General features: G+C 40.4%; 2 long non-coding RNA genes, 1 other non-coding gene and 1 pseudogene across 5 annotated transcripts; 3 read left to right on the plus strand and 1 right to left on the minus strand.

The window, feature by feature from the left end:
• Window positions 1–16,816: 16,816 nt before the first annotated feature.
• LOC111095835 lies at window positions 16,817–46,280 on the minus strand. 2 transcript variants are annotated; one of them, XR_005359282.1, is made up of 3 exons: window positions 46,223–46,280; window positions 43,263–43,457; window positions 16,817–17,324 (listed from the first exon to the last, which is right to left on the minus strand). It is a non-coding gene; the product is annotated as an uncharacterized LOC111095835 (long non-coding RNA). The 2 variants fall into 2 exon arrangements; XR_005359281.1 differs by lacking the exon at window positions 16,817–17,324 and adding an exon at window positions 29,550–30,283.
• Window positions 19,252–20,130, plus strand: LOC119871814 (annotated as a pseudogene).
• Window positions 26,856–27,003, plus strand: LOC119872086. Its single transcript, XR_005360275.1, has one exon. It is a non-coding gene; the product is annotated as a U4 spliceosomal RNA (small nuclear RNA).
• Window positions 43,350–55,738, plus strand: LOC111095834. Of its 2 annotated transcripts, none has more exons than XR_005359279.1 (5): window positions 43,350–43,496; window positions 50,707–50,815; window positions 51,531–51,656; window positions 53,702–53,749; window positions 55,581–55,738. It is a non-coding gene; the product is annotated as an uncharacterized LOC111095834 (long non-coding RNA). The 2 variants fall into 2 exon arrangements; XR_005359280.1 differs by having other exon boundaries at window positions 50,712–50,815.
• The last annotated feature ends 16,351 nt before the right edge of the window (window positions 55,739–72,089 follow it).

Here is a 72,089-nt window from a genome sequence, read left to right on the forward strand (position 1 = left end):
TTAAGAAACAAATGAGGGGCACTTGGTTGGCTCAGTGGATTAAGCTTTTGCCTTTGGCTCAGGTCATGATCCCAGAGTTCTGGGATCGAGCTCTGCATGGGGCTCTCTGTTTAGCAGGGAGCCTGCTCTCCCCCTTCCTCTGCCCTCCCCTCCCCACCCCCATAACTCCTGCTCACTCTCTCACATGCTCTGTCTCAAATAACTATTTAAAAAAAAATAAATGAACAAAGGAGGAAAAGAGAGAGAGAAACCAAAACACAGACTCTTAACTATAGAGAACAAAAAGATGGTCACCAGAAGGGAGTTGGGTGGGGAGATGGGTGAAATAGGTGAACAGTTTTAAGGGTACACTTACCTTGAGGGGCACTGGTAGTCATGTATAGAATTTTGAAATCACTATATTGTACCCCTGAAACTAATATAACACTATAGGTTAACTATACTGGAATTAAATTGAAAAATAAGATTCATACTTAACAGATAAATGCTATGTATGTTCTGACTACTCCACCAATCAGCTGTTTTCTCATCTCTCTCCCTCTTCTCATGCTTCCCTATTCCCTGATAGACAATATTGAAATTAGGACAATTAATAACCCCTACGATGGCCTCTAAGTCTTCAAGTTAAAGTAACTTGTCACAAGTCTCTCACTCTAAATCAGAAGCTAGAAATCATTAAGCTTAGTGAGGAGGGCATGTGGAAAGCTGAGATAGGCTGAAAACTAGGTCTCTTGCTGCCTTGTTTTGTGGCCTAACATGTGGCCTGTTCTGGAGAATGTTCCATTGTGTACTTGAAAAGCATGTGTATTTTTCTGTTTTTGGATGAAATGTTTTGAATATATCTGTTAGATCCTTCTTGTTTGATGTGTCATTCAAAGCCAATGACTCCTTGTTGAGTTTCCTCTGATGATGGATCCACTGATATAAGTGGGGTGTTAAGTCCCCTACTAGCCAAGTTTTGAATGCAAAAGAAAACTTCTCGAAGGAATTGTAAATTGCTATTCCGGTGAGCACAAAAATTATAAGAAAACAAAATAGTCTTATTGCTGATGTGAAGAAAGTTTCAGTGGTCCAGATAGAAAATTGAACCAACCACAACATCTCCTTAAACCAGAGCTTAATGCAGAATGGCCCTAACATTCCTCAATTCTATTAAAGCTGAGGGAGGTGAAGAAGCTGCAGAAGAAATGTCTGAAGCTGGTAGATGTGGGTTCATGAGATTTAATGAAATAAGTCATCTCTATAACATAAAAGTACAAGGCAAAGCAGCAAGTCTGATGTACAGGCTACAGCAAGTTATCCAGAAAATCTAGCTAAGATAATTTAATGCAAGCACCTAAGCTAAAAAATGATTTTTGAGGTAAATGAAATAGCCTCATATTGGAAGATGCTATCTAGGACTTTCATAGCTACAGATGATAAGTCAGTGCCTGACCTCAAAACTTCAAAGGATAGGCTGACTCTCTCGTCAAGGGCTAATTCAGCTGGTGACTTTAAGTGGAAGTCAATGTTCATTTACCATTCCAAAAGTCCTAGGGCCTTTAAGAATCAGAATTATGCTAAACCTACTCTGCCTGTGCTCTATAAATGGAACAGCAAAGCCTGGATGACAGCACATCTGGTTTACTGAATGTTTTAAAGGCCACCATCTAGATTTACTGCTCAGAAAAAAAATCCTTTCAAAATACTACTTCTCATTAAAAATGCACCTGGCCACCCAAGAGCTCTGATAGAGATAAGTAATGAGATTAATATCATTTTTCATGCCTGCTGACCGAACAACATTCATTCTGCAGCCTATGAATCAATGAGTAATTTCGACTTTCAAGTCTCATTATTTAAGAAATATATTTTGTGATTCCTCTGATGGATCTAGGAAAAGTAAATTGAAAATCTCCTGGAAAGGATCTACCATTCTAGATGCCATTAACAGCACTGTGATTCATAAGAAAAGGTCAAAATATCAGCTTTGATAAGAGTTTGGAAGAAGTTGATTGCAACCCTCAGGGATGACTTTGAAGGCTTCAGGACTTCAATAGAGGAAATATCTGCAGATGTGGTGGAGACAGGAGGAGAACTAGAATCAGAAATGGAGCCTGAAGATGGGACTGAATTGCTGCAATCTTGTGATAAAACTTGAATGGATGAGGAGTTGCTTCCTACAGATGAGCAAAGAAAGTGGTTTACTGAGATGGAATCTTCTCCTGGTGAAGACGCTGTGAAGATAGTTGAAATGACAACAAAGAATTCAGAATATTACTTAAACTCAGTTGATAAAGCAGTGGCAGGGTGTGAGAGGACTGACTTTAATTTTTAATGAAGTTCTACGGAAGGTAAAATACTATTAAACAGCAGCACATACTAAAGAGAAATCATTTGTGAAAGGAAAACTCAATTAATGCAGCAAACTTCATTACTGTCTTAAGAAACTGCCACAGCCACCCCAGCCTTCAGCAACCACCACCCTGATCTGCAGCCATTAGCACCGAGGCAGGACTTTCCACTAGCAAAAAGATTATGACTCACTGAAAGCCCAGGTGATGGTTAGCATTTTTTAGTCAGAGTACTTTCTAGTTAAAGTATATATATTGTTTTTTTTAAATATAATGCTATTTCAGACTAGAGTGTAAACATAACTTTTTATGCAATAGGAAACCAAAAAATTCATTTGACTTGCTTTGTTGCAGTATCTACTTTATTGCAGTGGTCTGGAGTCAAAGCTGCAAATCTATCTCTAAGGTGCATCTGTAGTTGGTTCAATAAGCAGATCTGGCCTTTCAGGTGATACTGGATGTTTCCTATCTAGCAGGCCCATGTCCCTGAGTCAGGTCTGGCCTCCCTTCTCCACCTGAAACTGAGAAGATAGACTGTGGGGTTGGAGAAAAGGCAAGGAGATGGAAACCTCACTGAACTCTCCCACCTGAAGCCACATTTTCCAAGGCAGTTTTTACCATTGTGTGTAGACAAAGTGATGCTTAATAAAAATAGTGCTTTGTTTTCCATTGGGCTTTTTTTCCTTCTAGTTGATCCTCTCAACAGGGAGTAGGAGGTGGAGAAGTAATCAATGTGTTGGATTCAGGCACCAAAACCCCATCTGCAAACCCAAACAGATTTCTGACTTAAAACACACACAATTTAGCAAGAAGTAAGGTTGAAAGAAGGTTCCATTCTGTGTGTTGTCTTAAATGACCCAAGGGTGTCCTCTGAGGTAGGTTGTAGAGAAGGGAGAAGTAGACATAGCCCAGGCAGAAAATAGAAAGCAGGATCCACGGGTTTTGAAGTTATGAGTGAAGAGCAGCCCAAGGAGGGGGAAAAGCTGAGACAGGGGAAGGACATCATAAGCTTTGAAGGAATAAGCTGCTGAAAAGAATGCAGAAGCCAAACCATAGGAAAAAGGGTGACTGAGTGGCTGCTGTTTCTGGACAGCATCCCCAGTCTGCAGGAGGACTGCCTATAGCATTTTCTGTACTTCGTCACTTGTAATATGTCACCATTAGCTGAGGCACCTGAATGTGCCCCTATTATTTACCACCCAGAATGGTTTACTCCTCCTTTTCCCCACAAACTTGTATATGACTCCTATATTCCTTGACCTCATTCTATTCCCAAACATCTCAGCTATTCAGGAAAATAGCCTTCCAGAGCCCCACTCTCTCCTTGTCTTCAAAAATATATGGACAGGCCGGAATGCTAGAGATGGACACACTTTCAGGCTGAGAACCTGTTTCAAATACTGGTAAGTATAGGGATAGAAATGAACAGCAAAAAACCCAACTCTGGCCTGTTGAGATTGCTCCACACTGCTTCCTTATTGCCCAACAGGATCCTGGACCAGGTCTCTCAGACTCCACTGCCAGGTAGTGCCCTTCATAGTCAATTAATTAGGAGCACTTGGCTCCTCAGACAGATCTCACTCTGCAAAACTCATTATGGAACACTCATTAAGCATTTGTTTCTTAAAGTTTTGTACTAGGTGCTGTAACAGGGAGTTATGTGGATGTGGTTCTTTGCCCTCTGGAAGCTTGAAATTTTACTGTAAAGAGAAAATAAGAACATTCTATGTGGGAAGGAGGAGATAACATCATTCCCCATGGTTTAGACTTTGGTCTTGGAGGGCCTTTGTTGCATTTTCTTCCTAACACCATAATTGCTGCCACTGGAGTACACTCTATATTGCCAACACTTTCCTTGTGGATAATCTGTTCTAAGCCATCCTTTAAAGTTCTCTCTGCCATTATCACCTTCTCTACTTAATTAATTCCTTTAACACCCATGCAGTATTATCAACATGCTTAGTTCTATTCCCAAATGCAGAAAGGGTTGGAGAAAAAGAAAACAAAACACCTAATTGTCTTTAAAGAGTTTTTCAGTTTCTTCTTCAGCACTTCAAGCCCCTTCTACCTCTTTATCACCTTCACCCCAGCACTCACCTCTGATAAAGAGAAGAAAAAGAAAGATCTCCACAGGAAGGCAGCTCTTTTCTGTTCACAATATGGCCTATGCGAGACCTATGTCATCCATTCCCATGCCAGAGGCAAAGGGCAATAGTAAGAGGTGAGCCGTAATAGTGCAAGTATGCCAAGAAGGGGGATCTAGATATTTGGCTACCACAAGTTGAGGACTCACCAGGTCTTATTTTGTTTTTCAGTATTTTTCAAATGTTGATACAAAATAAAGGTAATGAAAAGCAAAAAGTACTTTTAAGATTCTAGTTTCTATTTTCATGCTTCAGTTTCTACCTCCACTCCATATCACTATCATTAATGAATGGATGTAATATGCTCTAATGTGACCCTGCTCTTTGCTATAGCCAGAGCAAGGAGAGAATAATATGTTAGGGAATCTCCTAGTTTCTCCAAGTGTACTGTGAAAGTCTTTTTAAAAATCTATGCCAATCAGAGAAGGACAAACATTATATGGTCTCATTCATTTGGGGAATATAAAAAAAAAAGTGAAAGGGAATAAAGGGGAAAGGAGAAAAAATGAGTGGGAAATATCAGAAAGGGAGACAGAACATGAAAGACTCCTGACTCTGGGAAACGAACTAGGGGTGGTGGAAGGGGAGGTGAGCGGGGGTGGGGGTGACTGGATGACAGGCACTGAGGTGGGCATGGAATGAGCACTGGGTGTTATTCTATATGTTGGCAAATTGAACACCAATAAAAAATAAATTTATTAAAAAAATCTATGCCCAATCCATTTTAGTGATTTTGTTACAAAATTATCCACCTCTCAGTTCTTTTTGGAGAACAGAGAGTGATGGGAATTTTGAAATCAGCAAACAATAGCCATGCTGCTAGACTCAGTCTGGTGGCAAACACAATAATCATGAAGATAATAATAATATGTGCTAGAATGTGTTCAGCTGCTCAAAACAGAGATAAGACCATGGTGGCTTGACATCTAAGAGTTTATTCATGCCAAAGAAATATGGAAGCTGGTATGGTGCCTCCTTCCTTATCAAAGACCCAGAATCGTTTTATCTTTCTCCTCAATCATCTTTGCTTCATGGCTTCCATTCTCAAAGTCCCAAGATGCTTACTGGAGTACCAACCATATGTATATATTCTAAAGAGGAAGAAGGAAGGGGAAAGGGGCAAAAAATGCACTTGTCAGCCATACATACCATCTCCAAGGAGCTGTTCCAAATGTATTGCTTTATTTGTCTCCCTGCATCCACCCACCAGGTCATTTCTCATCCCATCTACCTTATACAGGCGCTGAAATTTCTAGTATATTCATCTTAACCAGAAAAGTCCCCATAGAGACCAAGGTTGTCTTTGTTGTTGGCTGTCCAACATCCAGTCTCCTTTTGGATACCTTCCTTTTTATGTCTCATCCTATGGGGAATAGGCCCCTGCTTCCCAATACAAAACTCAAAAGGATAATATCCTTTCTTCCCTGCCTTCTGGAAGTTGTGAAAACAGGGCACCCACCCAATCAGTCGTGATAATCAGAAACTACTCTAGCTTCAGTCCTTCAGAGATGACACATGAAAAAGGAATCAAGATAATTACAATGACAAAGCAGCAGCATCTAGCAGTGGAGTCCAGTGGTGGTGGTGGTGGTAAAGTATCCAGCAACAAGACTAGAAGTGTTGTAGTCAGAGTCCCTCTAAAAAGTAGTTGTGGAGCTTAGTATGTCCTGGTTCTCCAATGCTAATCAGTTCCTGTCTGTTTTATGTTCCTGATTCTCTAGTCACTTGGCAGTTCTGGGCTCTGTTTGTCTTTTCATTATGTCTCTTTTTGCTTAAGATAGCCAGAGGTAGTTTCATCTACCTTAACCACACAGTTAAGGAGATATATATTATTATCCTAGTCCATGCTCTTTAGTTACCAGAAATAGAAGCCCACACTACTCACCTCAGGTATAGATGCAAGACTTAAACTTGCAGATACAAGGACTGACTGAAACCCTGTAGGAGATGATGTTGGGGAAACTGCTGGAAAGAAGGAGCCTCAGTGTCCATCAACAGATGAATGGATAAAGAAGGTGTGGCCTATGTATACAATGAAATATTACTCAGCCATTAGAAACAACAAATACCCACCATTTGCTTCAACGTGAATAGAACTGGAGGGTATTATGCTGAGTGAAGTAAGTCAATCGGAGGACAAACATGATATAGTCTCATTCATTTGGGGAATGTAAAAAATAGTGAAAGGGAATAAAGGGGAAAGGAGAGAAAATGAGTGGGAAATATCAGTGAGGGTGACAGAACATGAGAGACTCCTAACTCTGGGAAACAAACGGGATAGTGGAAGGGGAGGTGGAAGGGGGGTTGGGGTGACTGGATGATGGGCACTGAGGGGGGCACTTGACAGGAAGAGCACTGGGTGTTATGCTATATGTTGGCAAATCGAACTCCACTAAAAAAAAATACAAAAAAAAGAAGAAAGAAAGAAAGAAAGAAAGAAAGAAAGAAAGAAAGAAAGAAAGAAAGAAAGAAAGAAAGAAGAAGAAGAAGAAGGAAGAAAGAAGAAGAAGAAGAAGAAGAAGAAGAAAGAAGAAAGAAAGAAAGAAAGAAAGAAAGAAAGAAAGAAAGAAAGAAAAGCTGACCCTTTGAGGCCACAAGGATTCTCTGTCTGCATAAATTACTTTCTTATCTCTGCTTTACTAATCAACTTCCTTTGATTACTTAGTTTCTTCACCTCCATAACTTTTACTTCCTCTTCATGGACACTTACATAGAATCTACATGACCTTTCTATAGATATGATATTATCAAAACATTTCAAGCTCCATATATCTTAATTAAAAATCTTGATAAATGAAATGATTAGTGACTATATGAGGGATACACCCCAATTAAATCAGCTATAATAACAGATGGGGCTCATGGCCAGGCATATGCCTTCAGCAGGAGTGCCCAGATTAGGGATCTGTGGAAAAGACAAGCAGAACCTTTCTAATTCAGGGATGCAATGTAATGTAACATAAAACTGTGATATGAAGTGATATGGAGGCCAGGTATGGCACAATTTTTGAACAGCACACCTGAGATAGTCAATCTCATATATTTTGAATACCTGCCATGTGCAAGGTAAGGGGATAGGAGCTGAGATTATAATGATGATAATGTGTATCTTCCTGCAGGACTTTACAATACACATACACAAATGTTAAGTTAACATATACCTGGTTAATGATTAAACCTGTATTTTCCACAAAGTGATAGAAGAATTCAAAAGAAGGAAAGACCATGTTGAACTACAGTGATCAAAGAAACCTGTACAAGAAGAGGGATTTTGTCATCTTGAGGAAAAAATAAGAGGTAGAGTGATATTAAGGTTGGACAAGAGGTAGAATGATATTAAAAGTCAGAATCCCAAGTTGATACCAGAGGTGGTACAGAGGTGGGGCATCTGAATCAAAGGATGAACACTGAGGTGCTGAGAGACGAAATTTGAAGAAGTCAGACCCATAAAATAAAGATCCATTTAAAAATGTTTACTTGTTACAATCATAATGCTACAGCAACCTGTAGTTTTATTACTGTAAACAAGGGAGAAAGGGAATAATATGTACATTTGAACTTGGGTAATGGAGATGGAAGATTTAAGATTCTGATAATGGCAAACTACATCATTAGACCAAACATGGTACTGAAAATCTGGGCAATATATAAGGACCTCTGCTTGAAACATGAGAATGATACCAAAATAGGGGGAAATTACCACTCCATGACTGGGAAATAACGGAACCCTTGGAAAGTTCCTGGCATTTAGGGCTGCTTTTCCCATGGGGATGTTTACTAATTCCTGTGGAGGTGAACTAAAAGCTGATAAATTCCTCTGACAATCTTATGGGACAAAGATGAGAGACAGAGAATTAATTGTAGTCCAGAAACTGACAGGAAAAAGCCTAATGAATTGTTGTAGGTTGTTCCTCAGAAGTATACAGGCCACCTTAGGGCCTATGACTCAACGTCAAGCAATTTCATACCCTAAAATTCAATTAAAATGATCTCAAATCGTTAGTATTTCCAAGCATCTAGCAATAACAAATATAAATCTTCTCTGGAAGGAGATAGTATTTTGAACCTTAAAGAAGTCCTACAAGCAGCACTGCAAATGCAGTATCTAGCATACATTCAAAAATAAGGCACAAGAGGAAATAAAACTACATGGCAACATCAGCAAGAAAATCAAGCAATAAGATCAGGCCCACAAGGGCTCCAGATACTAGTTGTATCACACTTAACCTTAAAACAACTTTGTTTCCCATGTTCAAGAATATAAAAAAGAAGGGATGCCTGGGTGGCTCAGCGGTTAAGCATCTGCCTTTGGTTCAGGGCATGATCCTGGAATCATAGGATTGAGTCCCATATTGGGCTCCCTGCGAGGAGCCTGCTTCTCCCTCTGCCTATGTCTCTGCCTCTCTCTCTCTCTGTATCTCTCATGAATAAATAAATAAAATCTTTTTAAAAAAGAATATAAAAAAGAAGCCGAAAATACTGCAAAGAACTAAATATTTAACATGGAATTTATGAAAGTAAATACTATAATAATTGAATGTTAAAATTGAATAGGTGGGTTAAACAATGCTAGCAAAGATAATGAATAATAAAGAAAATTTACAGAAAGGAATAGAGACAAAGGGTTAAAAAGTACAAAAGAGGGGATAAGAGATATACAGAATGAGAAGGTCTCATATGAACTTAAAGTCTCAAAAGAAGACAGAAAATAGGATAAAAGCAATAAGGGAGACAGAACATGGAAGACTCCTAACTCTGGGAAACGAACTAGGGGTGGTGGAAGGGGAGGAGGGCGGGGGTGGGGGTGACTGGTTGGCGGGCACTGAGGGGGGCACTTGACGGATGAGCACTGGGTGTTATTCTGTATGTTGGTAAATTGAACACCAATAAAAAATAAATTTATTATTAAAAAAAAGCAATAGTTGAAAAGAAAATGACTAAGAATGAAGATATCAAACTAATGAAGATATCAAATCATGGATTTAAAATTCACATTAGGGGATCCCTGGGTGGCTCAGCAGTTTAACACCTGCCTTTGGCCCAGGGCGTGATCCTGGAGTGCTAGGATCAAGTCCACATCGGGATCCCTGCATGGAGCCTGCTTCTCCTTCTGCCTGTCTCTCTCTCTCTCTCTCTCTCTCTCTCTTGAATAAATAAATAAAATCTTAAAAAAATAAATAAAATAAATAAAATTCACATTAAGGATTAATGAAAAGATACAACTAGGAATGCCATTATCAAACTGTTGAAAACTAAACACACAAAAAAAATCTTAATACCAGCCAGAGAAAATATCAAGTTACTCCCAAAGAGTCTCTTACTCTTAATATCTGAAGAATATCTACACATCAGAAAATGCCTGGCTGGCCCAGTCAGAAGAGGATATGACTCTTGATCAGCGATGTGAGTTTGAGCCCCACAATGGGTGTAGAGATTACTTGAATAAAAATCTAATAAGTAAAAGCTCACTGCACTGTACATAAGAATATCTACAAATCAACTGAAATTTAAAAGTAAAAAAACTCAATACAAGACAAAAAGTTCTTACAGGCAATTTATAAAACAGCATCTTCAAATGACCATAAACTTACAAAACATGCTCAACTTCACTAATAATCGAGAAAATATGAATTGGTAGAGACAAAAAAGGCTATTACATAATGATAAAGGGAACAATTCAACAAGAAGATGTAATAATTCTAAATACCTATGCACCAAGTATAGGAGTACTTAAATATAACAAGCAAATATTAAAATACACAATGGTAGAGACTGACAATAATGTAAAAATAGTAGGGGACTTTAAAACTTCACTTACATCAATGGGTATCATATAGACAAAAAAGTCAATTAGGAAACAGTGGCCTTAAACAACACCTTAGACCAGATGGACTGAATACTATATATAGAACATCCATCCAACAGCAAAATACATATTCCTTAAGCATACATGGAACATTCTCCAGGATAGATCACATGTTTGAACACAGTACAAGCCTCAATAAATTTAAGAAGATTGAACCCATGTAAAAGCATGTTTTCTAACCACAATGTCTTAAACTAGAACTTAATTACAAGGGGAAAAAATGTAAAAAAAAAAAAAAAAACAACAACACAAAAACATGGAAGCCAAACAACATACTACTAAACAACTAGTGGGTCAATGAAGGGATTAAAGAAGAATTTTTTTTAAAAACCTCAAGATAAATGAAACTGAAAATGAAATGTTCCAAAATCTATGGGATATCTCAAAAGCAAATCTAAGAGGCAAATTCACAGTGATACAAGCCTACATCAAGAAACAAGAAAAATCTTCAATAAACAATCTAGCCTTATTCCTAAAGGAACTAGAAGAAGAGCAATGCCCCAAATTAGAATAAAGATCAGAGCACAAATAAATGTGAGACTTAAAAAAAACACCTAAAAGTTGGTTCTTTGAAAGGATAAACAAAATTGATAAATCTTTAGCCAGACTTATTAAGAGAGAAGACCCAAATAAAGAAAATCAGAAATAAGCAAGAAGTTATAACCAATGCCACAGAAATGCAAAGGCTTATGAGACACTATTACAAGAATTACATGCCAGCAAATGTGATAATCTCAAAGAAATGGATAAGTTTCTAGAAGTATACAATCTTCCAAGCCTGAATCAGAAAGAAAAAGCTTAACAGACCAATTACAAGTAATGAAATTAAATCTGTAATCCAAAAATTTCCTAGAGGGAAATTTATACCATTAAGTGCATTTATTAAAAAAAAAAAAAAAAAAGATCTAAAACCAGTTACCTATGCTTTCACCTTAGGAAACTACGAAAAAAAAAAAAAAAAGCAAAAAGAATTGAAATTATAAAATTTAGAGTAGAAGTCAATAAAATTGAAAAAAAAATGCAGTTCTTTCAAAAGATTCTTTTTTTTTTTTTTCTTTCAAAAGATTCTTAAATCAGTAAGCCTCTAGCCAGATTAATAAGAGGGGAGAAAGAGTACACAAATTGCCATGATCAGAAATGAGAAGAAAAAAAAGAATACTAAGAACAATTCTATGCCCACAGATTTAATGACTTAAATGAAATGCATCAGTTCTTTAGCGGATCCAAACTACCAAACTCATAGAAGAACAGAAAACCTGAATAGATCTATTATCTATTAAAGAAATCAAATCACTATTTAATAACCTTACAAAAAGAATTAGGGACACCTGGGTGGCTCAGCAGTTAAGCGTCTACCTTCAGTCCAGGGCATGATCCTGGAGTCCCAGGATCGGGTCCCACATTGGGCTCTCTGCATGGAGCCTGCTTCTCTCTCTGCCTATGTCTCTGCCTCTATCTCCCTGTGTCTCCCATGAATAAATAAATTAATTAAAAAAAAAGAATTAAAAAGCACCAGGCCTAGGCTGTTTCACTGGTAATCCCATTAGACATTTAAAAAAGAAATAATATAAATTCTCCACAATCTTTTCCAGCAAAGAGAAGCAAAGGGAACACTTTCCTACTTGTTTTATGAGATCAGTATTACTCTAACACTAAAACCAGTTTAAAGACATTAAAAGAAAATTACAGCCCAATGTCTCTAATTAACATAGATGCAAAAAAAACCTCAACGAAATAGTAGCAAATTGAATTCCAGACCAAAGAATTATACTTCCAGACCAAAGAGCATCTATTTCATGCATGCAAGGCTAGTTCAACATTTAAAAATCAATCAGTGTTGGGATGCCTGGGTGGCTCAGTCAGTTATGTGTCTGCCTTCAGTTTAGGTCATGATCCCAGGGTCCTGGGATAGAACCCCACATTGGGCTCGCTGCTCAGCGGGGAGTCTGCTTCTCCCTCTCCTCCCAGCTTGTGCTCTCTGTCACTATCTCTGCCTCTATCTCTCTCAAATAAATAAATAAAATCTTTAAAAAAATAAAAAATAAAAATCAATCAATGTAATCCAGTACATCAACAGGCTGAAGAAGAAAACTCATATCATCACATCAATTGATGTAGACAAAATCAATTTTGATTGATTTGGCTGGACAAAATCCAACACCCAAAAATAAAAAATCTCTTAGCAAACTGGAATTAGGGCAAATTTCCTCAACTTGATAGAAAACATCTATAAAAAACTAGAGTTACCACCATACTTAACGGTAAAAGGCTAGATGTGTCCCCTCTAAGATGAGCAACAAGTCACGGATGTCCTTTGCTACCATTCCTGTTCAATATCATACTGGAAATCCTGGCCAATGCAGTAAGATAAAAAAAGGAAACATAAGGTATAGAGATGTGGAAGGAAGGAAAGAAAAAAAAGCAAATTATCTTTATTTACTGACATGACAATGCTGTAAATACCAGATAACCTAAAATAAATAAGTAAATAATTCCTAGAACTTGTGAGCACAGCAAAGTCTTAGAACACAAGTTCAATATGTAAAACTCACTTGCTTTCCTATATATTAGCAATGAACTACTGGAATTTCAAATTTTTTAAAAGATCATAAGAGCAGCAAAAATAAAAAAAGAAGAAAAAAGTATCTAAATATAAATCTAACAAGACACATACAGGATCTATATGTGGACTACAAAACACTAATGAAATAAATGAAAGATCCAAATAAATGGAGAAATAGTATTGTTAAGATATCAATTCTTTCCAACTTGACCTATAGATTCACTGAATTCCAGTCAAAATCCCAGCAAGCTATTCTGCATATCAACAAACTATAAAATTTATGTGATGCCATGAACCATACTGAGTCCCTAACAAAATTCATCTGTCACGACCTTAACCCCAGTGTGGCTATATGTGAAGATAGGACCTTTATGGACGTAATTAAGGTTAAATAAGGTCTTACATAAGAGTAGGGCCCTGGTCCAAAAGGACTAGTGTCCTTATAAGGAGAGACAACTGGGAACTTGCTTTCTCTCTGCCATCTGAAGACACAGTGAGAAGGCAGCTGTCTGTAAACCAGGAAGAGTGCTCTCACCAGATCCCAATCATGCTGGCACACCAATCTTGGACTCCCAGCCTCCAGAGCTGTGATAAGATAAATTTCTGTGTTTAAGCCACCAGGTTTATGGTATTTTCTTATAGTAACCCAAGCTGATGAATAAATATGGAGAGGCAAACACAAAAGCAAAAAAACCTCTAAAATAACCAATACAATCCTGAAAAAAAAGTTGGGAGAACTCACTCTACCTGATTTTAAGACTTACCATAAATCTACAGTAATCAACACAGCATAATACTGATGAAAGAACATATCAGTGGAACAAAAGCAAGAGCCCAGAAATAAAGCCACACAATTAGAGTCAACTGTTTCTTCACAAAGTTGCAAAGGAATTCAAATGGAGAAAGAGAGCGAAATATAGATCCAGACACAGATCTTACACCTTACCCATAAATTAACTCAAAATGAATCATAAACTGAAATGGAATATGCAAAATTATAAAACTTGGGTTTGATGAGTATTTAGACACATCAAAAGCACAATCTATGAAAGAAAAAACTGGTAAGTTGGACTTGCTTAAAATAAAAACTACTCTATGAAGGACACTATTCAGAAAATGAAAAAACAAGCCATAGACCTGGAAAAATATTTGCAAAACAAATCTGATAAATGACTTGTGTCCAAAATAGACAAAGAACTCTACAAACTCAACGATAAGAAAACAAACAACCTAATTAAAACTAAAGCAAAAAGCCCAATAACAAAAGCTGGAATAATTTGAGCAGAAAAATAAATAATGTAGCATTGGATTATAACCTAAAATAAAATATCCATGAGTCCACACTGATATAAAGAAATAGGAAGAAAAGATAAATCCTAGTGCAGAAGAATCTCAAACAATGTATATAGATATATGGGAAATTTGCCCTCAAGGAGGTGAAGCTAACTCTCTGATTCTTAAGTGTAGGTTACACACAGTGACTTCCTTCCCAAGAGCTCAGTATGGAAAGGGAGCAAAGAGTATGATACAACTTCTTTCCACAGAAGCAACCTAGCATTAGTCAAGTAATCAAGGTCAACATCAACCATGATCGGTCAGGGTAATAGTATGTACCCTTGCTATGACATGACGAAAATGTCATTTCATCTCTGTGGTCCTCCTCCCCAAACAACCCCAAACTAATCATGAGTAAAACACCAGACAAATCTCAACTGAGGAACACTCCACAAAATACCTCACCAGTCATCAAAAACAAAAACAAACCTGAACAGGGATCCCTGGATGGCACAGCGGTTTAGTGCCTGCCTTTGGCCCAGGGCGCGATCCTGGAGACCCGGGATCGAGTCCCACGTCAGGCTCCCGGTGCATGGAGCCTGCTTCTCCCTCTGCCTATGTCTCTGCCCCTCTCTCTCTCTCTCTGTGTGACTATCATAAATAAATTAAAAAAAAAAAAAACCTGAACAACTATCACAGACAAGAAGAGATACAACTAAGTAAAATACAGGATCGGAAATATGAATGGAAAAAGGAACTTAGATAAAAACTAAAGAAATCTGAAGTATATCCCTGTCTTGTTCCTGATCTTAGGGGAAAGGCTCCCAGTGCTTCCCCATTGAGCATGATATTTGCTGTGGGCTTTTCGTAGATGGCTTTTAAGATGTCGAGGAATGTTCCCTCTATCCCTACACTCTGAAGAGTTTTGATCAGGAATGGATGCTCTCAAATGCTTTCTCTGCATCTATTGAGAGGATCATATGGTTCTTGTTTTTTCTCTTGCTATGAAAGACTCCTAACTCTGGGAAATGAACTAGGGGTGGTGGAAGGGGAGGTGGGCGGGGGCGGGTAGGGGTGACTGGGTGACGGGCACTAAGGTGGGCACTTGACGGGATGAGCACTGGGTGTTATTCTATATGTTGGCAAATTGACCACCAATAAAAAATAAATTTATTTAAAAAAAAAAAAACAAAAAAAGGCAGAAAAAAAGAAATCTAAAGTATGAGTTATAGCTAATAATATATCACTATTGGTTCACTGGTGACAAATGTATCATATCAGATATTAAGAGGAAAAACTGGGTGTTCAGATATATGGGAACTCTCTGTGCTATCTTACCAACTTTTCTGTAAACCGAAATCCATCCGAACATAAAAGGTTTGTTTTTAAAACCCTGGACATGGTTTTTATTATTTTCCTCATTTTAAATCAGGAAATAGGCTCTGAACATTTGAGTGACCGACTCAAGGCCACAGGGCTACCAAGATGGGCCTGGAAGTCAGCCAGGTCTGTTGGGCTCCAGGTTCTATGGTTTACTTCTCCCTTGGGCTACCGAAAGTTTCTTATGCAACCATAACCAAAATAAAGCAGTGCTGGAGAGTGCACAGGGCTTGAAGGTTACTAAAAAAATTCCCCAGGGGGAAATGGTGCTGTCCCACCTCTTCTACAACAGGTGACCAGTCCTGCAGCTATGTCCCAGCTGTGCTAGGGAGTCCCGACACACACACCTGCCAGGAACCACCTGCACTGCCTCCAACTTGTGCTCTGTAGGGGCTACGACCAGGGGCGGAGTGGACTTGGTCAGTTGGGTCCTGGGTGTCTTCCCCTGGTGGCCCCCTCAGAGACCCGCTGGATACCCACGTGCTGGCTTCTGCCTCGGCCTCCCCGGTGACGTGCAGGGGCGCCTGCTGTTATCTCCAGCTGCGTCGGCTCCCTTTTGTCCTCCCCTAGCAGCAGGACCGCACAATAAGGCTGTGTTTAAATCTCTGCGCAGGCTGATTGCTCTGTAATTGCGTCTTCCCTGGCTGGATAGCTTGTCAGAGCTCTTCTAATTTGCCGACCTTTTTTTTTTTTTTTTTTCTATAAACTTAAAAAAATGCTCCCTCCCTTGCTGGCTCCCTTTTTGAGGTTTATCCAAGGTGTCTAAATGAAAACATTTCATGATCTCATGCTGAGGTACCTACCAATTTCCCCATGCACCTCCCAGGGACTAACTCTGGGCCTGAAAGCTGGTCTCCTGAACCATCTACAGGGCTGGCAGCCCCTGTGGCCAGACTCTGCTTCACCACCTGGAGCCACTCTACTGCTCCAGGGTGGGGGAACATAATGGGTTTGCTTGAGACCAGGCTGCCACTGGGCTTTCTTTGAAAAGTTGAAGTGGGTTTGCTGGCCCTTTTCACCACCTCCTGAGGTGAATGAGCTGACACCTGCCCTGCCTTTTCTTGCTGCTGTCTGGAATGCTGACCAGTCTCTACTTTTGGCCTGAGAGACACCTTTCTATTCTTCAAGTCAGCTCTCTTGTCCTCTTCCCTGAGCAGCCTTCACTGCCCTGGCACCTTAATAGCTTCCCACATCACAGGGTTTATTCCAAGGATGTGTGAGTAACCCAGTGTATCTCCCACAACCACGCAGGAAGATCACAAAGCAGCCTTTATGGCTCATTATCCATGTGCCTGCATAAGATCACAAAATCTTGAGTTTACTCCCATCCAGTTGTGTGTGTGTTTGGATGGACAGGTGTAGGGGATAGGATACAACACTACCAGTGGTTGGGAGGGAGTCGTGGAGCCTCCCAGACTGATTTCTAGTGTTTTCCATCTTCCACCAGCCTGCTCTGCCTGGCTGCAGTGATGTCTCTTGTGGATGGCAATATCCCCCAAGGCTACCCGTACTCTGTAAAACACCAGCACCTGTCATCCTCCCACACTTCTTCTCTGGTCCAGCCTGTTGCCTTCCCCATCAGGCAGGGGCCACATGGACGCAGGTCAGGGCTGCAGACCAGCACAAGGAAGGCATACTCTTCCCTTTGGCAAAGCATGGAGTTGGGGCCCAGAGACTTGGAAGTCATGTGCTAGCAGAATGCTGAAGGTCAAAAGTAGGGCCATGTCCATCCAGGAGGGCTGGATAGAGACAGGAGATGAGGCCTGGTAGAAAAGATAAGCAAGGGTGCGGTAGAGATAGACAGATTTAGCAGGAGGCTATGAAGTGTACACTTTAGGGCCTCCTCACTTGCACCACTCTTTCCCATGCTCTGCACCTAATTTTTTTTCATATTTTCACTTTTTTATTTTTATTTATTATTTTTTTGTAAATTTATTTTTTATTGGTGTTTAATTTGCCAACATATAGCATAACACCCAGTGCTCATCCCATCAAGTGCCCCCCTCAGTGCCCATCACCCAGTCACCCCACACCCCACCCACCTCCCTTTCCACCACCCCTTGTTCATTTCCCAGAATTAGGAGTCTCTCATGTTCTGTCTCCCTTTCTGATATTTCCCACTCATTTTTTCTCTTTTCCCCTTTATTCCCTGTCACTATTTTTTATATTCCCCAAATGAATGAGACCATATAATATTTGTCCTTCTCCGATTGACTTATTTCACTCAGCATAATACTCTCCAGTTCCATCCACGTCAAAGCAAATGGTAGGTATTTGTCATTTCTAATGGCTGAGGAATATTCCATTGTATACATAAACCACATCTTCTTTATCCATTCATCTTTTGATGGACACTGAGGCTCCTTCCACAGTTTAGTTATTGTGGACATTGCTGCTATAAGCATCGGGGAGCAGGTGTCCCAGCGTTTCATTTCTGCACCTAATTTGGTATTCAGAATTTTATATACCTTTTTTTTTTTTAAAGAGGTCTAAAATTTCATAAGCTCCAGGTTCCACAAAACCTGAAATCTATTCCAGGTAGAGAAAGTAAGAAAACTGAAGATGCTGAATAGCAGAGGGGCAGATAGAGCAAACCAGAGCAATTCAGATCTGGAGCAAAGATGCCCACAGCAGGGCACCATGAACCAATAAAGTCAGGTAAAGAGCCTGGAGCAGAAGAGATATACCCAGATAAACCTGAAAGCTGCTGGATCAACTGCCTGGGGCACTGTTCTTTCCCTGTTCCAGCATCTACTCCACGTGAAGAAAACACCAACAACCCCTTTTTGTGCTGCCCTCTGAGTCCGGGCTGCAATCCACCCGTCACCACTGTAGGAACCGAAGAAAGGTACCCCTCCACTCCAACACATGTAGCCCCTCACCAAGGTGCCCTTGGCGAGTACAGCCGAATCTGGATTTTAGCCCCTTGTTGTCCCCTCAGCTGAGTAAACAACCTAGTAAACATCCTAAAGAACTGTAGTAGGCAAACAAACTCACCATGGGTTTACAAAGCAGGTGGAGTCAAGCAGGGATGTCCCAGAGACTTCATCCAATAAACTCTTAGAGTTCTTACTCCCTCACTAGCAGAGCCTTCTCCCCAAGAACTCTGGCAAAAGCCCATATGAACTAAGTCAGAGAATAATCAGAACAAAGCATGCTAGTAATGACAGTAGACAAACAGACAGCAGTTCAAATCCCAATTCTGCCATTTACTACTTGGTTAGCCTTGGGCAAGTTCTCTACCTCATTGAACCTTTGTTTTCTTATCTGTGAAATAAAGCCCACAATGCATTCCTTTGAGAGTTGTGGAAAGGATTACAGAAGATAATACTGACATATCTCAGGTATCTGGTCCATTACAAGAATTCAGTTAGTGGTAGCTGCAATTGCCAAGTGATGGACAGCTAAAATTACCCCTCACCTCCTGCCTGTGATCAAGTCAGCATATCTCAACTCTTGCCTCAGGGTGAGTCCCCCGGCCTCATTAGTGCCTCACAGATTCCCAAGGGTTTGTTCAGCAGGTGCTCCAAAACAGCATAAATGAACTGAGACACCTGCAAAACAAATTCTGGCTAGGTATATGAACTCTTATCTCACATATGAGACCATTTGTTCCTCAATGACAGGAAATGGTCTTATTTATCTTTGTGCAATGTTGAATCACCTATTCACTTCTCGAGAGAGCACCAAATGGCGAATGACACCGGCGCTGCGGGAGGCCCCGGGGCCCTGGAATGGGAGGCCGCGGCGGCTTCCGCGGAGGCTTCGGCAGCGGCATCCCCGGCCGTGGCCGGGGTCGCGGTCGGGGTCCGGGCCGCGAAGCTCGCGGAGGCAAGGCAGGGGACAAGGCGTGGATCCCCGTCACCGAGCTGGGCCGCCTAGTCAAGGACATGAAGATCAAGTCCCTGGAGATCTATCTCTTTCTCTGCCCATCAAGGAATCTGAGATCATTGACTTCTTCTTGGGGGCATCCCTCACGGATGAGGTCTTGAAAATCATGCCCGTGCAAAGGCAGACCTGTGCCGGCCAGCAGACCAGGTTCAAGGCATTTGTTGCCATCGGAGATTACAACAGACACATGGGTCTGGGCGTCAAGTGCTCCAAGGAGGTAGCCACTGCCATCCATGGGCCCATCATCCTGGCCAAGCTTTCCATCGTCCCCCTGCGATGAGGCTACTGGGGGAACAAGATCGGCAAGCCCGACATTGTCCCATGCAAGGTGACTGGCCGCTGTGGTTCTGTGCTGGTGCATCTCATCCCTGCCCCCAGAGGCACTGGCATTGTCTCAGCCCCTGTGCCCAAGAAGCTACTGATGATGGCTGGTTTTGATGACTGCTACACTTCGGCCAGGGGCTGCACTGCCACCCTGGGGAACTTTGCCAAGGCTACTTTTGATGCAATCTCCCAGACCTACAGCTATCTCACCCCTGATCTCTGGAAAGAGACTGTGTTCACCAAGTCTCCCTATCAGGAATTCATTGACCATCTTGTAAAGACCCACACCAGAGTCTCCGTGCAGAGGACCCAGGCTCCAGCTGTGGCTACCACATAGTTTTATACAAGAAAAATAAAAAATTAAAGCTTGTTTAAAAAAAAAAAAAGAACATCTGTTCAATTATCTGAGCTCAACTGCCTTCTCCTGAGAGGTGGTCTTCCTAGTCTACTTAATTTCCTCAAGTTCTGTCTCCAGTCAAAAGACAAGTCCTCATGGAAAAGAGAATACTGCTCTATGACCTGCCAGGCATGCTTTAATGTAAATAAATTTATCAGACTTAGATTATTTAGAGAGTACTAGTTTTAATGAAGGAAAAAAGGCTGAAGAGCTTGGAGACTGGTTCTTAAACATCCAAAGATCTAGGAAATATAAATTTTTGTAGTTAATCCTGCTAAAATTGTCCATGACTATTTGCTCTGACAATATTAACTGACATTTTTTAGAGCATTTCATATGCCAATGACAGAATTAAGCACTTTTATGCATATGGACGCATTTAGTACTCAACGCATCCTATGTGGTGGATCCTATGATTTTATAGATGAGAAACCTGAGCCACAGAGAAATTAAAACTTGTCCAAGGTCACACAGTTGATAAATGGTGGTGATGAGATGTGAATCCCGCAATTTGAAGCCTTGCTGATTACTTTACTCCTTCACTCTACTACCTCTTATCACAGGTTCAGAGGTCAAAGCTCCTGACCAACCTCCAACTCAGGCTTGAAAAACATGTCATAATAAGACTCCATACCTTTTTGAACTCGGCCACAGTAACTTCTTGCAAGATACATCCACGAAGGCAAAAGAAACAAAAGCAAAAATGAACTATTGGGACTTCATCAAGATAAGAAGCTTTTGCACAGCAAAGGATACAGTCAACAAAACTAAAAGACAACCTACAGAATGGGAGAAGATATTTGCAAATGACGTATCAGATAAAGGGCTAGTTTCCAAGATCTATAAAGAACTTCTTAAACTCAACACCCAAGAAACAAACAATCCAATCATGAAATGGGCAAAAGACATGAACAGATATCTCACAGAGGAAGACATAGACATGGCCAACATGCACATGAGAAAATGCTCTGCATCACTTGCCATCAGGGAAATACAAATCAAAACCACAATGAGATACCACCTCACACCAGTGAGAATGGGGAAAATTAACAAGGCAGGAAACCACAAATGTTGGAGAGGATGTGGAGAAAAGGGAACCCTCTTACACTGTTGATAGGAATGTGAACTGGTGCAGCCACTCTGGAAAACTGTGTGGAGGTTCCTCAAAGAGTTAAAAATAGACCTGCCCTATGACCCAGCAATTGTACTGTTGGGGATTTACCCCAAAGATTCAGATGCGATGAAACGCCGGGACACCTGCACCCCGATGTTTCTAGCAGCAATGTCCGCAATAGCCAAACTGTGGAAGGAGCATCAGTGTCCATCGAAAGATGAATGGATAAAGAAGATGTGGTTTATGTATACAATGGAATATTCCTCAGCCATTAGAAATGACAAATAACCACCCATTTGCTTCAAGGTGGATGGACCTGGAGGGTATTATGCTGAGTGAAGTAAGTCAATCGGAGAAGGACAGTGTATGTTCTCATTCATTTGGGGAATATAAATAATAGTGAAAGGGAATAGAAGGGAAGGGAGAAGAAATGTGTGGGAAATATCAGAAAGGGAGACAGAACATAAAGACTGCTAACTCTGGGAAACGAACTAGGGGTGGTGGAAGGGGAGGAGAGTGGGGGGTGGGGGTGAATGGGTGATGGGCACTGAGAGAGGCACTTGACAGGATGAGCACTGGGTGTTATTCTGTATGTTGGTAAATTGAACACCAATAAAAAATTAATTTATTAAAAAAAAAGACTCCATAGTTTTCCTGTCCCTTGGAAACCACAAAAAAACAGATGAAAATTAGAATATTTTTCTATATCAGAAAGGGAGACAGAACATGAAAGACTCCTAACTCTGGGAAACAAACTAGGGGTGGTGGAAGGGGAGGAGGGTGGGGGTGGGGGTGACTGGGTGGCGGGCACTGAGGGGGGCACTTGACGGGATGAGCACTGGGTGTTATTCTGTATGTTGGCAAATTGAACACCAATAAAAAATAAATTTATTATTTAAAAAAATAATATTTTTCCAGATATATACTCATAATGTCTATACAACAAAATAGAATCAACTGAAAAAGTACTCCAAACAATAAGATTGAGATAACCATTTACAAAATTAATGTAAAAAAAAAAAATCAACAGCTTTTCTAGAAACAACAACCAACCAGAAATAGAATGGAAGAAAAGATACCTTTTAGAATTGTTATACTACAGTATTACAGGTAAACTAGCATAAAAAGAAAATTACTAAAAAGACAAAACAACTAGGAAAAACTCAAGCAATATGTAACATATATATAAAGTGACTGTAATAATCATCTAATAGAAAATAAAAGATTCAAATAGAAAGATATTCCCTCTTCTTCAATAGAAGGACTCCTTACAAAGATGTCTATCTTCCCTGCATTAAATCTATAAATTTAACATGATCAATACCAAAAGGAGGGGCACCTGGGTAGCTCAGTCAGTTAAGCACTCAACTCTTGGTTTTGGCTCAGGTCATGATCTCAGGATCATGAGATCAAGCCCCATTTATTTGGGCTCCTCACTTAGCATGGAGTCTGCTTATCCCTCTCCCTCTGCTCCTCCTCCAACTTGCATACTCTCTGTCTCAAATAAATAAATAAATAAATAATTAAATTTTTAAAGGAAATAATTGGTGGGAAGGGTAGGAGAGTATGCTCCTCAGATGGACTCTAAAATTTATACCAAAAAGGAAGACACAAGAAAAGCCACAGTATATATGATAAAAAAGAGTAAGGGAGAAGTACTAGCCCTAGCAGATATAAGACTGTATTATAAAGTTATAGTAATTAAAATATTCTTGTAATGGCTCAATAATTGATAGTCAAATGAATGGAAGTGAATAGAAAAACCAGAAGTAGACCCAAAAGTCTGGTTTATGTAGAAACAGCTATTTAATTTAATGGAGAAAATATGTATTATTCAATAAATAGTTTAGGATAACTGGCTAGGCCATCCAAAAAAGAATGAATCCCTTCCTCATTTCTTTATACCAAAATAAATTCCAGATAGATAAAATATTTAAATGTAAAAATCTAAACAATAAATGTACTCGACACAGGATAGTTTTTTTATTTTTTATTTTTTTACATAATTTGATGGGAAGAACTTCCTTAGGCATAACATTAAACCCAGAACACATAAAAAAGTGCATAAAGCTGACTACATAAAATTTAAAAGGTCTTCATTTAGAATGGAAGAAGAGATAAAGAATTTCTTTTTTTAAGATTTATTTATTTGTTCATGAGAGACACACAGAGAGAGAAAGGCAGAGACATGGGCAGAGGGAGAAGCAGGGTCCTCACAGGGAGACCATTGTGGGACTCAATCCCAGATCCTGGGATCACGCCCTGAGCTGAAGGCAGATACCCAACCATTGAGCCACCCAGACATCCCAATAAAGAGTTTCTTAGACAAAAACTGAAGGAGTTCATGACAACTGAACCATATATATAAGAAATATTAAAGGGGATGCTGAGTAAAAAGGAAAGTGAGGATATGAAAAGTAAAAAAAAAAAAAAACCACAAAAGCAATAAATATTTCTATAAAAACCAGTCAAGAGATTCATAACATGAAAGGATGTAGAATAGGACACTAAAACATGGGAGGAGGAGTAAAGAATGGGTTTAAACTTAGGTGAACATAAACTTAATATAGATTGCTATATGCAGAAGAGGTTATATACAAACTGAATGATAACCACAAATCAAAAACCAGTAACAGAATTGCAAAGAATAAAGGGAAAGTAATCTGAATATATCACTAAAGAAAACCACCAACCATGAAAGAGCAAGGAAAGAATCAAAGAAAATCTATAGAAACAACCACAAAACAAGTGACAAAATGGCAATAAATATATATCAATAATTATTTTGAATGTAAATGAACCAAATGCTCCAATCAAAAGACAAAGGGTGACAGAGTGGATAAAAACACAAGACCATCTATATGCTGCCTCCAAGAGACTCATTTCAGCCCGAAAGACACATGCTGATTGAAAGTAAGGGAATAGGGAGACAGAACATGAAAGACTTCTAACTCTGGGAAACGAACTAAAGGTGGTGGAAGGGGAGGTGGGCGGGGGGTGGGGGTGACTGGGTGACGGGCACTGAGGTGGGCACTTGATGGGATGAGCACTGGGTGTTATTCTATATGTTGGCAAATTGAACACCAATAAAAAATAAATTTATAATAAAAAAGAAAGTAAGAGGATAAAGAAACATTTATCATGCAAATGCATGTCAAAAGAAAGCCAGGATAGCAATACTTATGTTGGAGAAAACAGACTTTCAAAGACTGTAACAAGAGACAAAGAAAATAATAATAAAGGGGACAGTGCAATATGAAGGTACAATAATTGTAAATATGCACCCACCATGGGAACACCCAAATACATAATAAGACAGTTAATGACAAATAAAATAATTGATAGTAACACAGTAACAGTAGGGGACTTCAACACTCCACTTACATCAATGGACAAACAAAAAAATCAACAAGGAAACAGTGGTTGTGAATGACATACTGGACCAGAGGTATTTAATAGATCTATTCAGAACATTCTATCCCATAACAGCAGAATACACATTCTTTTCAAGTGCACATGGGACATTCTTCAAAATAGATCACATATTAGGCCACAAAACAAGTCTCAAAAAATTCATAATATTCCGTGCATCTTTTTTTTCACTACAATGCTATGAAATGGGAAATCAACCACAAGAAAATATCTGGAAAGAACATAAGTACTTGGAAGTTAAATAACATGTTACTAAACAATGAATGGGTCAACCAAGAAATCAGAGATAAAATCAAATGAAAACAAATGAAACAAATGAAAATGGAAAGATAATAGTCCAAAACCCTTGGGATACAGCAAAAGCTGTTCTAAGAGCAATATAGACCTACATCAAGAAAAAATAAAAATCTCAAATTAACAACCTAATCTTACATCTAAAGAAGCTATAAAAAGAACAAGTAGAACCCAAACTCAACAAAAGGAAGGTAATCATAAAGATTAGAACACAAATAAATGGTATAGAAACAAACAAAAAACCCAGTAGATCAATGAAACCAGGAGCTGATTCCTTGCAAAGATCAATAAAATTGATAAACCTCTAGCAAGACTCATCAAAAGAGAGAGAGAAAGAGAGAGACCAGAGACATAGAGAGAGGAACCCAAATAAAATCACTAATGAAAGAGAAAAAAACAATCAACACTACAGAAATACAAACAATGGTAGCAGAATATTACGTTACTTCTATGCCAACAAATTGGACAGCCTAGAAGAAATGGACAAATTCGTTAGACAAAAACTAAAGGAGTTCATGACAACTGAACCATATATACAAGAAATATTAAAGGGGATGCTGAGTAAAAAGGAAAGTGAGAATATGAAAAGTAAAAAAAAAAAAAGCAATAAAACATATAGAAAACATATAACCTACCAAAACTAAAGCAGGAAGAAACTGAAAATTTTAAGACCAATTACCATCAATAAACTTGAATCAGTAACAAAAAACTCCCCAAAATAAAAGTCCAGGACCAGACAGCTTCACAGGTGAATTTCATCAAACATTTATTTTTAAGATTTCATTTATTTATTCATGAGAGAGAGAGAGGCACAGAGACATAGGCAGAGGGAGAAGCAGGCTCCATACAGGGAGCCCAACATGAGACTCGATCCCAGGTCTCCAGGATCCCACCCTGGGCTGAAGGTGGTGCTAAACTGCTGAGCCATGAGGGCTGCGCCCTCCATCAAACATTTAAAGAATTAGTACCTATTCTTCTCAAACTATTCCAAAAAATACAAGAGGAAGGAAAACTTCCAATTTCATTCTATGAAGCCAGTATTACCCTGATACCAAAACCAGATGAAGACACATTAAAAAGAAGAAGGAGAACTACTATAGGCCAATACTTTTCATGAATATAGATACAAAAGTCCACAACACGTTTTTAGCAAAATGAATCCAACAATACATTTAAAAAATCATATACACCCCAAAAAAATCATATGCCCTGATCAAGTGGGATTTATTCCCAGGAAGCAAAGGTGGTTCAAAATTACAAATAATCAACATGCTACATGAATAAGAGAAAGGATCAAAACCATAATGATCATTTCAATAGATGTAGAAAAAGCATTTGGCAAAGTATAACATCCATGCATGATACAAAAAAAAAAAAAAAAAAAAAAAAACCTCTGCAAACATACCTAAACATAATAAAGGCTTTATGTGAAAAATCCATAGGAGACATCATACTCAATGGGGAAAAACTGAAAGCTTTTCCCCCAAGATCAGCAATAAGACAAGGATATCTCTTCTCACCACTTTTATCCAACATAGTATTGGAAATCCTACCCATAACAATCAAACAGACGAAGTACAAATCCATCCAAATTGGTAAGAAGTAAAACTTATTTGCAGATGACATGATACTATATTTGGAAAACCCTACAGGTGCCTGGCTGGCGCAGACAGTATAGCATGCGACTCTTGATCTCAGAGTTGTGAGTTTGAGCCCCATGGACGACATGGAGTTTACTTAAAATTTTAAAAAGAAAAATAAAAAATCTAAAGACTCCAATAAAAAATTAGAACTGATAATTCAGTAAAGTTGCAAGATAGAAAATTAATGTACAGAAATCTGAGCTTTGCACAGTGGCAGTATCGTAGCCAATGAGGTTTATCCGAGGCGCGATTATTGCTCATTGAAAACAGAAAATCTGTTGCTTTCCTATACACTAATAATGAAGCAGCAGAAAGTGTAATTAAGAAAACAATACCATTTACAATTGCACCAAAAACAATAAAATATCTAGGAATAAACTGAACCAAAAAGGTGAAAGACCTGTACTCTGAAAACTATAAAATATTAATGAAAGAAATTCAAGATGACACAAAGAAATGGAAAGACACTGCACGTTCATGGATTGGAAGAATATTGGTAAAATGTCTATACTACCCAAAGCAATCTATACATTTAATGCAATCCCTATCAACATACAATTCTAAAATTTGTATGGAACCACAAAGGACTCCAAATAGTCAAAGCCATCTTGAAAAAGAAAAACAAAACTGGAGGTATCACAAGTCCAGATTTCAAGTTATATTACAAAGTGGTCATTTAATTACTACAATATGGTACAGGGGCATCTGGGTGGTTTAGGTGGTTAAGCATCTGCCTTTGGCTCAGGTTATGATCCTGGAGTTGAGCCCCACATCGGGTTCCGCCACTCAGTTGAGCCCCACATCGGGTTCCCCACTCAGTGTGGAGTCTGCTTCTCCCTCTGCCTCTGCCTCTACCCTTCCCCCTGCTCATGCTCATACTCATTCTCATGTTCTCATTCTCTCGCAAATAAAATCTTTTTTTAAAAAGCAGTATGGTACTGGCATAAAAATAGGCACATAGATCAATGGAATAGAACAGGAAAGCCATAAATAAACCCACAATCAAACGGTCAATCTTTGACAAAGGAGGTGGTGGGGAAACTGAATAGCCATGTGGAAAAGAATGAAACTGAACCACTTTCTTACATCATACACAAAAATATACTCAAAACATATTAAAAACCTAAATGTGAGACTGGAAACCATAAAAACCCTAAAGACAGCACAGGTATTAATCTCTCTAACATTGGCTGTAACAACATTTTTCTAGATATGTCACCTGAGGCAAGGGAAACAAAAGCAAAAATAAAATATTGGGACTACATAAAAATAAAAAGCTTCTGAGATGCCTGGGTGGCTCCTCGATTGAGTGTCTGCTTTTGGCTCAGGGCCTGATCCTGGGGTCCTGGGATCGAGTCCCACATCGAGCTCCCTGCAAGGAGTCTGCTTCTCCTTCTGCCTATGTCTCTGACTGTCTCTCTGTGTCTCTCACGAATAAATAAATAAAATCTTTTTTTAAAAAAAAAGCTTCTGAACAGCAAAGGAAATAATCAACAAAACTAAAAGGCAACCTACTGAATGAGAGGAGATATTTGCAAATGACATATTCAATGAAGGGTTAGTATCCAAAATATATAAAGAACTGATCAAGTCAATACCTAAAAAACAAATACAGTACAACTTCTTTGGAGGGAAATTTGACAGTATTTACCAAATTTTTTTTTTTTTTTTTTTTTTTTAGTATTTACCAAAATTTTAAATTCCACTTCTAAAAATATATCTGAGAGACAGCATACATAAGGATGTTCATTGCAGGGTGCCTGGGTAACTCAGTCGGTTAAGCATTTGCCTTTGGCTCAGGTCGTGATCCCAGGGTGCTGGGATCAAGTCCCACTGAACAGGGAGCCTGCTTCTCCCTCTCCCTTTGCCCCTCCTCCCTGTTCATGCTCTCTTACTCTCTCTCAAATAAATAAATAAAATATTTTTTTAAAGGAGGTTTATTGCAGTACTATTTATTATAGCAAATAGAATAATGAATCTAAAGGCACGTAAATGGGAAACTTATTATGTAACTTATAGTATATCCACAGTGGACTATAAGGTAGCCATTAAAAAGAATAGGCAGACCTATAAGTACGAACACAGCATAATCTCATAGTCTCCTAATATTTCAAGTGCAAATGGAAGAATGCAGTACAATTTATATAATATTCCACTGTTTTAAAACATGAGAGACACCTAACTCTGGGAAATGAACAAGGGGTAGTGGAAGGGGACGTGGGCAGGGTATTGGGGTGACCGGGTGATGAGCACTGAGGGGGGCACTTGGTGGGATGAGCACTGGGTGTTATGCTATATGTTGGCAAATCGAACTCTAATAAAAAAATTTTTAATTAAAAAAATATTCTACTGTTTGTGTTTTTTAAAAACTGGAATATGTAAATCTATATATTAGAGATCAATGTTTTACAAACTGGGTGACAACCACTGGTAGGTTACAAAATCAACTTAGCAAATTGTAATCAATATTCTTTAATGCTTGCATTTTTAATTTTTGGATTATTCTATGTTTTACTTAAATATTGATGAAATCATTTAATATCAACTTTAGGTTTTCCTTACCATATATGGTAAAGGTAAATATTGTTTTATGTAATTTTGTTACAGTCATAATTGCATAATGGGTTGTAATAGGAGTCTATTTCTGGGTTATAGACAAAAAATGTTCGAAAAACATCAGTACCAAACATCTCTGGAAACACAACAAATTGGTAAATGACCTTTGGAGACTGACACTGCAGATGGTGGAGTCAGAAGTGCAAAGGAGACTGAAGTTGCCCACATATCTTTATAATATTTAAATTATGTATTCAATTTGTTGAAAGAGAATGAGATGAAAGCCAAAAGCAAAAAAAAAAAAAAGAGTTTTTAAATTATGTTTTTTGTAGTACAGAGTACTGACTTATACTTCTATTGAGTACATGTCAGGAAAAATACAGAATTTTTAAACTATTTTTACCCTACCTTTTGACCTACAGTTTTACCCCTGACTATAGAGACATCTTTCTCCTTGTTATCAATATGTATATTTTACTCAGAATTATACCAACATTGATGTACTTCCTTCCAGAGGGTGGGAGGGGGCAAATATTTTCAGTTTTGAACTCTACTGAGTTTATTTAAGTCCTCAGTTTTACAGATTACCATTATTAAACCATTCCCATTTTTCCATAACTATTTCCTATCAACAAATTAATTTTTATAAGAATTATTTTCCATATAACTTTTTAAACAAATATTGTATTGACTGATCTAGTTTTGTCCATAGCAAATAATGACTAGTTATTATTTCTGCCACAGGAAGTTTCCTTTGCCACCATTTTGAACAAGTCAGTTTTCTTGAATCCAATGTTGCACATCTAAATGGTACCATGTGAATCTCCACCAATAAACCATGGGTAGTTTTAGTTGCTGTCAGTTTTATTTTGTATTGATCATTTCAATTGCAGATATTCATTATGATTTGGCTGGAACACTTTATAGCTAAACCATGGGAAAATTACAAACATTCTTTCTAAACGAGTCCAGGCTCATTCTATGGTCCATGATCAGTCTGTTAGATTTAGAAGCCAATTCTATGGTGTCCTTCTGAGCACTTTGAAAGATGTCTACCATTTCTGCAATCCACTGAAAAAGCCAAAAACAAACTTCTTATCACATAGTGGTATTGAAAGCCCTCAATTTGGCTGATGGTATCAGAATATATTGTGTGACACCTGATAATGTACCATTACTGTGGGGTCAAAGTTGTAGAGACATAACACCCTGAGCGGGCACTGTGCTAGTGTAGGTTGCAAAGATCAAAAGACCAACTCCTTTTCTGAAAAGAAAAAAAAAAGTATTGTCTTATGAGAAACCCAGATACTCCCAAAATAAAGATAATACGTAAATGCTCATTTGCAGGAATTTTGTGTGATTGGTCCTATGAACGGGAATGAATTTTTCCACAGTGAGTTGACGGAGTTTGAAACAGAGATGAGTCTCACTGGGAACTTTGCTCTAATGTCACAGGTGTGCGGGATGGGGGCAGGTGGAAATTAAATGAAGAATGTAAAGCCATGATGCAGGGAATCCTATGTGGACAATTAAAGTTATGTTTCCCTCTATCTAGTTCCTCTCTGCCCACTTATTTCTCTCTCTTCTCCCCCTAGGAAACCAGGTTTGGAACCAGAGCTCTTAGAGATTCTAGATCTGATTTTCTTTACTGTCTCCTTCCATGACCTATGCCCCATCAGGACTTGAGCACAGAACTCTAGAGCACCAAGTAACAGAGGCTCAGGACCTCCTGAGAGGAGACTAGCAATCTGCCCTGTATCAGGGCCACAAATGAACACCTGATTTAAATTCCACATCTTCCTTCCTCCAGGGCAGCTTGGGTTGGCTTGACTCTTAAACCAAATTTCTTATAATGAATTTATGAACTTTGCAAATATTAATGCTAATCACAGCATTAATTCCAAGGTTTATTTAAATGCATAGTTTGGGGCCTTGGCCAAAATGTGCTTTTGTCTGCAAAGTTACCATGTTAATTTTCTTCATTGGACAGAATGTTTAATAAGACAGTGTAATTATTTTAGCAGCCCACTCAGAAACCAACTGAAATGCCTATGACTGAGGTTCATAGACTTGCCAGTCCTCTGGTTCTCCTTAGAATTGCTTTTGCTGCCTGTGGCCAATTACCCATACAAATTAGGAAGCACAGTGGCCTAGATGAGGGTGGGAGGAGAGCCACACAGCGAGCTTATCCACCCCTTCACCCTCTTGGGCCTGACTGAAGGCCTCATTCTTCAGCAGTGAAAAGGCAACAGATACAGAAGGAGCCCACACCTCAGACACTCAGTGGTCACAAACCTGGTATTCTCCCCACCCCAATAGGCCACACCTGAGGAAGGCAGGCTGGGGAAGCAAACAACACTCTCTGCAAGGAGCTGATTGCAGGCAGGAATTAATGCTTTGGAACATAGTATTATTGGATTGATCTTAAATAGATGTTTCACTTCTCTTTAGTAATGAACTGTGGGCTCTGAAGGGAGCCAAAAGAAATCAAAAGAAGAAATAACAAGAAAAACCACCCCCCAAAAGTCTTCCCAGTTATTGCTCTAAAAGGATCTTTAAAATTCAGTTTTGAATTGCTGGGTCTCTGACAGTGCAATTGTGATAAACTGATGAATGTCTATTTATACCAAAACATAAAACATATGGATGGTTATTTAGAGGACAAATGCATTTTGACAGATATCTAATTTCATTCCACTGATAGGATGTATTTTGTCAGACTCTTCATTTCATCTGAGACACAATCGCTTTTGGTTTCCAGTTCCTTGCCATGGTAGAAATGCATTTGTCAGGCCCTCCAAACCAAAGATGGGCTTAAAATATTGCCATTACAACTTTGCTTAAAACCAAGGAAAACTATAAACATCTCCTATTCCCCACTCATAACAAGAAATATTACCAAGTAAATACTTTTTACATACCAAACTGGGTAGCAACAAGAATTATTCAAAAGTCTTCAATATAGATTGTTGGCAATTCCCAACCTACCATGATATGATATACTGAATTCTTGAATTACATATAAGCATAAAAGGAAAGGAGGTTAATTCCTAACAGGCTTAACTAAGAGGCAGAAGAAGAGGCTCACTGTGCTAGAAAAGTTCTACTCCTCATGTTTTTTTGACTCAGCCATCCAGCCAGACTTAAGCTTTCCTCCATAGGCTCCCATTCTACCTATCCATACTTCCATTAGATTCTTTTTATCACTCTGCATTTTAATTTTTCTAGTAGAGAACTTGACTTTTCATTTTTGTATTCTCAGTGTCTAGAACACCTAGTACATAGCAGGAATTCAATAAGTATTTGTCAACTGAAAAATAAATTATCTCTATTACACATTTATCACTTGGAATTACTAATTTGTCTGCCATTTCCTTCCACCAGATCATGAGTTTCTTGAGAATGAGGACTATTTTACATTCATAGCAATTTCCTCAAGGTATGAACTCTGTCTGGCATATAGCAGACACTCAGTAAATGTCTTGGATGGATGGATGGATGGATGGATGGATAGATAGATGGATCGACAGATAGATGGACAAATGGGTAGATGTACAAGTGATTATTTGAAGCTTCTGGATATTTTTTTAAATATTTTATTTATTTATTCATGAGAGACACAGAGAGAGAGAGGTAGAGGCACAGGAAGAGGGAGAAGCAGGCTCCATGCAGGGAGCCCGATGTGGGACTTGATCACAGGTCTCCAGGATCAGGCCCTGGACTGAAGGTGGCACTAAACCGCTGAGTCACCCGGGCTGCCCCAGATTCTGGATATTTGTAAAAGTCATCAGCTACATAAACACCAAAAACATTCCCTTCCCTCAGCCACTAGTCACTGGATTTCAAACTCTGAAATTCATTTTTCCAAAGATAGGTAACATCTGTTTTTAATATGTTGGCAAATTGAACACCAATAAAAAATAAATTTCTAAAAAAATACATATAAATTATGAACTTAAAAGAATAAAATAAAATAAAATAAAATAAAATAAAATAAAATAAAATAAAATGTTTCCTGAATACTTCAAGAACAACTGGGGAGCCCTTAAAAGAAATCTAGAAAGGAGTGCCTGGGTGGCTCAGTGGGTTAAATGTCTGACTCTTGATCTCAGCTCAAGTCTTGATCTTAGGGCTGTGAGTTCCATCCTGTCTTGGGCTCCATACCCAGTGTGGAGCCTACTTTAAGAAGCAAAAAATAAAAAAAGGGACGCCTGGGTGGCTCAGGGGTTGAGTGTCTGCCTTTGGCTCAGGGCATGATCCTGGGTCCTGGGCTAGAGTCCCTCATCAGGCTCCTTGCGGGGTGCCTGCTTCTCCCTCTGCCTGTGTCTCTGCCTCCGTATCTCTCATGAATAAATTAATTTTTTAAAAAAAATCTAGAGAAGATAGCTTGCATGTCTTTAGTTAGAGCTTATTAGATGTCCCATTCCTCCATATTAGTAAAAACCTCCAAAATTTAGCTCTACACAAGATGCCTGGAATAACATTTTCCAGCCTCCCTTGCAGATAAGAGTGATCATATGACTAAATTCTGTGAATGGGATTTAAGTGGAAGAGTCCAATGCAACTTGTTGGAGATTTCCTTTAAAGGGACAGGGCCTCCTTTTCTTCTTCTACTAGAATACAGATAGGATGGCTGAGTCAGTCTCAAGGAGCTATACTGAACCAAGAGTTGAAAGCCACATGCTGAGGGTATGGGAGCAGCAGATGTCAACCTAAGTACCTGACAACTTTGTGGGCTGCCCAGTGAGCCCTGGACTCTGTATATCTCTTTCACATGAAAGAAATTTTGAGTTTCCTCTCAATGCAGATTAACTAATCCTAATGAATACAGATATCCAGCTGGATACAACATGAGAAATATCCAGAATCTTCTTTCGAATTGAATTGAATTGGATTAGGTTGAAATGAACTGAACTGACACCAGGTTCACTATACCTCTGTCCTTCTAAGTAAGAGAAACTTCACTGGAAACTCAAGGTAAGAGATATTTGAACTTGATGGCACATCCCTGAAAGTAGTTGATCTCACACCCCTTTCTTCTCTGCTCTGGGCAGGTTCCCAACTGAAGCTCATTATATTCATGTGAGACAAGAAAAACTGCTGCTGTTAAAGGATTCCCCTAGCATCCATCAGTCCCAGTCTGGAACTGTGGGTCAACCAACAACCTCCCTAACAGGAGAAACTCCACCAAGAAGAGAATTTTAACTTGGGGTGGAAAGTCCCCAATCTCAGCCAATAACTATGACACATCTTGATTCAAATAGGCCAGAGCTCAATTTCCATCTACATTTAGAATACTATACTTTGACTGTGGTCATTTTTCTGATAATGTCCGGGAATTTCATGGCTTTTTAAGCAAGATGAGGTTGAATGGTTGGATTTACTGTGGGTGAAATGCTGGCAGAAGAAACTTCAATTTAGCCACAGTTATCATGGACTACAAATCGAGGACTCCTCGGAAGAGTGATGCCACTGAAAACAGTTATTACTCAATGTTAATAAAAAAAATTATGGATCTAATAAAAGTTAATGGGGAAGTATCATGTGTCATAAAAACTGCAGTCAAAGCAAAGAATGCTGGGTTGGGGGAGAAGATTCCACTATAATTCTGTACTGTCTGTGAGCCAGAATTGGCCATGTCCATAACACTTCTAAAGTGCAAATGGTTACACAAATCAAATTAAGCCACGGAATGCTTAGTAATAGGATTATCTCCTTTTGTAAAAATAGAAAGGAGCAAATGAGAAATTACCCAGCAAACCTAATTCATTAACTGTAAGCAATGTCCTGACTCATGGTTGGCTACTTCTGGTAAATATCAGTAAACTTATCAGAAACTCTACATATTTTCCCATCTACATAGAGACCTTGGTTCCTTTAAAGGGCAGCTTTTGTCTGTATCTAAGCAGAGTGGCTATGGTTCTTTGGAATTTAAGCTTCATATAGCACCAATGATCCCTATTGAGATATATGAAATCAGGGGAATCAAAAACCTTCTTTTCTCCATTCCTTCTATTGCCATCCTAGTCAGGCCACCATCATTTTCCATTCTAGCCTAACTTATGTCCCTACTTCCACTCCGGATTTCTTTTTTCTTCATCCATTCAGATCCCTTTCCCACATGGCAGTCAGAATGATCCTTTTAATTTATGAATAAGATTTTATTACTCTTCTACTTAAATCCTTCCAAGACTTCCCTTGGCTCTTAGGATAAAAACCAAAATCCTTTCAAGGTTCAAAAGGCTTTCCACAATTTGGATCCTACCCATTTTTTAGTTTAATTGTGAGCTACTTGCTTCCCAGAGCCAGCCATATAGATGGGAGTGCACCTCGTCCTCTTGCACTCTCACTTCTCAGAGTTTGAAGCTTACTGCTCCCACCTCATCTACTATCTGCTGAGATCATTTGGACTCATCTTTAATTTCATCTCCTCAGAAAGGGGTTCCCCTACCTCCAAGATTGGGTTAGCTTCTGCTGATGCATGCTCATAAGGCACTGTATGCTTTTCTCTTGTGTAAAATTTAGTATCTGCACAATGCTAGTTTTCCCCACTAGACTTTAAGCCTCTTCACGGTATGCTCTGTGCCTGTCTTGTTTCCCATCTTCCCCCAGCACCTAGTATAGTGCGTGATAATCACAGGCACTCAAATCCTTGTTAACTGTCTGAATGATTAATAAAAGAATGTCCGCAAAACCAGAAATATTTGTGCTAATGCCACTGATTACGATATGAAATAACTCTTGTAACCCTTTATAAAATAGAGATTAAAACACAGGTCCTACACAAGAGGTTTACAACCCAAACTGGGAGAGTGCAGCACCCTCGGGAGGAAGAAAACTTTAGAGGCAAGCAGTGTGCATGGCCCCTTTTAGAGACAGAGAAACAGGGGGGCCTTTTCAGCAGCCTTGAGTGGTCTCCCAAGGTGAGAAGTAAATCTTACCAGGAAACCCCTTTCAAATCTTCTAAAAAGAGTCCTCAGAGTGCCATTAGGTGGAAAATCATCATTTTGAAACTCTCAGAATAAAGAGTGGCTAGGCAAGAATTATCAATAGGATGCTAAGTCTCTGAGGAAATTCTGATCCCTGCATGGACTTAAAATGTTTCCCTACAACATGTAAAGGAATAAAACTGGACCACTGTATCTTACACCACATACACAAATTAACCCCATATGGATTAAAGACCTGAATATAACACAAGAAACCATAAAATTCCTAGAAGGGAATGTAGGTGGTAAGCTCCTTGACATAGCTTTTGCAATATGTTTTTAGAGCTGACTCCAAAGGTAAGCGCAATAAAAGCAAAATAAACAAAAGGAACTACATCAAACTAAAAAGCTTCTGCACAGTGAAGGAAACCAACAACAAAATAAAAAGACAACCTGCCGAATGGGAGAAGATATTTGCAAATCATTTATCTGATAGGGGCTAATATCCAAGATACATAAAGAACTTACACAACTCAATAACAAAGAAAACAATCTAATTTTAAAATGGGCATAAGATTTGAATAGACATTTTCCCAAAGACATACAGATGGCCATCAAGCACATGAAAAGATGTTCAACATCACTAATCATCAGGGAAACGCAAATTAAAACCACAATGAGATATCCTCTCACACCTGTCAGAAGAGTTATTATCAAAAAGACAAAAAATAACAAGTGTTGGTGAGGATGTGGAGAAAATACAAATTGAAATACAAATACCATATGATCCATCAATTCTACTTCCAGATATTTATCTGAAGGAAACAAAAATTAATTCTGAAAGACTCTGTGTTCACTGCCCCATTATTTATAATAGCCAACATGTGGAAACAACGCTTCCACTGATGAAAGAATGGATAAATATGGGGTATATATGTGTACACACACACACAGAGGAATACTACTCAGTCATAAAAAATGAAATCCTGGGGTTCCTGGATGGCTCTGTCAGTTAAGCGTCCAACTCTTGATTTTGGCTTAGGTCATGATCTCAGGGTTGTGAGATCCAGCCCTGCATCAGGCTCATGCTGGGCATGGAGCCTGCTTAAGATTCTCTTTCCCTCTCCCTCTGCCCCTTCCTGCACCAAAAAAAAAAATTTTTTTTAATGAAATCCTGCCACTTGCAACAATATGAATGGACCTGGAGAATATAATGCTAAATGAAATAAGTCAGAGAAAGATAAATGTCATATGATTTCACTTATATATGGAATGTAAAAAGCAAAAACAAAACTCATAGATACAGAAAATGGTAGTTGGGCAGGGGGAGGGGAGCTTTTGAATGTGGGAGGTCAAGAGGTACAAACTTTAAGTTATAAAAATAAATAAGTCATGGGGATTTAATGTACAGTATGATAACCATTATCAATAATACTTTACTGCATATTTGCAAGTTATTAGGAGAGTGGATCTTGAAAGTTCTCAGGAGAAAAAAGATTTTTTTTGTAAATTTGTATGAGGATGGATGATAGTTAGACTTACTACTTCACGAGGTATGCAAGTATCAAATCATTGTTTAACACCTGAATTTAATATGTGGTATATGTCCATTGCACTCAAAAAATGTTTCCCCACACATTGCCTAGTTGCGAAGGATAAAACAGTAACTATGCAATGGAGAAACTGAACAATGTTTTAATGAATTGATGAAAATTGGGAAGGGGGAAAGACAGATATCGTATGACTCCAGATGTGGTATCCGGAGAAGGACACAGCATCACTGGAGGAGTATATTGGCCTGGAATGCATAGCCTAAATCTAATGAATGACGAAGCATCAGATAAACCCAACATGAGAAATATTCTTTAAAGAAAGGGGGAGGAGGAGGTTCTACATTCAAAACTGTCAATGCTATAAAAGACAAAGTCTATGGAAATGTTCCAGACTAAAGAAGACTAAACAGACAAGACAATAAAATGTAATACATTATCCTAGATTGGATCCTTCACTAAAAGGAAAAGAAAAATGTTCTAAAGGTCATCATCGGGTTAAGTGACAAAATTGGAATAAAGGCAATGAATGAGATAAAGCTATTGTATTAATATTAAACTTACTGAAATTGATAAGTATCTTGTGGTTCTGTAAGAGAAAGAGCAACCAAAAAGTCCCTGTTTGGGGGAAATATACACTGAAATATTTTGGGGCTAAAGGGCTACTATATACCTATTCTATATAGTGGGAAAAAATATTACACATACATACAGAGATGACAGAAAATAAAGGAAACAGGTTAAATGTTAAAAATTAAGGAATCTGGGTGTACTTTATCTTTCCACTATTCTTCTTATAACTTCTCTATAAATCTAATTATTTCCAAATAAAAAAATTTTAAAAGGGCCTTTAGGCTATAACCCCCCCTTAAGATAAACTTCTGACCAAGAGGCAGAAGAAACAAAGCCTGGTTCTCTTAATGCCAAATGTCATGAGGCATCAGCATATTTGTCTGATGTGGAACAGGTAAGCAGGGCAGGAGCAGGAGGGCAACATCCCTGCACCCTCACACACACAGCTCCCATCCTTTGCTCCTAAGAACTCTTGACGCTCTTCAGAAAACACCCCAGGAACCTTAACATGCAAAGCACTACCACAAAGCAGCGTGTTGCCTGAGAATGTCTGGTTGCTTAGCAACCCAGACTCCTACTTGACAAGATAAAGATGAAGCCCTCCCTCTTGGTCCCAGGGTTAGTACACTCTGGAGAGAGAATATCTGTTGGTCAAGCTCCAAGTGAGACTGGCCAGAGCGGAGTTTAGGTCCTGAGCCCCATAAAGCAACAGCCATGGCTCTGAGGGCTTAAAACAGGCACAAAGCCTGGGGATCCAGGAATGTAGTCTAGTAAAATGTAAAGTGAACAGACCTTCTACCAAGTCGCTTCAATGCCCTGAGCCTCAGTTTCCTCACAGATAGGAGACAACTGAGATAGATCAGTGATTCTCAAGTGTAGCTGCATATTAAGATAGCCTAATATACTGGTAACCAACTCCATTTTGCTATCAGTGAGATCAGAATCACTGGGGATAGAGGACCCAGGCACTGGTATTTCTTGAAATCTTTTCAGATGATTCAAACATGCAGGCAGTGTTGAGAATCAAGGAGAAATGATCTATGTATGATCTCAAGTATCTCTTTTAGAACTAATTAGCTGGAATGTTTTGACTCCTAGTCTCCTCTTCCAATTTCCCTCCAAATGGAGTCCTTGACCACCACATTATAGACTCACCCCTAAGACCATCCTTAACTAAGACCATCCCTGCAACCTTTGCAGCAGGTCCAGCCACTGCCCAGCTTTGTTATTTCTCAGACTCAGACGTTGTGCTTGCCAAGAACCATGATAAGGGAAGAAGTTAGCCTGCTGAATTTTCATGTATTATGAAAGCATGGTATTCCTTGCTCAGAGACAAGAGACAGTTTATCACTAATATCAATAGCAGCATATCATTTTTACACCACTTCCCCAAGTACCAATATCCACAGGACAACATGAAGAGGACCAGACAGCCCCTGCCCACAAAGTGGGTAGTGTTATAGGGTAAGGAAGCGTGAGTTAATGGAACCCAAATATTTTGTAATGGGCACTTTGCTCTTGGCTCCAGAAAGAGACACGATTTCTATCTTCCAAGCTGTTCACTATTCAAACATGCCTGAAAAGACAGTCTAGTGCCCTGCCTGCAAGATGTACAGAAATGCAAGACCCACAGAGAATTACCTCCCATCAACACCCCAGCTCTAATACCCTGTGCTAGAGCCCCTCACTTGCTCCATCTCCTTAAGATCATGGCCACAGGGCTGACCTTGCCCTTGTTAATTCTCTCAGAGCTAGTGCCCGACCTCTGAACACCAGTTCTGCAGGTGGGATCTGCTTCCCTAATGCCAGCCAACTGCCTATAGCCACCCACCTGAACTACCAATCACCACAATCCGCCAGATTATTTCTCTCCAAACTTTCTTTCCAGGCAAAGTGTCCCCAAGACTCCAAGCCATGGTAGGGATTCTCTGAACTACAACAGAACATTAGAACAGGTAGCACTGGCCTGCAGCTATAGAGCAAGGAGCCAGGGAAGATTGCAAGAGCAGCTCCCAGGGAGGGCTGCAAACCAACCATGCAGTCTAAAGCAGTGGTTCTCAAACTTCAGTGTGTATCAGTCACCTGGAGGGCTTGTGAAAACACAGATTTCTAGGCCTACTGCAAATGTCTGATTGATGATATCCGAGGTGGGGCCTGCAAATATGCATTTCTAGCAGGTTCCCAAGTAGGTGGTGATGCTGCCCTGGTCTAAACCACATCAATCCAAAGCACCTGAGCTGAGAAAGGACAAACAGATTGAAAGTAAGGGAGTGCCAGAAAGGGAGGCAGCAGTAGGAAAGAAGTTTTAGGGGAACCTGAAAGGATATTCTACAGAATCCCCTACTTTCCAGAGGCAGGAAAGTTTTTTGAAACTCCCCCAACCTTGCCCACAGGACAGGAAAGGTGCTGTTGGGATCATTTAGGACAGCGTTTTGGGCATCCTGAAGTTGACTGCTTGCTATCTCAGATGCCATGCCTGAAACATGCTTTCTGGCAGTGTCTGCAGCAGTGTCTGCTCTCTGGGTCACAGCCTAGACCACAGGTAGGTCTAGTCGGGAGTTTGTGATCCTCCTGGCCTGCCTGGTTCCATTAGAGTTAACCCAGTCACGCTAGTCTGTTTCCCATTTCTCCCACCCAGTCCCCTCCATTTATCATTTGTACAACCTGCCAAACCCATTCTTCCCTGGTTCCCCACTCTGTGCCCCTGAGGCTGATGCCCTCACAGACTGCAACACCTGGGCTACTAAATTTCCAGTGATGTCTACCTAATAGTAGGCTATGGCAGGAGACCAAGGGGAGGAGAGGAGCTCCTGACATTTCTCTCACACCCTCCTTCCTCCTCAGGGCTGCATCCTACTACCCTTCTACCACTACCCCTGCTGGCTCCTCCATCACAGCTCTGGATCCACCAAACAGATTCCCACAACTGGGAAACTGTTTCTACAAAACTACTTCCTCTGCTGTCCCTTCAGCACTCAGGGTGGACATGGCCTCTGGCTGCTGTTTCCAGTGCATCACGATCCTGTACCTGTTCCCTTAGCCCTGCCCACATCCCTCTGTGAGCTGTCTCTTCAGTCTCTGAGCTGGATTCTGTTTGGCGCTGATCCCCCTACTTGCCTGACCACAACCCAAATGTTCCAGAGCACCTCTGTGGGATACATCGAAATGGGCCTTTCTCAGGAACAGAGTGGAGAAATTGCTCCCTACGCCTTCTCAGACATCCGTCCTGAACTCCACCCATTCCACACAGCTCCACAGTGAGGTGGAGACAGCAGCAAGATGCAGCACCACAGATATGACCAGAGGCCTTGTCAGCTGGGCATTGGAGAGGACCTCTCCCCGGGCAGCTTCCCTCAGGCAGGGACAGAGCTTTCTGATAGGACCAAACACAGCAAGGCTGTGCCTGAGAGCAAATGTGCTCCTCAGGCCCTGCTGACCTGGTTTCCCAAAGCTACGTCAAGAACAACAAACTGGTACCAGCCGCGCTCTAGAGTCTCGGATGATGTTACCATGGTAACACTAGGGTCACTGCTTAGCAACAGGCCAGAGCTGCAGGAAGTTGCTAAGGTATTTTCACATGTGTTAAAGCAAATGGATGTTTATCTCAATCTTGAGTGTAAATACACGGTGGGGGGAAAAGAAAACATATACACACAAACCACCTACTGACGTGTAGAGTTGCATGTCTGCTAACATTTGAGGCCTGGAGAATATACCTTCTCTCTGGAGGAGGCAGACAGACCCTATGACCCAACAAAGCACAACCTCCTTCCCCTTAAAACAGTTCTCTGCCTGACTTTGCACTCACCTCCTCTTAAAACCTTCACCACCACCTGTTCTCTGAAAAAAGTCTCCAAATCCTTCTCCTTAATGGTTTCTGAGAGGCCAGGTAATATAAGGATTACATGTGTGGATTGTCAAGTCAGACCGCCTGTGTCTAAAACCTGGCTCTGGTCTATTATTATTCTAATACATTGAACAAATAACACCTCTGCCCTCTACTTCTTCATCTGTAAAATGGGAAAGTGCCTATATCACTTTCCCATTTCCCAGTGTTCCAATTTAATAATCTATTCTGTGCAGTTAAAACACCTGGGTGACTCAGCAGTTGAGCGTCTACCTTTGGCTCAGGGCATGATCCCGGTCTAGGGATTGAGCCCCGCATCAGGCTCCCTGTGAGGAGCCTGCTTCTCCCTCTGCCTATGTCTCTACCTCTCTCTGTCTTATGAATAAATAAATAAAGTTCTTTTTAAAAATAAATAAAATCTTTTTAAAAAACCACCAATGCCTGGAATATAATGAGTGCTTTATTTAGGATAGCTGTTTTTAATATCTAGTGAAATCATGTAAACCTTCCCATGTGCCAGGGAATTAAGAACAAAAATGTTAGCAGGAAGTTGGTCTTAACTCATGGGACCCACATCTACGCCAGTGTGGCAAGGGTAAAAGCCCAACTCCTCAGTTGGTCGGTCATTCAAGGTACCTCAAAATCTAGCTCCAGCCTGGCCTTGCCTACTTAGCTATGAGAATTAAATAAGGTAATACAACTGAGAGCTTACAATGGGACCTAGCATACACTAAGTGCTCAAAAAAATCACCTATTATTACTCGCCAACATACACACATCCCAGCTCAAACTGGTCTGTGTTCTGATCCCTGAGTAAACCTCCTGCACTCCCACATCTGGGCCCTTGTTTACACTGGTTTTGACTATATGGAATACCTTCCCCTTTCCTTGCCACCAGTCTCATGCCTGTGTGACCTCTGAGAGCAAGTCAGTCATACTTGTTCCTGAAAACCCCCAACTACCTAAGGCCATGGTTATCCCCTCTACCTTGACCACATCCAAACTCCCAGAGTGTTCACGATCTCTTCTGCTGTGTGATTATAGGTGTTTGCATCTGGCATTCAGAGAATGAGCCTTCTCTATCAGATACTTCTTATGCAACCATTAGGGGATTTGTATCCATGCATCTTCTCAGAGTCTCCTGGCCTTACCTGTCTCAGGCCCTTTACCGCTGATTCAGCCCCATGGTTACTATGGTGACCAGCCATACATGGACTCCACCCAACTGCCATCCAGTCACCATGCTAGTTCTTGGAGCTCCAGGAAAGGAGACAAGGGGGTGCATGATCATGAGGTCCACTGGTCTTACCACATTCCCCATCATCCAGAAGCAATAGTCTGAAAGCCTGGCAAAATTAACAAAGATACCAGCTCAGTGACAACATGTAAGAGGGCTAGGCGACTGTCATCTGGAAAGTGAGATATGCCCTAAACCAATATCCTATATGGTACCATGTCCGCAATAACCATGATGGAGTCTGGGAACCCAAAAATGGACAGAACACTTGCCTCTCTCCCCTACTTGCTGAATCTGTGCTCTGTCTACAAACTAGGCTCTACCAAGTTAGGGTTCCACTGAACTGGACGCTGAGGTCATAACTAAGTCACCTGGAACTCCCTGTGCCAGCTGAAAAACAGACCACGACAGGTGTTACTTTACTGGGACTGGTAACCTTCATTTCCAGAAGGACCTAAGTGGTTGCCAGACAATGGACACAGAGAGGATTACTGCCGTAACCCAGGGGTTTCACTGAGGCTTTTTTTGGTGCTTGAAACCCAATAAAAACTTACCACAACCATTAGGGGATTTGTATCCATGTTAACGTGGAGAAGCCTACTAGGCACCAACTAGGCAAGCAACCTAGGACTTTTAGCTGAAGAGGAGAGAAATCTAGAAGGAGGGGGCTGGGGTGAGGAGTATCAATTATACCCTCAAACCTTAAAGTGGCAGAGGTAGGCACTGTAGATTCTTTCAGTTATCCTTTTTTCAGAGAGAGTGGCAGGTTACAGCCTTGATGGAGAATTTGTGAATACTAGAATTTGTATTTCTACCTCAGGAAAAAAGTGAGGGTATCTTAAAAACAAAAACAAAAACAAACCCCCACACCACAAAGACTTGTATTCTAGTGTGGGGGCTGGATATGATGGGAGAGCTTTAGCAGAGCTGAGCAATGCCAGTCAGAACTGTCTCGAAACCTCCCATGAGACCCTCAGATCCTGTTGCCCCCCCCATCTCAAGGCCCTTGCTCACTTGCTCCACATGAGTGGTTGACTCTGTGAATCCTGCCAACCAGCACCCAGCCAGCTCAAGTAAGCACCATACCACGGCGTGCAGCATGATTTGGTTTCAGTGGCGGCCTCAGGAGGACCATGTCATGCAAACTATGTAACTCCTCAGGGCAAAACTGGGTGAAAGGGAAGGAGAGAAAAGTGCCCCCTCTCTGCCCGTCTGTTCCTTTGAAAAAATGTCCTGAGATTCAGCAGCTTGTCCCTGAAATGGGGTCACAAAACTGAGCAATTTTTGGTGCTTCCTACCAAGCAGTGGCCAGCCCTTGTGTTTCATCTTCCACCTTTCCTGCCTGGCACCCTCTTTGTTCCTTGCTCCCACTCCTGGTTTTCTCTGGCCAATAAGATGTTAGCAGACTTGTGTCTCAGGCTCTGCTTTCTAGGGATCCTAATCAAGGTTACCTTTAAGGGAAAAGACCATGGTTTATCCTTGTTCACACAATATCTTGCCTGGTGGTTTACACAGGTGAGAACTAAATATTTAATGCTGGGAGAAACCTACCTAGAGAGGAGGAAATGAACAACTGACAAGGATGTGGGGATAGTCCCACTTTGCAGGGTTTGTGAGGAACTTCAACACTGCTAGTTATAGGACTGACAGGAGAAAATGATGCTAGGAAGCTGTTGTGCTGCCTGGCTTTGCTTTAACACAATCTTAACAAATAAGTATCTAATATTCACCAGCCTTGAAACCACATGGGCAGTTATTTCCCAAATTCTATACTCATGGTAATGGGGTAATTTTTCCTCAGCCTGGGTCTAGTCACCTGGAAAACACCTTGGCCAGTTTAAGCAGTGGCCTACCAGCCAATGGCAACAGCAAAACTCTCATCGGGAACATGATTTTTCCCTTACTTCAAGTTCCCAGCACTAACTGAAGATGATACCCCTCAGGTGAACTGCCTTCTTAGGCCCTATTTTAAAACACATCAGACGAGCACCAGACCCCTGACTTCTTTATGCCAAGGCCTGATTCCATAGGGTCTACAAAATGTCCACTGCCTTTGTGGCCTCAGACTTTCATGCTGACCCCAGACTTGCAGGCCGACCAAGCTACATCCTCAGCAGCAGCAGGGGCAAACAGGCCAGGTTCAGTGGCAGCTGCTGTTCCTCTTCCCCACCCTTCCCCAGCCTGCACAGCACTAGAAGCCAGGCTGATAAGAAATTTCCAAGAAAGAGCAGCCACTATGACCCTGGTTCTTGTTATTATCCTGCCCTTTGCCAGAAGGCTTCTGCCTAAAACTAAGGTTCCAGAGGTGTTTCATATCAGAGGCAGGCATCCAGGAAAAAGCAAGATTATGTAACAAAGGCTCTTGTCCACAGGACAGAAAAAAAAATAGCAAAACAACTAATATGTATTGGGTTTAATGTGTTTCACACCCTGTGTTAAGTGATTTCCATTTATTATTTCACTTAATCCTAATCTAAGGTGTAGATACCAGTATTATCTCAAGTTTAAAATGAGACTTTGTTTTTTTACAGTTTTATGTTTTTGTACGTATTTGCCCATATTTTTTAATTCAGTATTTTTTATTAATTATTTTCTATTGGATTTCAATTTGCCAACATATAGCATAACACCCAGTGCTCATCCCATCAAGTGCCCCCCTTAGTGCCCATCAGTCAGTCACCCCAACCCCTCACCGACCTCCCCTTCCACTACCCCTTGTTCATTTCCCCGAGTTAGGAGTCTCTCATGTTCTGCCTCCCTCTCTGATATTTCCCACTCATTTTCTCTCCTTTCCCCTTTAATCCCTTTCACTATTTTTTATATTCCCCAAATGAATGAGACCATATCATGTTTGTCCTTCTCCGATTGACTTACTTTACTCAGCATAATACCCTCCAGGTCCATCCACGTCGAAGCAAATGGTGGGTATTTGTCATTTCTAATGGCTGAGGAATATTCTGTTGTATACATAGACCACATCTTCTTTATCCACTCATCTTTTGATGGACGCTGAGGCTCCTTCCACAGTTTGGCTATTGTGGACATTGCTGCTAGAAACATCAGGGTGCAGGTGTCCCGGCGTTTCACTGCATCTTTATCTTTGGTGTAAATCCCCAGCAGTGCAATTGCTGGGTCGTAGGGTAGCTCTATTTTTAACTCTTTGAGGAACCTCCACACAGCTTTCCAGAGTGGCTGCACCAGTTCACATTCCCATAAACAGTGCAAGAGGTTTCCCCTTTCTCCACATCCTCTCCAGCATTTGTTGTTTCCTGTCTTGTTAATCCTCCCCATTCTCAGTGGTGTGAGGTGGTATCTCATTGTGGTTTTGATTTGTATTTCCCTGATGGCAAGTGATGTGGGGCATTTTCTCACGTGCTTGTTGGCCATGTCTATGTCTTCCTCTGTGAGATTTATGTTCATGTCTTTTGCCCATTTCATGATTGGATTGTTTGTTTCTTTGGTGTTGAGTTTAATAAGTTCTTTATAGATCTTGGAAACTAGCCCTTTATCTGATGTCATTTGCAAATATCTTCTCCCATTTTGTAGGTTGTCTTTTAGTTTTGTTGACTGTTTCTTTTGCTGTACAGAAGCTTTCTTTAAGATTTTATTTATTTATTCATGACAGAGAGAGAGAAAGAGGCAGAGACACAGGCAGAGGGAGAAGCAGGCTCCATGCAGGAAGCCTGATGTGGGACTTGATCCTGGCACTCCAGGATCATGCCCCAGGCTGAAGGCGGCACTAAACTGCTGGGCCACTGGGGCTGCCCTGTGCAGAAGCCTTTTATCTTGATTAAGTCCATGGACTTTCTTCAGAGAGTTGGAACAAGTCATCTTAAGATTTGTGTGGAATCAGAAAAGACCCCCAAATAGCCAGGGGAATATTAAAATAGAAAACCATAGCTGGCTGTAATCATCAAAACAGTGTGGTACTGGCACAAAAACAGACACATAGATCAATGGATCAGAATAGAGAATCCAGAAGTGATGCCCTTAACTCTATGGTCAACTAATATTCGACAAAGCAGGAAAGACTATCCACTGGAAAAAAGACAGTCTCTTCAATAAGTAGTGCTGGGAAAATTGGACATCCACATGCAGAAGAATGAAACTAGACCATTCTCTTATACCATACACAAAGATAAACTTAAAATGGATGAAAGATCTAAATCTGAGACAAGAATCCATCAAAATCCTAGAGGAGAACACAGGCAACATCCTTTTTGAACTTGGCCACAGCAACTTCTTGCAAGATACATCTATGAAGGCAAAGGAAACAAAAGCAAAAATGAATTATTGGGACTTAAGATAAATTCAGTATTTTATCCAAATTTATTTAAATTCAATTTGACAACATAGAGCATAACATCCAGTGCTCATCCCATCACGTGCCCTCCTTAATGCTCATCACCCAGTTACTCTATCCCCACTTCCCCTCTCACCCCTTCCACCTCCCCTTCAGCAACTCTGTTTCCCAGAGTCAAGAGTTTCTTATGGTTTATCTTCTCTAACTTTTCCCCATTCAGTTTCCCCTCCTTCCCTTATGGTCCCTTTCACTATTTCTTATATTCCATATATGAGTGAAATCGTATGATCATGGTCTTTCTCCAACTGACTTATTTTACTCAGCATAATACCCTCTAGTTCCATCCATATTGATTTAAATAGCAAGTATTCATCCTTCCTGATGGCTGAGTAACATTTCATTGTGTATACACACACGCACACCACATCTTTATCCATTCATTTGTCGAAGGATATTGTGGCTCCTTCCACAGTTTGGCTATTGTGGACATTGCTGCTGTGAACATTGGTGTGCAGTTGTCCCATCCTTTCACTACATCTGAATCTTTGGGGTAAATACCCAGTAGTGCAATTGCTGGGTCTTAGGGTAACTCTAGCTAGGTTCCTCAAAACTTTTAACTCCTTGAGGAACCTCCATACTGTTTTTCTTTTTTTTTTTTCCATACTGTTTTCCTAGAGTGGTTGCACCAGCTTGCGTTCCCACCAACAATGTAAGAGGGTTCCCCTTTCTCCACATCCTCTCCAACCTTTGCTGCTTCCTGTCTTGTTAATTTTAGCCATTCTCACTGGTATAAAGTGATTTGTATTTCCCTGATGGGAAGTTATGTGGAGCATTTTTTCATGTGCCTGTTGGCCATGTGTAGGTCTTCTTTGGAGAAATGTCTGTTCATGTCTTCTGCCCATCTCTTAACTGGATTATTTGTTTTTTTGGGCGTTGAGTTTGATAAGTTCTTTATAGATCTTAGATACTAGCCGTTTATCTGACATGTTATTTGCAAATATCTTCTAAGATGAGAAGAAGTTTGAAACCTTATCCAATCCACAAAATTGGAGGAAGTATAGGCAAATCACAGATCTGGTAAGAAACTTTGTATCTAAAATACATAAACTTATTACAACTCAGTCAAAAAGACAATTCAATTTTAAAATGGGCAAAGGATCTGAATAGGAATTTTTCCAGAGAATATACACAAATGTCCAATATGCATATAAAAGATGCTCAATGTCATTAGTCATCAAGGAAATGCAAAGTAAAACCAAATGAGATACCACTCCGTACTCACTAGGATGAGTATAACAAAGTCAGACAAGTGTTGGCAATGATATAGAAAAAGTAGAGCTCTCAGATATCACTGGTAGAAGTGTGAAATGATGCAGCTGCTTTGGAGAACAGTCTGGTAGTTCAACAAGACAGACTTACCCTATGACCCTGCAATTCCACTCCTAGATGTACACCCAAGAGAAATAAAATCCTATGTCCTCATAAAAGCTTCTACTCGAATATTCATAGCAGCATTGTTGATAATAGTCAAAAAGTAAAAACAATCCAAATGTCCTCAAACTGATGAATGGATCAAAACTTGCCTCATGTCACACATCCTCTCCTGAGTTAATGAAAATTAGACAGGACCTTTGATTTCAAATCAAGACTAGTACAATGCAGAAGTGAACAGAAGTTGGTGGGAGGAAAGAAGCATAAGCTCATAAGGCAATGGGTAATATGGTTCTGCTGAAACATAAGGGCATTCTCCCAACATTTCCATTAATTCATAGGGGAAATCTTCAAGGATCTAAGATGAAAATCCTAATAGCAATATAGTCTCCAGGTGGAAGTCCTCTTCACTGAGCAGGAAAGCAGCAAGCCTGGGGAAGAAGGACACTAAACATGAAAACATGTAACTCAGTCTGACCTGCAGGTACATACACTATGTGTACCTTTCAAGGGGTGTCTAGGTTTCCTGTAACCCCAGGGCCTGATCCCCTGCAAATACTCCACAAGCCCTTGATGCCTCTAATTGAATTCTGTCTGTGCAGGAGCTGAAGAGTCTCTTGGGAAACCCATGCCCAGCACAGTCCCAGCACCTAAAGCACTTTGCACATAATGAACATACAATAACTATTTGTGCAAAGGATGGATGGTTGAGTGAATAAGTACCTTTTAGCCTAGAGAACAAGCTACTATGTATTTGTGAGACATATCAGAGTGAGAAAAATAAAGTACCAAGTTTAACTCTTACGGGGAAAAGATAAACTAAATTGATCATGATTTGGCCCCAAAGTCATCTCATCCACCGTCACTACAACCAATGAAGCAAGACATATAGAATTTGGGACATAGGTTTTAAAGAATCCAAAAAAAAAAAAAAAAAAAAGAATCCCCAATCTTTGACTGATATTTTGGTAAATGGTAACACAAATTTCTAGCTAGAAGACACCTTAGAGATCGATCCCTAAGCTATTGAAAAAGCAGCCTACAAGAACTGTCATTTTGTGGGAGTGTGTCAACTGGCTGTGTAATTTCCCAAGGATAAGTTGAGCCCAGGCAGGGAGTTCATGCATTGACAGCAGGGCCTATAATAACGAAAGTTTAGGAAATTGACACCATGTCTATTGTGCAATATCTGAACTGATTACTGGTTCTGGATAATTCACTGCCCCCCAAAAGTGTGACTATATGACTATGGTTTTGCTGGAAGGCATTACAAAGGAAAAAAGAAACCTTTCCAAAATGGCCAGATTTGTAGATTTCACACACGTTTGTCAAGAAGAAGGGACAGCTGGAGACATAGACCTAGCCCCTTCCCTAGAACCACCCCTAGAGAAACATTCCCAGGCCAGAACTTCAGAAACCTATTCACCTGACAGCAAGCACCTGAATGATAAGGACAAAACTGTTCCCCAAGGAGAACTGCGTCCTTGAACAGAGCAGTGGGGCGAGCTAATTTCTAATAATGAAGCTGTAAGCTACAGTATTTGCTACAAAACAGGCTTATTCATGAAGAGTAAATATGTCAACCAATTCAAGAGGCATGCTAAATCTCCATTGTTTTCTGAAGTTCAGGTTTCCTGGCTCTATAAAATGTGATGCACGCCTTCAATGTGTGCAGCAGAATCTGTGAGATTGCAGAATGCCACATTAAACTCAGAGCTCCTGGGCTAATGAGGGTAAGTCCATTTTGCAGTAATGAATTGTTAGTAATAGCCCATCATGGAACAGATGTCTCATCCGTCACTGTACTGAGAATCCCACGCTCCAGAGTACTTAGATAACATGGGGAGGCAGCACAGCCTGGAGAGGAATCCTCCTCTCCGGACTCCTGAGTGGAGCCAACCCCATGAATAGAATCAGTGGGTACCTACACAGTATGACTGGAGGCCCCCTAAACACTCTCTAACTCAAAATATATCTCCATTCACCTGCCACAGGGCTTAAAATATCCTCTCTTGAATTGTGTCCTATTAAAATGTAAATATGTCACCTGGAAGAAGTAACACATTGAATTAGCATCCATTATCACTCATTTTCACATTAGGGACAGCTGGGCCCTCAGGGAATGGAAGGAGGACAGGTAGACCAGCAGGTCTCAGGTTGGAGGGGAAGGACCAGGGTGTGCCCACGGTGTACTCACCAGCCTAGCAAATTCTTGCTCATCCCATCCTACTGATGCTGCGTGTTTCCTAAATATGTTTCCCCAATGTCCAGAGCAACTCAAAGGAGGGGCTGTAATTTATTTATCTTTGCAAATTCCCTGAACTTGGAGCATAAATATATAGAAAATCTATAATCAAGCACCTCTCCAACAAATGTTTGTTGAATAAATGAATTTTATCTTCACAATCACCTAAGGAAATCAGAGGAGAAATTATTACTTTTTTATAGGCCAAGAAGGTCTCATGGAGACCCACTTACCCAAGACCATGGAATTGAGGAGGTACAAGCTCTTCATACACAAAAAGGTAGACAAAGCATGTGCCCTTTGTCTAAGGAGAAGAGTACCTATGAGAGGTAAGAGTGGAATAGATTAGGGCCAAATTTGGGGTGCCTCTGACCATCAACCTGAGAGTTTGGGATGCTAATCTGGGATGCTCTGCAAGTTTGTTTAGTGATTGGGAACACACTAAGCAAAAGAATACAGTTAAGTGTGCAAAGTAATACTTTTAGAAAGATATTGGCATAGAGGAAATTAGGATGGGTTGGAGGATCAAGAAATTAAAGGCTAGTTAAGGGATAATTTGTGTGTCACAGCTGAGATAGCAGCAGTGGAAACAGAGAGAGGCTATACATTTGAGAGACTTTATGAGGAACAAATAGAGCAGTTTACTGACTGATGAATGAGGAGTAGCTAAGGGACAAGGAGGAATGAGGGACATCAATTAGGTTTCAAATCCACTTTAAGTGAATGACAGCAAATGGACAGCAACAGGAAATCTGGGTGGGAAATCTTGGCCAAAAGTCTGCTTTTGGCCAAGAATGGCAAATTTCACTACAACCAGGCTGAATGAGGTGGCAATGGTATTCCATTCCCAAGGCAGTTAGAAATTTGTGTAAAAATCTCAAAGAGATTTAGTGGAAGCCATGAGATTAGATGCGATCTCTGAGAAAGGGTAAAAAATGAGTCAAAGTTAGAATATCCCAAGGTGAAGGAGACAGCATTGGATAGTGTAGTGACAATTGAAGCCAAATAAGAGTGTTTTAGAAAGGTAGAAGTGACAGTGCCAGATGCTGCCGAAAGGTCAAGGAAAATGAGGAGAAACAGCTATTGGATTTCAAGAATAGGCTATCTCTGGTTATCTTTAAGAGAACAATTGCAAAGTATGAAAAAGGGCAGGGAAATTTAAATGGTGTAGGAGCAGTCAGGAGAGGAAGCAATGGGGAGGGAAGAAAATTTTATCCTCTGTATCAGGGCCAAGGTTTGTTTATTTGTCCCTTTCAGTACAGGGAGAGCTGAGCCTGTGTTTTATGTGAAAAGGAAGGAGCCAGCACAGAGACTGACATACGACAGAGAGAAAGGGAAGACACTAGATGAGGCACGACAGAACAGCATCAGGAAGGGAGGGGCTGGGAATACCAGGGGGCGGCTGGGCAGAGGCTGCGTGGGAGGAGGACACCACACACAAAAGCATGAAGGAAGAGAAAGAAGTCAGCATGGAGGCAAGTCCAAGAGATCATTTTAATGAAAAAAAATAAAAAATAAATAAGTTCCCAGGGTCCAGTCTGGTAAAAAAGAAAGCAGGCTCCCCAGGGTACAGGACTGGCAAAGGACTAGACTGAGATGTTGCCAAGATTTGCCCAAAGCAGGAAAGGAGCAAAATCACATCTAAAGTTAGAATCTCATCTATATACTGGTGACAGTCCAAATAATGAAGTCTGCACCTAGAATTTCAAGGTCATTGAACACCAGTGCCAGAGAGGCCCTGAAATATCATCTGACCCACCTCTCTCACTTCATCAACTAAGGAAATAAGTCCCAGAGGTGCAGTAAATTAACCGAGATCACACAGCTAGTTAAAGCTAAAACTGAACCAGAATTAAGACTCTTCTTAGCTCCTGGTCAAGTATAATTCCCACCAAACAGCAACTTGTGTGCTGGGTTACCTGGGATAATCCCAGGCATAGAATTATTCTTTCCAATGGTGATTTTATTAAATATATAGCAAAATAAGATTTCATTTTGGTAACTCCAAATGGCTTTTTGTAATAGAAATTTGAAAAACAATCAGGGAAAGCAAACCATTTGTCAGAAAATATCTCCCAATCTTTGGTTCTGCAAGTATAGTCACTGCAGTTACACAGCAAAGTTATTTATGAGCTTGACTGTGGAGTCCGAGTGGCCTGGCTGTGAATCCAGGTAACACTTGTGTGACACTGAGTAAGACACTTGACCTCTGCTGAGGGAAGGCCCTTGACCCTCCCAGAATGGCAGAGCAATCAGAGGCACTATCATCATCACCCTTAGCATGGGAGAAAAGTAGTGGGTGAAACCCAGAGAGGGAAGCAGGCAAAGATGCAACTAATAACATTTTCCCTCTGGAATAATCCCTGTGTTTCAGCCAAAGATGATTTGGAGGCTTTCTGAGAGGGAAACCTGAAGAGAAAAGGTAATTACTTTTATCTCCCACACTTGAATTTCAAGGTGGTGTCCTTTCAAAATAAAAAAGACACTCGAGGGTGGAAGGGAGGCAGCAGGGAGAGAAGTGAAGGATGGAGAACGATCATTCGTGCTGAAGCCTGTGACATTTCACCAAAGTGACTCTCTTTGGGAGCAGCTGGCACAAATGTCATTCAGCTAAGACAGGAGGAAGCAAGAGAGAGTGGTGGGCTCCACAGGAAATAGCATGATCCTCTCCTCCTCCTCACCAACATCCTCTCCCTGCGCATCCTCATTCTCAGGAGAAGTCAGGATCAGGCACTTAGCTGAGGTCACCCACCTTTGTGGTGGCTGCAGATATATTGCAACTTTTAATGCAGCAAAACAGCACATATCCACCCCTAAGAGAGCTACCCCATCCATGAGACAACATCCAGAGACAACAAAGCTCTGAACCCCACCTCTCCTACATGGACCAGCAGACTAGGAAAGACACCACCATACAGCCACTTTCACCAGAGTATCCCAGGAGAAACGCAGATAGTGAGGACTACAGAGTAGGTATGAGTGTCCAGAACTGACAACCCCAGGGCTCTTCTAGTTGATAATCTGGTACAGGTAGGCAGGAGAGAAGGAAGGAGGTGGCAGAGTGGGGGTGGAGGATGTGGAGAAGGGGAGGGAAAGAGAGAGAGAGAGATAAGCCAACAGGAGTTGATTCAGATTTACCACTTACCATGCAACCATGGCAAATTATTTAACCTCAGCCTCAGTGTCCTCATCTACAAAAGGATAATATAAGCTTAAGAGGATGTTAAAAAGAGGAGATGTGTATGTTACAAATGCTTAGCAGTGAACAGGTGTTCAAAAACAGTATTATATTACATAAATACATGAATTATTAAGAAAGCATCAAATTGGGCAGCCCGAGTGACTCAGTGGTTTAGCGCCACCTTTAGCCCAGGGCGTGATCCTGGAGACCCAGGATCGAGTCCCGCATCGGGCTCCCTGCATGGAGCCTGCTTCTCCCTCTGCCTGTGCTTCTCTTGCTCTGTGTGTCTCTCATGATTAAATAAATAAAATCTTAAAAAAAAAAAAAAAGAAAGCATCGAATTCATGCACACTGACAAAAAAGCACAGGTCCCTAGCCAAGGTCTCAGTCATCATGTGGGAGGATAGACATTCGTAATACTTAGAAATTAGCAATGAGACTGTTTGGGCTGCTGATGTTCCCAGATAGTTGCTGCTCATCTCCAGAGATTGAGACTTTCTGAGCTAATGGATTGTTCTGAGACCTGAAAGACCAGATCAACTGGCAAAACTCCATATTTAAAATCTCCTTTTTTTTATTTACTTGTAATAATGTATGATTTATGCCTCTGCGTACATTCCAAAAATATTTCTTCCAAGTAGGTACAATGCGAACTCTACTTGGTAGCATAATGTTTGGTACATGCTAAGTGCCCACTTAGTATTGAGTGGGTCCTTGATGGCCTTGTTAGGGTCAATGTGTTGTCCAAATGCTGATCTGGAAGGATCCTGGCCCCTATAGAAATTGGTGGTGTCCAATATAAGCCAAGGCCTTGTAACTACCATAGAAGGCTGGTTCCTATGATGACTCTAGCAGATAAATTCAAAGCAATAGCTCTAGCAAAGACTAAGCTCAGAACAAGTTTTCATCAAACATCAACAAAAGTAGTCATAAAAAGTCAGATGGCAAGAAAACTTATGAACAAGTTGGAAATTAGAGTTTTATCATTCTGCAAATACAGGTGATTGGTATACTTCTGTTTTAGGAGAAGAAAAATTGCTCAACAAACTAAAGCTTTCTCTTTCATTTTCAGAAAGCAGTCATATACTAAATCTCACCTGTCAGAGGCTCCCCATTTAGGTGGAATGGTGGAAAACACAAGGGCTCTGTCTCCCAGTGAAGAAAGATTTGAATCCTAGTACTAAGACTTTCTATAGACACTGAAGGCAGCTACTTAGCCCTCCTGGACCAGAGGTTTCCCATCTGTAAATGGAAATAAATGGCCAGAAGCCCCAAAGCTATGTTCACAATCCAAAGAGATTTAAATTAAGTGCTGAAAGGGAAAAACTACCAACCAATTAATTGTCTACCCGGGAATGCTATCATTCAGAATTAAAGGAGAGCTTAAGAGTTTTCAAGATAACCAAACCTAAAGAAGTTCTTTACCACTAAACCAGCCTTACCAGAAATATTAAAGGACTTCTCTAAGCCAAAACTAAAAGGCACTAACTAATAATAAGAAAACACACAAAAATTAAAATTGCACTATAAAAAATAAATAAAAGGTAGAGGATGAGCTACTTATAAAGCAAGTATGAAGGATAAAAGACAAATGTAGTAATTAAAAATACAATAATTAGTTCAGGTATACATAAAAAGATATAAAACGTCATCAAAAATAGAAATTGGTGGGGAGGATCCCTGTGTGGCTCAGTGGTTTAGTGCCTGCCTTCAGCCCAGGGTCTGATCCTGGAGTCCTGAGATCGAGTCCCATGTCGGGCTTCCTGTATGGAGCCTGCTTCTCCCTCTGCCTGTGTCTCTGCCTCTCTCTCTCTCTCTCTCTCTCTCTCTCTCTCTACTCTCATGAATAAATAAATAAAAATTAAAAAAAAAAGAAATTGGTGGGAATAAAGATATAAGGCTTTGGAAAGTATTCACAATAACTTACTATCAACTTTTAAAAGATTGCTACATACATAAGATTTTATAAGGGAACTCCATGGTAACCACAAAGAAAAAACTTGTGAATACACAAAGGAATTAGAGAAAAAAAATCTAAACATAATACTAAGGAAAACAATCAAACCACAAGGGAAGAGAGACAGAAGGAACAAAGAGGAACTACAGAAACCACCATAAAACAATTAACAAAATAGCAATAATTCATACTTATCAATAATTTCTTTAATTGTAAATTGACTAAATGCTCCAATCAAAAGAGTGTGGCTGAATGGACCAAAACATAAAAATAAAAATGGACAAGACCCTTCCACATGCTGCCTAGAAGAGACTTACTTCAAAACTAAAGACACTCACAGACTGAAAATCTGAAAATGGAAATGAAAAGAAGCTGGGACAGCAATACTTAGGCAAAACCGACTTTACAACAAAGACTGTTACAAAAGACAAAGAAGGGCATTACATAATGATAAAGATCAAGCAGACAAGACGGTACAACATTTTTAAATATTTATGTACTCAATATAAGAGCACGTAAATACATAAAACAAATATTAACGGAGATAAAGGGAGAAATAGCAACACAATGATAGTAGGAAACTTTAACACTACACTTACCTTAATAGATAGATCATCCAGGCAGAAAAATCAATAAGGAAACGTAAGCCTTAAACAATACATTAGACCAGATGGACTTAATAGATATATACAGAACCCCTCATCCAAAAAGAAGAATACACATTCTTTTCAAGTACACATGGAACATTCTCCAGGATAAATCATATGTTAGGCCACAAAACAATATCAATAAATTTAAGTTTTAAATCATATCCAACTTCTTTTACAACTTTAACAGTATGAAACTGGAAATCAACTACAAGAAAAAAACTGAAAAAACACAAATAATTGGAGGATAAACAACATGCTATTAAACAATCAATGGGTCAATGAAGAAATCAAAGAGGAAAACCAAAAATACCTTGAGATGAATGAAAATGGAAAAACATGTCCCAAGATTCTGGGGATGCAGCAAAAGGAGTTTAAGAGGGAAGTTCATAGCCATACAGACTACCTCAAAAAACACAAATCTCAATCTAACCTTACACCCCAATGAACTAAAAAAAGAAGAACAAACAAGGTCCAAAGTTGCTAAAAGGAAGGAATTGATAAAGGTTAGATGCCTGGGTGGCTCAGCAGTTGATCTACGTCTTCAACTCAGGGCATGATCCTGGAGTCCCACGGGATCAAATCCCACATTGGGCTCTCTGCGGAGAGCCTGCCTCTCCCTTTGCCTATGTCTCTGCCCCTCTGTGTCTCTCACAAATGAATAAATAAAATCTTAAAAAAAAAGATAAGAATGGGAGTAAATGAAATATAGACTAAAAAAAAAAAAAAGAAACAAAGAAAATGAAACTAAGAGCTGGTTCTTTGAAAAGATTTTGAAAAGATAAACAGAATTGACAAACCTTTAACCAAGTGAGAAAACCAAACAAATAAGATCAGAAATTAAATAGGAAAAAATACAACTGATACCAAAGAAATACAAAGCATTATAAAACTATAAATAATAATATGCCGACAAAAAAAAAAAAAAAAAAAAAAAAAAAAATAATATGCCGACAAATTAGACAACCTGTAGGAATTTATCTATTTTTTCTAAACATACTATCTTCCAAGACTGAATCATGAAAATATAGGAAATTGGAATATATTACCAGTAATGAAATACAAACACTCCTGTAATCAAAACACTCCTGACAAACAAAAGTCCAGGTCCAGATGGCTTCACAGGTGAATTTTACCAAACATTTAAAAGAGTTAATATCTATCCTCCTCAAATTATTCCAAAATACTGAGAAAGAAGGAACACTTCCAAACTCATTTTATGAAGCTAGCAGTACCCTGATAACAAAAGCAGACAACACTACATAAATATTACATGCCAATATCCCTAATTAACACAGATGCAAAAATCCTCAAGATATAGCAAACCAAATTCAATAACACATTAAAAGGAGCATACTTTATGATCAAGTGGGATTTACTCCTAGGATGCAAGGATAGTTTAATATCCACAAAAACCAGTCAGTAAATATGCCACATTAACAAAGCAAAGCATAAAAGCCATATAATCACCTCAAAAGATGCAAAAAAGCACTTGACAAAATTCAACATCCATTTAGGTATTAAAAAAAAAACTCTCAACAAAGTGGGTATAGAGGAAATGTACCTCAACATAAGAAAGGCCACATATGACAAGCCCACAGCTAATATCATATTCAACAGAGAAAAGCTAAAAGCTTTTCCTCTAAGATCAGGAACAAGACAAGAATGCCTATTCTCACCATTCTATTCAACATAGTACCAGAAGTCCTAGCCACAGCAATCAGACATGAAAAAAATAAAGGCATCCAAATTAGAAAGAAATAAGTAAAAGTATCACTATTTGAGGATGACATACTACATATAGAAAATCCTAAACTCTATCAAAAAACTATTAGAAGAAATGAGTTCAGTAAACCTCCAGGATATACAGAAATCTGTTGTATATACTAACAAACAGAAAAAGAAATTAAGAAAATAATCCCATTTACAGTTTCATGAAAAACAATAAAATATGTAATAATTAATTTAATCTAAAAGAGGAAAGACCTGTATTCTGAAAACTAGACACTGATGAAAAATACTGAAGAACACACACACACACACACACACACACACACACACACACAGAAAAAGCATTCCATGCTCATGGATTGGAAGAATATTGTTAGAATGCTCCTACAATGCAAAACAATCTACAGATTTAATGCAATCCTCATCAAAATACCAATGGCATTTTTCACATAAGTAGAGTAATCCTATTTGTATGGAACAGAGAAGATCCCAAAGAGTCAAAGCAATCTTGAAAGAAGAATAAAGGTTGGAGACATCACACTCTCTGATTTCAACCTATATACTACACAAAGCTACAGTAATCAAAACAGTGTGTTACGGGCACAAAAATAGATGCATATCAATAGAACAAAATAGAAATCCCAGAAATAAATCCACACTTATATGGCCAACTAATCTATGACACTGGGGGAAAAAGGCAGTCTCTTCAGTAAATGGTGTTGGTTAGGCTGGACAGATACATGAGGAATAATGAAACTTTTGTACAACATCTATAAAAATAAACTCAAAAATGGATTGAATTCTTAAAGGTAAGACTTGCAACCATAAAACTCCTAAAATAAAAGAGAAGCAGTGAGCTCTCTGGCTTTGGTCTTAGTAATACTTTTTGGATAGGTCTCCTTAGGCAAGGGCAACAATAAAAAAAAAATAAAATGAGACTATATCAAACTAAAAAACTTTTCCACAGTAAAAGAAACTATCAAAAGAATGAAGAGGCAACCTACTGAGTGATGGAAGAGACTTACAAAACAATGTTGATATCCAAAATATGTAATGAACTCCTACATCTCACTAACAATAATACTCTGGGTAAAAAGTGGGCAGAGGACCTGAACCATTTTCCAAAGAAGACATACAGATGGCCCATAGGCACATGAAAGGATGATCAACATGACTAATCAACAGGGAAATTCAAATAAAAACTACAATGAGGCAGCACCTCACACTTGTCAGAATGGCTATTATGAAGAAGGAGGAGAAGGAGAAGGAGAAGGAGAAGGAGAAGGAGAAGGAGAAGGAGAAGGAGAAGGAGAAGGAGAAGGAGAAGGAGAAGAAGAAGAAAAAGAAAAGAAATAAGTGTTGGCAAGGATGTGGAGAAAAGGGAACCCATGTACACCATTGGTGGAAATGTAAATTGGTGTGGAAAACAGTATGGAGATTCCTCAAAAACTAAAAACAGAACTACCATAGAATCCAGTAATTCCACTTCTCTGTATTTACCCAAAGAAAATGAAAACACTAATTCAAACAAATATATGTATCCCTCCTACATTCATTGCAGCTTTGTTGATAATAACCAAGATATGGAAGCAATCCAAGTGTCCATCAATACCTGAATGAAGATGTGTTATTTATACACACACACACACACACACACACACACAATATTATTCATCCTTAAAAAAGAATGAAATCTTGTCATTTGTAACAACATGGATGGATCTAAAAAGTATTATGCTAAATTAAGTCAGACAGAGAAAGACAAATATCCTATGGTTTCACTTATATGTGGAATCTGAAACATAAAACAAACAAAACAGACTTATATACAGGAAAAGCTGGTGGTGGCCAGAGGGGAGGAGGCAGTGGGATGAGGAAAATACATGAAAGAGATTAAGAGGTACAAATTTCCAGTTATAAATAAGTCATGGGATATAATGTTCAGCATAGGGAATAATATTTTGTATGGTGACAGATGGTAACTAGACCTATTGAGGTGATCATTTTGTAATGTATAAAAATATCAAATCACTATGTTGTATACCTGAAACTAATATAATATTGTATGTCAATTATAATTCAATAAAGAAAGATTTAATGTGTAATAGGAAAATTTAAGGTGAACTGAAAGATACTTCCTACTCAAGGAACAATTGGGCTTTGTTTGATATTTTGGGGTTTTTCTTTCTTTGTGTTGTGGTTAATAGAGAGCTCTATCTTTTAAAGGAAGACCTTTTAGTTTCAGCTCAACATATCTTCGGAAAGTAAACTCTTGGGACCTTAAGACAATAACCAAGGTCTCCTAACTGAAACTAAAATACCTAAGAGGGAATAAGCTGGAACTTGAGAGCTGACTTTCAAGCCTACCTTACACAAAGTTCAATACAAGAAGTAGCTTTCTAACAATGGAAGTTTTCTCAACAGTGGAATGCCTTCTTTCATCACTACTGTGACTCTCCTGTCTCCTCTGGGCATCTTCTGGGATGCTATCGAGACAGATTCTGGAACCACAAGGAAGGCTGATTGTAGGGTCCTTATCTACACACTGTTAATACTTAGAGGCACACACCAGTGAGTATTTAAGGTGCTGCCCACTGCACATGGAGAGCTGGGGAAAGGGAACTCAGCCTAACTATGTTTTCTTGCAAATTAGGTGCCGTGACAACTCAGTCACTTGAAACATACAGACACAGTATCCGTGCTTAATTAACAAGCTGGAGAAAACAAATGCTAATAATTGATTTATGCATGAGAATGAGGCATTGGAAAAATACCCAGCAGAGCTGTGCCTGCCAGTTCCCTCTTTGGGGCAATGATTAGCATAGCAGAGCTCCCAGAAGAAACTTCTACAGAAACAAGAGTAGGTGCTGCCGTTGAGGGAGTGAAGCACATGAGGATGGAGGTTGCCCCAGCCAACACAGCCTTATTCAAGGTGTCTGTGGCAAATCAGGAAGCTGTAAGGGACCTTTGCAAGTCCCAAAAGGAGAATCACAGTACAGACCTCCAGGGTGTGGGAGCAAAGGCATACTCTCCTCACTGACATCTCTTCTTCTGAGAAGCCGCCCCTGGCTTATAATAAGGCCTTGACAAAGAGTACACAACTAACCAGGAGATATCAAGTGACCATGGGACCTGAATTGCCTGTCATGAACTGGGTGCTCTCTGATCCATCAAATCAATAAAGTTGAATATGCACTATAGTACCCTATCATCAAAAGGAAGAAGCATATTTGAGAAGCTGGAATCTCAATGGACCTGCCCAAAAGGAGCTGGGACCACAGATAGTCTGTTGCTGGAGATACCAGTGGAGGTCACCATAAGCCTTCAAGTCCAGGTTCTCCAGGCAATACACAGTCCCCATCTAGCTGCTATGTTATATGAGGACCAGCATTTCTCATATAAAGTAGCAGGGTGGTGGTTCTCACCCGGTGACAATTTTGCCCCCAATGTCTGAAGATAATTTTGAGTGTTACAAGTGGAGGATGCTAAGGCATCTGGTGGGCAGAGGCCAGGGATGCTGTTAAAAACCCTCCAATGCACAGGGCAGCAACTTTACAGCCCAATGAAGAATTATATCACCAAAAAGATCTAAGAATGGCAAAGTTGAGAAAACCTGTTATAGAAGAAAGGAGAGAAAATAAAGGAAATCAAAGATTAACATACACCCAACAAAAAACACATGCACATATATAAACTTCATTTCTGTAACTACTTACACAGTATTATAATCAATATTCTTTTACTACCCATCACCCATTGCTTCTATGTGCACATTAATACTCCTGGGCTCAGGGAATGGTGCCTTTTCCAGATTTTCAAATTTTATTGCCAAAATAGTGTGAGTCCCTGCTCACGTACTTATGAGATCCCAGAAAGGAGTATTTTTTGGATCAAGGTCATTTTCATCTGTGCAATAAAAATACTTTGCATTTTCACTATATTCTGATTCCACATTTGTTAATTTGGTAGTAGAATAACTCCTTTCATTTAATTAATATTTACTGAGCACTTACTATGTGTCAGATGCTATGCTAGTGGACATTACAAGGTAAAGAGGCCAACTTTTTGCCTGTCTTCATGGAACTCACACACTACAGTTCTCCGATTATCACCTTCATTGCAGGCTTCCTGAAATGGGAGACCAGAACTCATACCTCCTCCGATTCTTTCCCCCAGAATCTGTAGTTCCCTCAGGTTGTCTCTGGCCCTGGGCCTAACCTGCCCAGAAGGTAATGTTTGGGGAAAGTATCATGTAACATCCCATTGTTTCTCATGGTCTCCAGAAGCTTATTCAACCTTCGCCATTCTGTTCCTGGGTTGTGAGTTGCCCTCTACTTCTCTACTTAGCCTGGGACTCAAACAATGCACCAGAGAAAGGCCAAGTGCACACAGTTAAAATGAAAAGAAAAACAACAATATCCATCATGAGACCAGAATACCCTTGCTCAAATTTGTAGAGTCCCCTAACCTAATATTCTTCTACTGCCATCCCAGAGTAGAAGAGCTTTCCTCTGAGGGTCCTTGGATCATTCCATAGTGCGAGCTTCTAGCATGAGCCAAAGCTGAGTGCACTTCTGACCTTCAGTGTGTCTAGGAATGTCTGGTAACTCAGAATGGCAATTTGCCAGAAGCCCTTCTCCATGAGGGTCCTAGAATTCACCTGGGAAAGAATTCTGGGGAAATTGGAAAGAATTGTTCTGGGAGTCCCACTTAAGGAGGAGATGCTTACATGGGCATCTTAATTTGCTCATTGGTTCAACTTCCATTCCTTCCATTGCCTTCTCATTCCCATAAACAATACCTTCTGTGTTAGTTATTACCTACTGGCTTCCTATCATCTATATTTTTTAATCTGTGGTTAATATGCTGAAATGACAGACATCCCACCATCCACTTTAACCCAGAACACTTCACACTACCCCTTGGTGGTTTGGGGTACACTTAGAATTTTAGGGTTTTTCCACTTTTTTGTGTTCATTCATCATTTATTCAGGAAATATTTGAGCATCTACTCCTATGCTAGGTACTCTTTTTGGCATGTGGGACACTTGGAGTTTGCATATACAGAGAAAGCAGTGACAGAAAATAAATTAGAGGAACAAACAATGGAAGCAGGGTGAGGGATAGAGAGTGACTGATATGGGGGCAAGGTAGCACAGAGGCCAAAGAAGGCTATCTGAAAAAGGAAGGGACAGAAAGACCTAAACGAAGTGAGGGAGAAGCCATACAAAATATAGAGAGAATGCATTTAAGCAGAGGTTAGAGCAAGTGCAAAGGTTCTGAGGCAGGAACAAGCTGTTTTAAGGACAGGGGCAGCTGGAGCAAAGTTAGCCCAGTGGCCTGTTATAAGGTCAGAGACATAGACATGATGCAACTCACATCAAGCCACATGAGCCACAGCAGAGTTGGATCTTATTTTGAGTATAATGGGAAACAGAGGGACTTGAGTAAGGAAGTGACATGCCCTTTCATGTCAGTCTGATCTCCATGAGAAAGATCACCTAGAGGGAACCAAGAGGATGGGCAGGGAGACCACACAGGAAGCAATGGCCAGGCGCATAAGAGAGACATTGGTAACTTGGGCTGGTGTAGAAGAAGATATGATATCAGATTTAGGATATAACCTTAAGGATAACACTGATAGAATTTGCTGGTTAGACAAGGAGGGAGGAAGAGAGGGAAAGAGAGGGTGAGGGAGAGGAGAGAGAAAGAAAGAGGAGAGAGAGAGAGAGAAGCATGAAGGATGAGGGCTGGGATTTGGCCAGAGCAACCAGTGGGGTCCATTACTACAGTGGAGAAACCTGTTGGGGGAGCTCTTTGGGAGGACATGTCAGGATCCAGGATAGAGTGTCTAGTCTTGTTGACAGACACCTAGTATTGTGAGGGGTCAGCATGCAGAGGTAAATTCAGGAGTCATCAGCATTTACACAAAACTTAAAGCCATGAGCTGAATGCGAAGTCCAAAGATTCAGTCAGGTTAGATAAATATCAGGAGGCAAATGAGAGAGAAAAGGAAGTGCCCATGACATGGGAGAAAAACCAGGTGTGGAGTCTTGGATGGAAGATTTTTTTTTTAAGGTAATTCAAGAGGGAGAGGGCTTCAACCCTACTAGCAATGTTTTCAGTCACAAACAGGACAGCATTCTGGCCTTTTCCCACCTTTAATATGGATGACATGTTTTATTATAAAATGTTTATAGAAAAGGTGGCAGTGATCAACTATTTCAATGCTGCTGAGTGCTCAAGTATGACAAGCAGGAGAGTTAACCTACTGTACCTGGCAAACGGACTCTCCCTGGTGGTCAGGACAAGAACAGTTCAAAAGGAGGACTGCAGACAAGAGCCCTCCAAGAATGGATGAAGAACAGAAGCCAAGGAAAGTAACAACACTGGAGATGGACAACTCTCTTGAGTTCTGCTGTACAGTGGGACAAAGAACTGGAACATGAGCTCAGGAGAGACTTGGGGCCAAGGAAGTTTAGGGGTTTTGTCTGCTGTTTCAGATTGTCATTGAGTTGAGCAAGAATTACAGCACATTTGTAGGCCAGTAGAGAAGACCTAACCGATCATCCAGGAGCAAAGGGATAAAGGCAGCATCCTTGGATAGACAAGAGAGAAGAAGATCTAGACTATAAGTAGAGGCATCAGCCTTAATTCAATAGGGCAGCAATTGCACCATTATACAGGATGGAGGCAGAGCACAGGGCTCTCCAAAGCAAGCAGGTTAACAGATTTGGTGATGGACAAACATAGTCTTGTTCTGATTCCTTCTATTTTCTTGGGAAAATGAAAGGTAGGGTTGTCAGTTGACAAGATAGGGGAAGTGCCTTTGGTTACAGAGAGAACAAGCAAAATATAAGAGAGAATCTTAGACTTGAAAAGTAAAATAAGTAAGAATACAGAGAAGCACCAGACAGAGTGGACAACTCACTTAAGCCCAGCAGTATCAACTTAATTGCACTGGTTTCTCCAGCCACTTCACTGCTTGTGGGCTAGGGTAAAGGAACAGACTGGAGTTGAACTAGCATAGATATGAAGGAAAGGGTGAGGCCTAATGAAGTTTAAGATCTAAGCAAGTCCTTGGAGTTGGGCACAGATCAAGTCCTCTGGCCTCATGGTGAATTCCCTTCAGGACTTTCTCTTTCCTAAAAACCTCAGTGTAGGACCAGCCCAATCTGTTAGGGAAGTCCTTAATACTATTAACCTTAAAGGGAAAGGGTTGGGTCTATTTTCCCAGGAAGCTCTTCAGTCTTCTATGTCCCCACCTCTTTCCCAGGGACCAGATCTAACCCATAATAGGAAAGGGCAAACATCACCAAGCCACAAAAGCTGGGATATACCTCAGCCTCCAAGCAAATAGGGGCCTCTGGTGAGGATTTCCCCTTGGGCATTCAAAAAAAAATATGTCTGCTTTATCACTCTCAGACACTGAGGTGGGCTAAAGGCCTTGCATTAGCAGGTGGAGGCATGAGCTAGTGAAAAACAAATGATCCACTTGTTCCTCTACCTGCTAAAGCTCACAGAAACTTGAGTTGCACTCTTCATTTCAACAGAACTCAACAAAACCAACCAGCCACTGTGCTTTAATAAAATTGACTTTAATAGACATGGCCAACAAGCACATGAGAAAATGCTCCACATCACTTGCCATCAGGGAAACACAAATCAAAACCACAATGAGATACCACCTCACACCAGTGAGAATGGGGAAAATTAACAAGGCAGGAAACCACAAATGTTGGAGAGAATGTGGAGAGAGGGGAACCCTCTTGCACTGTTGGTGGGAATGTGAACTGGTACAGCCACTCTGGAAAGCTGTGTGGAGGTTCCTCAAAGAGTTAAAAATAAAACTACCCTACAACCCCACAATTGCACTGCTGGGGATTTACCCCAAAGATACAGATGCAGTGAAATGGCACCCCAATGTTTATAGCAGCAATGTCCACAATAGCCAAACTGGAAGGAGCCTCGGTGTCCATCGAAAGATGAATGGATAAAGAAGATTTGGTCTATATACAATGGAATATTACTCAGCTATTAGAAACGACAAATACCCGCCATTTGCTTCAATGTGGATGGAACTGGAGGGTATTATGCTGAGTGAAATAAGTCAGTCGGATAAGGACAAACATGATATGGTCTCATTCATTTGGGGAATATAAAAAATAGTGAAAGGGATTAAAGGGGAAAGGAGAGAAAATGAGTGGGAAATATCAGAGAGGGAGACAGAACATGAGAGACTCCTAACTCTGGGAAATGAACAAGGGGTAGTGGAAAGGGAGGTGGGCAGGGGGGATGGGGTGACTGGGTGATGGGCACTGAGCGGGACACTTGATGGGATGAGCACTGGGTGTTATGCTATATGTTGGCAAATCGAACTCCAATAAAAAAATATACACAAAAAAACCGATTTTAGCCTTGGCTTAAAAATATTGTTATTCACGTGCAGGAAAGAGAAGAACTGGTACAAGGACAGCTAAGGTTTGACTTTGGCAGAGAAGAGGAAAAGGATGTGGAGATCAGCAGACAACTACATAAAGCACTGGTTGTGTGTGTGTGTGTGATTGATAGGCTAGCCCCTAAAAAACTACTACAGAGATTGGCTCCAGTGCTCCCAGCTCTTCACTCTGTCTACCACACCCCCAGCCAGCCAGGGCCCTGGACAGAGCTCCCTGTCAAGGGCACACTTGCTCTGCCTTTCCAGCCAGCACCCTACACCCCCCTCCCCAGGTCCAATCAGATCCAATTTCCACTTCTTCTGAGCACTCGTTGGAGACCAGCTAACTTGACAAATTAATTCAAGCTAATGCAAATCATGGCTTAATAAGTTACCCTTTCCAGACAACATTTACATTTTTTAAAGTAGCTTTGGATGCTTACATCCAAAGGAGTATTGTAGCAGGCCAGCATAGGAGACTTTGGAAAAATGGTAGCACCTTTCCCAGGCCTCTCTGAGGTCAGACATGGGAGGTCCCATCTGCTCCTCCTAATCATCAAATACCTTCCAGGCCAAGAGGCAATGACGTCACTTCTTTCTCTAAAACCTGGAGATTTCTATCTTAAGAAAATATGCTTATAATTCACTTGGCTAATGCCTGTATTACTCTAATATATGCAGATGAGATTCTTCTGTGCAATCAAAACAAATCTATGATAGTGATTTGTTTAATTTCTTCTGCACCAGAGAATGAGTTCCCTGAGGGCAGAAGGAGAAAGAAAAGAAGGCACCTACCCATGGCCAGCACAGAAGACCTCTGCCCAGGACTACAGCCTTGCCCAAGCCATTGTAGGATTGGTCTGGGTGCCAGGCAAGAAGTTATCAGAGAAGGCCTGCTCCTCTGTACTCCTGAGAGAAGCTCCCAGAAGACCCAGCTACAGAAGGAGGTTCTATATGTGCCATGTAACTCCTACCTCATCAGAAAACTTTTTGGGGTTCTGTGAGTCTCTGCATCAGGGAACCAACCTTGTTGATTCTCAAGGTTTGTTATAAGAAGCCCTAACCGAAGCCTGGTGCAGATATGGCAGTTAAGACTCAAACAACAGCTTCCCCAAACTTCTCTCAGCTTTCCTTGGTATATAAAGCAAACAAAATCCAGCTTCTGCTTTTCATCACCCCAGAATGGAGAGAGGCTCCAAAGGAAACAGACATGGGAATAAAGGCAGGGTGACTGCCCAAGAGGCCCGTGGATAGCCTGAAGACCCAGAATGAGCAGCAAGAAGGGAAGGGGATGCTCATGCAAAGACAGTGAACTCTGTGGCCTCCACAAGCACTCACCACTCACTCACCCATCCATTCATACCATCATTCATTATTGTTTAGCTAGAGAAACCAGCAGGCAGCCACATTCCTGGACAAAACTGATGACTTCCCAAAGGCGTCGGACACATGGGTCTTCCAAGTAGATGAAGTCCCCACTCATCCAGTGAGCTGGAGCATGGCATTACTGTGAGTAATGTGTTTGTCTTTGGGGGTTAAGGCAGAACCCAGTGCTTGAGGACAAAGCAAAGAGCTGCCACCTGGTTCCCACTCAGAGGTGGAGAGCCAGAAGCACTCATCACTGTCTCCATCCCCAGCCAGACTCCCTGGTTCCTTCTACAAACACAATGCTCTCTGGAGTTAATCTTCCACTAAATGTCTCCATGCTTCTGGAACTTCTGTTACAGCCCTTTCCTCCCTCAGGCAGACACTGCCACCTGCAAACACAGATTAACTCACCACAGCATTCTTTTCCCCTATACTTCCTCATGCTGGTGTGGTTTTCCTACATCCCCTTTTGTCAAAAGCCCCATTCAGCTTCCCTTGCCTTCCTTCCAAATCAGCTTGGCGTACCAAGCTTCCCTCCAGCACATAGCTCCTCCGAAGGCTCTTCTCTGCATACACCCTCATCTCAAAGATTCTCTCCAGGTTTCTGTTTCTAGTATATGATTTCCACTTGCCAGTTCTCAGCTACCAACACTTGCTTTGAATCCCTTTCTTGCTTCTGCTGCTCCCCAGGGTTCAATCTGTCAAACTTTACCTTGATCCTGGCACACCCATGCCTTTAGAAGTGGACATGCACACATACCCCACAGATGCCCCAGTTATACAAAACCCAGATGTTAGCCCCTCTGGATTCTCTGCCTCAGGGCAGATCACAGCTCCATACCCCAACCTTATTCTAGGAGGGGAAGTCACATGCACACCTCTCAATGCCTCTTTTCTTCTGGAAATGGAAGAACACAAGCACTTCTAGGGTTTGCTTTACTTCTTTAAGATGCAGAGAACAGAAGATTGTAGATCAGTATCCTAAGTTCATGAAAGGTAATTCCACAGGTTGCCTGCCAAGGCCCCAAGTCTCCTACCACCCCTTCCGTTATATTTCCAGCAATTGCCCCTTACCTTTCATCTGTCTCTAAGGCTGTGCAATCACTAAGCTTCACAAAGAAGAGCTAACTCAAGGCTGAATGTTGACCCAGCACTGCCCTGCAGATTTCTCCTAGAAGTCTGCGATGGAGCCAGGGCCAGGAGATGAAGTTCCAAACACACAGCTCAAGCCTCCTTTCCCCAGTACTGTGTTGCCTTAATAGATTTTTTTTTAGACTTTTTAACTTTTTAACTTTAAGTGCAGAGAGAGCTGGATAAATCTATTTTTTTATGATAAATCATCCTCCCTTATTATTAGATTTACAGGAAGAGTGCTGGGGTTCGGGGCAGACTGCCCCAGAATGAGTCACTTTAGCATTTGAATTTTTTTTGAGCTAAAGACAGTGAAGGCCCAACAGACTCAGAAGATCTTTATACTTCCCCCTGAATGGCTTAAAAGAATTTAGATAGGCTGATCAAGAAGAAACTGATTGCCAGAGATAACTTTTTACATCAGGTGACTTACTTGCCTATCATAGCAAAGATTTGTTTACTAATATTTGCTCTTCCCATCTTCTTTTAAATTGCTTTCCTCTGCCTGGAAGCCCAGACCGCTATCCCCCTCCCTCTTTAGCTTAGGGTGGCATATAAGCTTCAACTACTTCTTGGAGCGACTCCTATCTTGGGAGTTACCATACATATGAAATTGATTTGGGGAGGGGGGCTTTTTTCCTGCCAATCTATCTCATGTAAATTTAATTATTAGACCAGCTGAGAAACACAAAAAGGGAGAAAAGTTTTTCTACCCTCTAAAAGGGAGTAATGAAAATAAGGACAATTCTCATTTAAAATACTGTATGGCTGGCTGTCCCAACTCATACCTTCCCTCACATGCCTCTACATATAAAAATCACAGGGAAAAATCAAAGACACCCCTCAAAAAATCATAAAAACTATGACTTACTATTAGCCTACTGCTTGAATTCAGGAGGAGCCTCTGCTCCTACCAGGTGAGTGAGGATAGGAGTGTGAAACAGGTGGTGAGGCGAGGCCCCCCACCCAAGAAAAAAGTAGTCTCCTTCCTTCAACACTACAGGTTGGGTTCTCCAGAAAGCATAAGGGTGAAAATTGGGAAGCAAAACTGTTATAAGAAAATGCTCCCGGGGGCACCACCAGAGGTAATGAGCAAAGCAGGATTATCAAAGAGAAATTGTACTATGATGTTGGTACCCCCCTCTAAAGCTGAAATGGCCCTTCAGAGTCTGCCCAGCTGGGCAAGAGGAACAAGCCTTTTTATCCTCACATCAACCAGTCACTGAAAGCAGGCTGTCCCCAGAAGGGAGCATGACAATGGGTGAAGCAGCTCCAAAGAAGGCTGATAGCTGAGGGCTGTCTGCAGACTATACTTCCAACAGCTGCAGGAATATATCTTTCATCCTGAAGGGGCCCCTGGGCATAACAGCACACTGTCCACTGCAGTATTTCTGCCTCTTCTCCTGGATCAGACATGGAACATCTGAATTAGCCAGGAAATCGCATTGATAGCACTCTTGAGGCAGCTGAGGTACAGTCCTTCCTCATTTCCCTATATTCCAAGAGCTAGAATTCCTAATTAAATGACCTAGCAGGGGAGCATGGTGTCCTTCAATGTGCAAGCAGGAGGCAGTAACAGGTAGCAATGCATTCTGGATTATACTTTGCATCTGCTGAAAGCTTTTGAGACATGGAGCTCAAATAGAAGAACTCCCACTGTCCCCACCCCAGCCCTACCTAAATGCTCATTAGACAATATACAAAACCATAATGAGCATAATTAACAATAAAGATTCTCACCTATACACATGCCCCTGACATTTTTTTAATTGAAACATAATGGGGCATTTTAGCTAGGTCAGAACAGACTAATAGGCTGACATGTGGAGTTAGGACACATGTCCTCCTCCAGACCTTCCAGAACATGTCTGCATGCCCTAGACAAACAGGCCTCCTAACTGTTGGTCCTAGGATGTTCTAAGAGCTTCTCAATTGTTGCAGAAGGCTCAAAAATACTTAAAATAAGCTCATAAGTACATCTCTTGAATTTTGTAGAACTTTGGGAGAGCCCAGTGGGAGAGACAAGGGCATTAATGCTTAGTTCTGCTTTGGAAATGCACACTGACAGAACTGGACAGGAGCAGAGGAAGGTGACCTCCACATAAGCCAGAAAGACAAGGGGCCATAGAGACTGACAGCCCAGAGGATGTCAGCGATGGTACCTTAGGCAGTGCCCTTGGGCAGCACTGGTATAAGCAGTGTGAGGCTATCCGTCAGAGAATAGCAACAGTTAATGGAACAGGGATGATTAGAGCTGTAGGAATTGGCTCTGATTTAATGTGAAACCAACATCTGGGAGCCCAAGAGTTT

Source organism: Canis lupus, chromosome 5 (genome assembly GCF_011100685.1).
Source record: "Canis lupus familiaris isolate Mischka breed German Shepherd chromosome 5, alternate assembly UU_Cfam_GSD_1.0, whole genome shotgun sequence".
Taxonomy (NCBI): domain Eukaryota; kingdom Metazoa; phylum Chordata; class Mammalia; order Carnivora; family Canidae; genus Canis; species Canis lupus.